This window comes from Meriones unguiculatus, chromosome 16 (genome assembly GCF_030254825.1).
Source record: "Meriones unguiculatus strain TT.TT164.6M chromosome 16, Bangor_MerUng_6.1, whole genome shotgun sequence".
Taxonomy (NCBI): Eukaryota; Metazoa; Chordata; class Mammalia; order Rodentia; family Muridae; genus Meriones; species Meriones unguiculatus.
Window position 1 is genome coordinate 27,601,061 of NC_083363.1, and position 72,089 is coordinate 27,673,149.

General features: G+C 39.4%; 1 protein-coding gene across 2 annotated transcripts; it reads right to left on the bottom strand.

Moving 5' to 3' along the window:
• Positions 1-5,775: 5,775 nt before the first annotated feature.
• P4ha1 (prolyl 4-hydroxylase subunit alpha 1) lies at positions 5,776-54,903 on the bottom strand. 2 transcript variants are annotated; one of them, XM_021664167.2, is made up of 15 exons: positions 54,755-54,903; positions 42,523-42,625; positions 39,873-39,969; positions 37,453-37,604; positions 35,177-35,314; positions 29,279-29,518; positions 26,901-27,097; positions 25,347-25,523; positions 22,235-22,305; positions 15,915-16,014; positions 12,597-12,650; positions 10,286-10,351; positions 8,927-8,995; positions 8,413-8,509; positions 5,776-6,953 (listed from the first exon to the last, which is right to left on the bottom strand). In XM_021664167.2, the coding sequence occupies exons 2-15, from the start codon at positions 42,596-42,598 to the stop codon at positions 6,883-6,885; spliced, it is 1,605 nt and encodes a 534-aa protein (XP_021519842.1). In that variant the 5' UTR covers positions 42,599-42,625; positions 54,755-54,903; the 3' UTR covers positions 5,776-6,882. The 2 variants fall into 2 exon arrangements, with proteins under 2 accessions (XP_021519842.1, XP_021519843.1); XM_021664168.2 differs by lacking the exon at positions 22,235-22,305 and adding an exon at positions 23,237-23,307.
• Positions 54,904-72,089: the final 17,186 nt, after the last annotated feature.

The window sequence follows — 72,089 nt, forward strand, 5'->3', positions numbered from 1 at the left end:
GAACTGTCCCGAGTGGGAGTGCTGACACCCAGTTCTGGTGTTAAGTAGAGTATTTAAAAATCAGCTTCATGGTCTAATGTGATACTTTCCAGGAACTTATGTCAGGCTCCACTCCTTTGATGGGGGGGAGGGGTGTCCCATTCCCACTGGGCAGTGGTACAGGACTGGAATGTCAGCACTTGGCAGATACAGACAGGCCCTCCTCCACTACAAAGCAAGTTCAAGGCCAGCCTCAGGCAATTTGAGATTCTAATTTGTAGGACTTTGTTTTATTTTCTTTGTCTGACACAAATGTCAGATACCACTCCTTAACAATAGCATCTGTTTAACAGGGATTTTATTAGCAAATGTTTAAAATATTTTAAATGTTTTAACCATCATTATAGGACAAACCATCATGGGACAAACAAGACTTGCTTCTGATATATATATTAAGACAAGGTCTCACTAGGTACTTCTGGCTGTCCTGGAACTCACTGTAGACTAGGCTGGCCTCAAACTCAAAGATCTGCCTGCCTCTACCTTGCATGTGCTGGGATTAAAGGCATGCCTGACTTTAATTTTTGAAATTAATTTATTTTGAATTGCCTAGCTGTTCTCTTTCCCTCTCCCTCTCTTTCACACACACATACACACAAACCCAACCTTACTGACAATTTACACAGAAAAGCACACATTCTGAATGTTTTTGACAGATGTAAATACCTCAAGGACACAGGGCATTTTCTTACCTCAAAATGGCCCTTTATCAATGCACACTTCTCTCACATTTTTCAGCAGTCATATAAAAGCATACAGCTTTCATTTATATTTGCAATTTTTAATTTACATTTGAGAGGCCATCATCGAGTTTAAAAATTCAGTTTGTCATCTATTTCTGTATGTGCATGTATTTCCGTATTTCTTGCCATGTGCTTGCTAAGCTCTGCCACGAGTTCTGAAGATCTCTCTGGGATGTTTTACAAACATGCCCATACCACCCACGAGGGATACTCCTTCCCTTCCGGTGTGCGCACCTCTCCTCTTCTGTGTTGACCTGATGTCAAGAACGAAGCTAAATACACATGAGGAAAGCTGTTGGGCACAAGCAGCGTCCAGTCTTTTACTGGTAAGTAAGGCAGAGCAAAATTTCTGAAAACCACTAATCAAGTTTTGGAAAATTCATGTTTTGTTTATTTGAGGCAGGGTCTGGCTCTCCTGAAACTTGCTCTGGGGCACAGGCTGGCCTTGAACTTGGAGCAAGCTTCCTATCTGAGCCAAGGGTCATAGACACTTGTTGGCACACTTGGCACACTTAAAAGAAAATCACTAGCAGTATTTGTCATCTGCATTCTCTGCAGCTACTGAAATGATTGTATCTTTCCCTCTGCTAAGTTGCTAAATATGGTAAATTACTTGGGTGGAATTTGAACATGACTTTGCAATTTTTTATTATATCTCTTTCTGTGTGCGAGAAGCCCACAGCTTGTGGATGAAGTCAGAGTACTGTTTGTAGGAGTCGGGTCTTTCCTACCCTGTGAACTCCTGGGACTGAACTTTGGTAGTTAGGCTTAGCCGCAAATGCCTTTACCCCAAGAGCTATCTCACTGGCCCCAACTTTAAAACAACTATTGAACTAGACTTGTTAGTGTATTGTTACGAATATTTGTTAAGCATCAATTTTCCACTTCCACATGGTTAGACTTAAAAGTATTTTGGGGGCTGGAGAGAAAGCTCAGCAGTTAAGAGCATTGTCTGCTCTACCAGAGGTCCTGAGTTCAAGTCTCAGTAACCACATGGTGGCTCACAACCATTTTTACTGGGATTGATGTCCTCTTCTGGCATGCAGGTGTACATGCAGATAGAGCAGTCATATTCATAAAATAAATCAAATCTTTTAAAAGTCTTTTGTACCTACGTTCATGAGAGATAATGGTTTCTTCCTTAGACTTCCTTAGTCTAGTTAGAGATCAGGGATAAAGTGAGCTGGAAATTATGCATCTTCTGTAGCCCTTTGATAGAGAGCTGGTGATAATCCTTATGTGCGGTAGAGTTTAATGAAGCCATCTAGAACTTTATATTCCTTCTTGGTAACATTTTTAAGTCTTCAATTTCTTTGCTCAATAATGGGGATATTCAGTATTTTTGAGATTTTAGTAATTTGCCTTTTAAGAAATTTATTAAATAATCTGCTCAATTTGTCATAAAGATGTTAATAATAGACCATTATCCTTTTAGGGTCTGTAGTATCTGTAGTTTTCTCTCACCCATGCGTGATTTGCTTAGCTACAGGGTTTATCATTTACAAAAATACAAGTTTTGGCTTCTTTAAATTTCTCCATAGTTGGACAAGTTTATGTTTCATTTATTTATGATATTTTTCTACCTTTTAAAAAACAGCTTTGAGATACATATTTCATACCATCCAACTCACTAACTTGAAGTGTGTATTTTGTAGTTGTTGCGTGTCTTAGTTTTAATTCAATGGCTTAGTCACAGGATTGTAGTCCTCACAACTGAAAACATTTTCACCAAACACTTACTGTTTTTGAAACAGGGTCTCTTGTGTTCTAGGCTAGCCTTGAACTCACTACATAGCAGAAAGACAACCTTGAATTTCTGATCCTCCCACTTCCACCTGCCAAGAGCTGGTATTACAGGTGTGTGCAAGCCACAGTTCATACAACTTAGAAATGTTTTCAGTACCAGCTGAAGAAAACTCAATCCCTTAGCTATTTGGGCCTCTAAACCTCCTCTCTCCCATTTTTTTTCTCTTTATAGATATGTTTGTTCTGGGCATTTTGAACATTTGGAATCATACACAGATTCTTGGTGACTCCAGCTTCTCTTTTTTACTTGTCTATATTGTAAAGTAAAATTCCACTGTATGTTCTTTCTTGTTTATAAGGTGGAAACAAATTGACTTCTTCTAACAACTTTCCCCTGAGGTATTCCTATTCTACTAACAGTGGGTGTCTTCTGCACTTTGACAGGCTGTAATGACACAAGAGTAAAGACAGATTTAAAATAATAAACACTAGCTGTGCATGATGATGCAGGCCTGCAAGCCCAGCCCCAGGGGCAAAGGGCTCATAAGTGTGAGGCTGGCCTGAATTGCATAATGAAAATCATTCTTTAAAAAAAAAAATCACAAAGCACTAATCCCTGTGAATATTGACATAACCCTCAGATCTGATAGCATATTCACTGTCTTTGGTACCTATTTTATAGCTTCGATTCTAGAAATTGTCTTCCAGGAGATTCCTAAAAAAAAAAAAAAAAAAAAAAAAGGATCTGACATGTCATGTTCTGATTTCCTTTATGTTGACAGATTTGTCTATGTGATGTGGACATAGATCCTCTTATTTGTACATGTATGCACACTTATGTGACAGTGCAGATGCCCAGGTCTGTGCATATGGAGGGCAGAAATTGGTATCTTCCCAGACTGCTTTGTATATTACAACAGGAACTTGGATTGTTCTAGGGATTCCATCTCCATTTAGAGGGCTGTCATGTTCTACTGGCAATCAATTATGTGGGTTCTGGGCCTCCATACTCTAACCCTAAGTACACTACCATTTTATGTGAGTATTGCTGCCAAAGCCTTATAATCTTTTTTTTCCCCCTAAGTTATGAAGTTTTCACAATTTTCATTCTCTTTAAGATCTGGTAAATTTACAAGCTGTACTCATGTTCGCCATTTCTGAACAGTGTAAAGTGTTAAATATATTCTTTAACATTGTCTTGAATATTTGAAGCAGTTTCACAGCAGCCCTGTCTGGCCTGGAACTATGTAGACTAGATTGGCTAAAAGTCTGTCTCTGCCATTTGAATGTTGGGATTAAAGGAGTGCTGCACCATGCCTGGCTTACCTTTGTATTTTTTAAAGCTGTTCTCATCCCTTAGTCTTGTTTTGGGATTCTGTTAATTTTCGATGTTGGTCAATTTTCTTGAGTTCTATGATTTCAGATTAATTTTTAAAATGTTCTCGGATTTTACCTTTGCTCGTCCATTCTTTTGCAGACATTCAAAGGGGTTGCTTTCACCTTTGGCCAACATGACTAATGCTGCTACAAATATGAACATGGATTTACAGATAGCCCTGCTTTCAATCTGGAGGGCTTATAAACATAATTGGAACGTAATTGTTTAAATTGTCAAACTTTTAGTACTTTGGACAGGACTGACGGTTGAACCTAGGACCTTGGACTTCTTGCAGCTTTCTTGTCCCATCTGACCCACCCACACACCCCTTTCCCACTCTTCCACAAGATTCCCTGAGCTCTATCTGATGCTTGGCTGTGAGTCTCAGCATCTGATCCAATCAGCTGCTGGGGACTGGGGGGCAGGAGGGAATGTGTTCTCAGAGAACAGTTACGTTAGGCTCCTGTCTGTAAACAGAGCAGTGTATGGTTAATGGTGTCAGGGGTTGGCTTTTTCCCATGGAGTGGCTGTCAAGTTGGGCCAGGCGTTGGTTGATCACTCTGTTATCGCTGAACATCTTGTGGGCAAGGTAAGTAAATTTTGGTTCAAAGGTTTTATAGATGGATTGGTGTTTCCCTCCCACCACTCTAGGTCCTGCTTGCTCAAAAGTGGCCTTAAGTCTTGTGTCCGTCCACTGCTAGGAGGCTCAAGTTTGGAGCACTTCCTATTCTGGCAGAGAACTAGAGTTCAAATTCCATCCCCTATGATGCTTAACAACCAGTCATAACTGGTTCCAGGGTATCCAATGGCCACTTCTGATCTGAGGGAACCAACCTCACATTCATACATACGAAATAAATCTAAAATCCAAGGAGTATATTTAGACCACTTTAAGTAGATTATGTTGTGGTGCAACACTAACCCCCCAAGTGTCTCTTCTCCACCCTAGGAAACCATCATTCTCGTCCTTTGCATTTGATTACTCTAGGAGTCTCATGTAAGTGGAATGACAAGAGTATCTTTGTGGCTTATTTCACTTGTTTCTTTCAGGTTCATCCATGTTGAGAGTGCATTGGACTTTCTTTTTGGCTAGAATATTTATGTAGTAACAGTTTCATACAGCCTAGCCAGCACACTTGATTACCTTGATAGGAACCCTGTGTTAACAATGCTGACCTTACTAGAGGTTGAATGTGTCTCTCACATGTTTATAGGCATTGATGGTTTCAACAACCTTCCCCCTTTCTCATTTATAATCTCATTTATAATCTATTTGCTAACATATTGTGACAAAACTATTTTCTAGCCTTGAAATCCCCATTTTACTTGCAATATATGTTTCTGCTAAGTTAAGAGCGTGAGGGTTTGGGAGTAGGAATGAAACCCAAGGGCTCACGCCTTTGCTCTATCTGAGCTACACTACCAGCCTAAAAGACCAGCAGCCTAAAAGAAGTTGTTCTCCCCAGTGCATCCTGCACTCCGCCTTCCTTCCCCCTGCCATCAGGGCAGCCACAGTCCACAAGAGCTGCTCCTGACAGACACAGAGGCGGCACTTAGGCCCTGTCCTCTGTTTGATCTATGAGACAGGACCCCTCTATGTAGTCCTGGTGGATCTAGAACAGTAAGTAATCTTTGCACTCAGAGATTCTTCTGTCTCTTAACTGCTGGGACCAAATATATGGGCCACTATGTCTAGGCTGGATTATTTTTGGCTGCAAAATCAGTTTAAAGTGCTGAATTTAATTTTTAATATTTTTTGCTAAAATCCCTGTGATGGACAGAGTTCGTTTTAATAGATACTTTCCCAGAGAATTATGAATGAAGAATTCTTTTATACACACCAAGTGCACAGCCTCAAGACAACTCTGCTTTTAAATAGGAGAAACTGTAAGTATCATTATTTTAATGACTCATAACCAAAGTATGACCATCTTTGAAGAAAAGTTCACTTTCTGTTAGTGTCTCAAGAGTTTGGAGCAGGCCAGGCAAGCTATACAAAGAAACATGTTTTGATTAACTAAATGTTTAACCACGAATATTAAATCTCAGCCCTGTAAAGGAGTAAATTAGTATTAACTGCAAGCAGCACTGTATTTTACATTTGGATTTAAACATGAGAAATACCACACAGAGACTTTTTTTAAAAAAAAAAAGATTTAAGATCATAAATAGGTCATTGTTATAACACATTTCAGAATGGAAAAAATCCAAACATTTTGGCTTTTTATAAAACATTTCTTTTTAAAAATCAACTCCGTCATTATAAGGACCTGTACATTTCCTAACTCCCAGTCTCCTAAGGCACAGTATTTCATCAGAATGCCAGCATCACGGCCTGCTGCAGCTGGAATACAAGGCAGGGCACTGTCACTTGGAACAGCAGTCTCTGGACACAACAGTCACTTGAGAAAATGTCTAAGTCTGAGCATTTTAGTTGTAAAGGCCATTTCTGCAGGACTTTTGAACAAAGTAATTTTTTCAAACCAAATACAGTTTCTTTAAATAATAATATGAATGTGGAATAACAGATGAAGGGGCAAAACCCAAGGACCCAGACTAAGGTCCTAGTTTCTTACTAGTACTCAGCAATCCAAAAAGTACAGCAAGGGAAGAACAGGTGTACAGGCATCTGCATGCCAGTACACAGCCTTGCCTGGCCCACCCTACTGAGATGTCATGTCTTCAACTGGATGCTCATTAAAAAAAAAATTAATAACCAAAAACAGATATAGGACTCCTCATTTTAAATGTCTGTATCCTGTGATAACAACTGAACTGTAAAGTTTTACATAATGTGATGACTGAGTGTTAATTAAAAAAAAAAAATCCATAAAGTGATTGTCCGCAGACAAAACATGGGATGAGGTTCATGACTGAGTTAATCGTGGAGTGTTAGTGACCTGTAAACTTCTCAAAGTTATGATCCACAATTGTGCCTGGCGCATTAGAGGACAACAGGAGCAGGGAGCCTGTCTGTCATTCCAGTTCTGACAGGGTGCATGGCCTTCGGAATTCTTGTCCACGTTCATGGAGCCATTTGTTGGATACTGTGAGAGGGAAAAAAAAAAAAAAAAAAAAAACAAATTTTCTTGTAATATAAAAGCTTGTTTATGACAATTTCAACACAGATTAAAAGCTTAAAACTAAAAACCAGATAAAGGTAGATGCTGCATAAACTTGACAATGTTGGAAACAACAGATTTCATGTACATACATCTAATGAGGTTTAAAATGAGCTATGAGTGGCACCAACATATAGCATGGACGGAGCAGATCACTTTCACCTGCTTCCAAATGCTACCTCCAAAACCCAAAGATGGGAAAGCAAACAAACACAACTCCTCTTGGGAAGAGGGTTCTCTGACCCTGTTGCTCACACATTCATAAGCTGGCTAAGTTCCAAAATGTTTTGTTTGTCAAGACAAGGTTTCTCTGTGTAGCCATGGCTGTCCTGGAATTCACTCTATAACCCGGGTTATCCTCCACCTCAGAGATCTGCCTGCCTCTGACTCCCAAGTGCTGGAATTAAAGTTATGTACCACTATGTCCTTTTAAAAAGGATCTCCTCCCCCAAATTAATTTTCTACACTATTTCTGGTATATAGAGTAAGTAAATGCCACTGACTTGTACAAAATATCTGAAATAGGGTCCTACACTCATTATCATCATCTCCCTGGTACCTAATCTTTATTAATCAATTGGCCAATTTTTCTTCTTTGAACCAAAACCTTTTGCTATTGCTGTTTAAAGCTAGACCTCTTGTCCACTCACGCAATGGAGAAGAGCCTTTAAAGCTGTTTTCTTCCTCACTGTGGTCCAATGTTTCATAAGCAACATAATCACAGAGGGTATTGTAAGACCTTCATGAACAGGCCTCCTTACATTGGTTATGTGAGAACACATATAGACTGTAATCATCTGAAATGTGGCCACTGACATGCTGAACTGCATATAGAGGGTTAATATATATTAAACTCGTTTCTTTCTCAACCAGTCCTATACCTGCATTGTCTGAGAGGAAGGCCTCTTAAATTCTGTACTAAAGCCAGGTTCCTTAGACCGAATTTATTCTGGCACTTAACATGCCTAAAAAAGTAACTTTTGTGTGCTGAGGAAACAAAAATTAAGCTAAGGCTTAATTTAGCTAAGGCTCCACCAACTTAGACAAAATCACCCTCTCCTCTTCCATCTTGGTCATTAGTCTGCATTAGTCTGACTTATCTGTTAGCACATGGTCTCACATTGTAACCTTTCAAAGGGAAACAGTAACTTTTCAATTAATGTTTCTTGAAAAAGGAGCACCTACCCTCAAAAACAAGCTCACCAAAATGCTAATCTATGGGACACAAATTTACATTTAGACTAGAGAAGGCTTGGCTGAATCCATTACAACGTGAATCCATATTGGCAGGTCCATGGGAAAAAAGCACTTTATTTTAAGGTGCAGGCTATAATAGTTTCAAAGTGAAATAAGTCGTTTTTCAGAGAATACAGGAACTATTTACCCCATTTGTTTCCAACTAGCACGGGACAGGCTGCATGCCGTGTACTGTAATCTCCTTCTCCACTGGCAAACAGATTATACCAGAAGACAGCAGTACCCTGTGGAGAACAATCCACGTTACCACCAAATAAAACGCCAGGTTTTTACTTTTCACAGTACTTACATTTTCCTGTTCCTTATACAGAGGCATATGTTGTTCTCTAATTCTGTGAGCCTATCGCTTTAAAATGTTTTTTTTTTTTATCATATGGAAGTTAATACCATAAAGATGAAACGGTATTTCAGAGAACAGTCTAGCAACATGAAGAAGGGAATCATACAAAAATAAAATCTTGGAAATTAGAACTCAGTATCACCCTTGTTCCTGACCCAACTTTTACTGAGAGGTGAATGTAGTTTGAAAATATAACTCATTGCTTGGGCCACAAACTATGGGTGCAGTTCTAGTTCAGGGAAAGAAAAAAAAAAAAAAAAAAGACCCAGCATACCCATGTCCCACAACAAACCATTCTTACTTTTTTGGGCCAAACACTGGCTCCTACTTCAGGGAAAACAGTGGCGCCTCCAGCAGACACATCACTCATCTACAAGAAAAAGAAGGGTAGAAAAAATTGAGACAGCATTGTGAGTAGTTGATGCTGAATGGACATTGAAGACATGCTTATGGCTGGACTTTATATCTGGTTTGTTTGTTTTTTAACATGCTATGTAGTTTAGATGCATGCACCCAAGTAGTAGTGCTAGAAGGGAGATAAACCTAGAACTGGACATTATAAAAGAAATGTCCTAAAATGTGTATACATAAGCATTTTCCTGTAGTTGAATATCCTCTCCAGAAGGCAGGAATTCTCATGTCTTACTTGCTGACAATATTCAGTGTATAAAATAACACCTTACTAGTTGGTACTCAGTAAATACTTGTTTACATAGTTTATTTCACTACTATTCAAAGCCATTCAGCATATGCATGAGACCTCAGATTTGACAAGCTGTTTCTCCCTCAACCCCTATGCCCCCCCCAAAAAAAAATCAGTCAAAAAAAAAAATCAGTTTTGTGGTGATTTGTCATGGAACAGAAAAGTGGAACAGATATTAATTTTGAAGTTGGGCACGTAGGCAAGAGTGTATGCTTAGCATATTTTAGGCCCTGAGTTTAATCCATCATACACAAAAATTATAACAAATGCATTTTTGCTGTTTAACCATGATAATAATTGCTACTGTTGTGTGATGTCTTGGTCTCAATGCTAATTATTGGATATGTTCAGTCTGTGAAAAAACTATAAAGCTACACGTTTATAATGTGTGCATATGTAACATGCAGATGTAAACAGTCCATATTCTAAAATATAATCTCTCCAAGTTCTGGGACTATCAACAATTTTTTTGTCTGTTTTTGTTTTTGAGAAAGGGTTTCTTTATGTACTTGAACTCAGAGATCCACCTGCCTCTGCTGGATTAAAGGTGTGTGCCACCACTGCCTGGCAATAATTTTTAAATGCGCCCCCCACACATTTGAGACATGGTCTCATATGTACTGTGCTACAGTTATACAATGCTGGCCTCAAACCCACTATATACCCAAGGCTGACCTTGATCCTTCTGCTGCCCAAGTACTAGGATGGCAAACACGAAACCCCATGCCTTCTGCATGGTAAATAAACCATGAAGTCCCAGCTATTTCTCTATTTTGAGACCCAGGCTGGCTTTGAACTCACTATGAAGCCTGATGATTGCAGACCCTGTCTCCCTTGCAGGAGCTTGTATAAGAAAAACTTTAGAATGTTAAATAGGAGTCCACTTAAACCAACTTCATAAAACATGCCCAAACAAGTGATTCATACAATCAAATTGCAAAGCAAACATTTACTTACATAAAACAGCCATGTAGCAATTCTATTTCCTGTCCCAAGCTCTCTAAAAGCATCCGGCTCATCTTTCTGTGGACAAAGCAGTGAATGTAATGGTATTAAACTCCGTACTGTGAATACTCCAGGGGCACAGTAGTAGTAAGTGAAGGAACACACCTCAAATGGCTGCTTGTGTCTGCCAGTGTGCAATGTTCACACCAGCCTCAAGTGCTTCAGTCAGCCCCCACACTGGATACTTTTGCCAAAAACAATTGGAGAAAACAAATTCTAGATCTGTTTTCTGAATGAATTAATAGTGTGTTCTTCTCCTGTGTATTGGTGTTAGCAGAAATTAAGGATAAGAGAAGGGTGTGTGTAGTAACGCAACAAGGGAGCTTTGTGACATAGTGATGTGCCTTGACTGCAACAGGATTTACATAAAGTCACAAGTACCAGAAGTGCAGAGCCATAAGAAGAAAAAAGCAGAAGGGCTGAAATAATGTGTTGTGAATGCAGCAATGGTGCACTCCTGATTTTGGTACTGTGCTACAGTTACAGAAGACATCAGCCCTGGGGGATGGGGCATGAGGGAGATACATGGAAGTGCCCCATATACCTATTTGCTGCTTCCATGGAATCAACGACTAACCTCCAAAGCTAAAATAATAAGTTTCAATTTTGTAATGGGGCTTTAACATGACATCAAAAACCCTGACACGTTTCAGTATCAGAAATTAAGAATAGAGACAAAAGTGTAGTTTTGCAGGGTTCCATAGAAAAAGAACATTGGGATCTGTGATTAAGCCAGTAAAGAGCTGTTCAAGGACAGACTGTTTCTCCCCTCAAGAGTGCTGAGAGGTTGAGTTTGTGGAGTCACACAAACTCAATATATATAAGAATATATATAAGTATAGTATAATATATATACGTATAGTTTAAGAAGCTTCAGTGATAATGGAGTTTTCTCATGTTCTCTCAGCTTCTTGTCTTTCATTTTCAAATGTGTTCTTGTAACTGTTTCATGTCTATTGTCCAATTCAGTTCTGTTGTCTCTCATCTTTAAAAAACAAAACCAAACCAAAACAAAAAAACCCCTATATCCTTTCCATTTTAAATGTTTACATTTCTTTCCTATTTAAAACTTCCTTTTGCTTATTTTTCAAATATGCCAACATCATCATTTTGTCACCCTTTATTTTTTAAGGACCACATATACAGTATACAAGCAATTCAGGATATGTGTCTGTCTGCTGGTTGCTGCAGTCTTTTCCGCTGTACTTTAGGCACTGATTATTTATTTTTTATTTTTTAAATCTGCAGGGAGAATAAAGTTTGCTTCTACCATACTTAGGAACATTACTAAACTGAGCAACTTTAATCTTTCTTATAATGCCAGGTCTATGTTTTAAAACTCCCAGAGCACAGCTGCCATCTCAAAGCAAGTGTTTTACACTACTGTCTTCGCTGACAGGCTGACAGTGGAATCTGGCTAGAGGTTTATGGCAGTCCTCTCTGAGTAGGTGACCCAGCGCTCTAGGTGCCAACAGTAGTGCTGTCTCATCCTTAACTGCCAACTGTTCAGGGTTCAGTGCGTCTGCGGGGAATAACATTTTCATTCTTCCAGGCTCATCAATGCACTCAACTAAAGGTCTTAATTAAATGTCTTTATTTTATTTTAGTTCTTTTTTGTTTGTTTGTTTGTTTGTTTTTCCAAGACAGGGTTTCTCTGTATAAACTTGGCTGTCCTGGATTCTCTTTCTAGAGAGGCTGGCCTTGAACTCAGAGATCCACCTGACTCTGCCTCCCTGTGTGCTGGGATTAAAGGAGTGAGTCACCACCCCTGGTTTTTTAAGAGGTTTTTGTTGCTGTTTTCTGCTGAGAAGGATTCTCAGGATCTCCTGTCAGTCAGGGAATAGGTTTTTATACTCAGATAGAATCAACAAAGACACTTTTCCTGACCAACCCCTCTCAAGTTCCTCTGAGCTCTCTCCTCTGCCAGCCCTGACTTGTGAGCTTTGCATGCTCATCTCTCCCCTCCATATCTGATCTCTCATTGGGCTGCTCATTTTTCAGCACCCCCTGGGTAGTGCACACTGCTCCTATCCCTGCTGCAGCCCATTACTGCTCAGTAATCTCTACACACTGCCCCATAACTTCCCATTGCTGCCTTCTGTACCTGAAGTTAAGCTTACTCTCACCAAAAAACCTCATTACAGTTACACCCTTCCCTCTCCCCCAAAAAAGCCTGCTTGTCTTAAACTAAGTGTCATGAACTTTTTTTTCTTTAAACAAGAAGTAATTAAACTTAAGTGGACTTAGTTACACTTTCACTTACCCTTGCAAAGTCAAAATGAGGTTCATATTGTCCTCCAACTCCATAATTTGCTACCTGAAGGAAAGAAAGAAAAAAAGGATAAATAAGAACTATTAATATTACTACTCAAGGGCTCAGAGTTTCCATAGCACGGTTGAGGACTTGATTTCAATCCCTAGTATCAAAAAGGAAAAACAAAACAAACAAAAACACAAGATTAGTACTTAAAAAATTCTTAAGAGCCCCCATTTTGACCTCTTATATAGTTAGGTAAACTTTTAAAAATATTTTATTTTCTATGTATGTGTGTGTGAGCCTTCATGATTTTACATGTATTACAGTACTGCAACCTGTGGAGGCAAGAAGGGCATTATCAGGGCCTCTGAAAATGGAATTACAGGGGTGTGGGTGCTGCAAACTGAGCCTGGATCCTCTGGAAGAAAAGACAGTGCAAGCTAGCCACTAGCCATCTTTTATTATGTAAGGTTAGAGGGAAAAATCCACACCAATGTAATCATTTCTGCTGTAGGTTAACTTTAGACGGTTACCAGGATGCCCCCAGCAAAGGGGCAGAAGAGGTAATGGAAGCATTTGATCTAAGTCCACATCACAGCTGTAACTTGCAACACAATATAAAAACGGTGTTTTCTTTCACCCCTATCCTCTATCACAGAATAAAATGCTTACAAAACAGACGACTATTAAGAGCACCACCATGGCAAAGTACAAGCCATCTGTAAATTATTATACTGTGTATTCTGTTATGTTATAGAAACAACTGGATCATCTATGAAAAAGAAATGAAACAATTCTGTACAAGGTTGTAAAAGGATAAACCAGATTAGGAAAGAAAAAGACAACAAAATGATTAAGACAGGTGGTGGTTGTGCATGCCTTTAGTCCCAGCACTCTTGGGAGGCAGAGGCAGGCGGATCTTTGTGAGTTGAGGATAGTCTGGTCTACAGATTGAGTCCAGGACAGCCAGAGCTCACAGAGAAACCTGTCTTGAAAAACCAACATAAAATAATCAGATAGATACCAAGGAAGCAGCTTACCACAGAATAAATGACAAGGCAAGCAACTCACACACAGGCCATCCTGCCAAGCAGGGTACACAAACCTCGGTGCCACGGTTAACTGTCAGCTCAGCTGCTGTGGTATATTACCTGCAACAGCATGAACACATAGTATGCTCCTAGGTGTTCATTCAACAACTTACTAGTAAAAGCCATCTCCATCAGGATCATACAGAAAGGCCTGTCCTTATCTCCAGTGATAGAGCTATGTGACAATCTATAGAGTTGACAGTACAGCGCAGACATGAGTGATGGAAATGAAACTCTAGTCTGTGAGCATGCAGGTATAGAAAAGCTAACACAGAGAATGTGTTTACTCTTAGAAAGTAAAAGACTCTAGGCAAGCAGTGTAGGGAACTTCATGATGACAGATTAACGAAAAGGAGAATGTCCTAGAGGGAAAAAAAAATCAAATTTTATAGTACTGAAAGCACAAAGAAGAAAATGCAAACCATAAGTACAAGTCATAAATAAAAAGCATGCCCACTCTAAAATTGTCACAAGGAAAAGTATCATTCAAACAATTTTTTTAAAACAAAAAGTACAACATTTAGTTCTCCATATTTCTAATGTCTTAAATTGTCACAACAATTCAATAAAATAAAAAAATAAAAGAGTCATTTCAACAAATGGTACTGGGACAACTGACATCCACTTGTAAATAATGAAATTGGATCCCACCTCACAATACCACATGTAAAGCTTCATCCAAAATGGATCTAAGACTTGAAAGTGATAATAGAATTTTTTGGGGCCACAAGTAGAATGTGCCATCACATGTTTGAAAGCTGAGGCTTAGTTCCTAGCACACTGGGAAAGAGAACAGAAGCTATTTCTACTAAAGAAAATCCAAGTGTTGACTGTGGAGTAGGTTACAGTTTCTTAACACACCTAAAGGCACAAGCAATAGAAAGTGACAAGCAACTTGCACCTTTAAGCAAAAAATTCTGGGGTTCAGAGCTGGTTCCATGTTTTCAGAAGTAGGGCACAGCTGTGCACACCTGTAATCTCAGCACTGGGGAGGGAGAAGGGGTTTGTAGCGAGGATAGGAGGATCACTGGGGCTCACTGAGACCCTGTCTCAAGGGAATAAGGCAGAGAGTGATAGAGCAGGATACACAACACCTTCTTCTGACTTCCTCGAGGTGTGCAAATACCTGAACCACACATATAAATAAAACTGTATTAATGGACACCACTGGTTTATCCAATAAGGGACTAGTATGTAGAATATATAAATCCCACAAATTAACAAGATGTCCAGATCATTGATCATCAGGAACATGCAATGAACCCATGAAACAGGAGTTCAAGCTCACCATGCATCTGCACTCATGCTGAGAAAGGAAAGTATAGTCAAGGAGGTGAAGAACTGGGAATTCCATGTGTTGCTGCTATCCCCACTTTGGAAAATAGCTTGAAAGCTCTTCAAATGCTAAGTGCAGGGCCACTGCATGAGTCCACTCTGATTTGTATACACACTCACAAAACACTCATGGAAATTTCTCATGTTTGGTGTTACAAAAAAAAAAAAAAACAAAAAAAACAAAAAAAAAAACAGAAGTAACCCAGATATCTACCAACTAAATGAGCACACAGATAAAAGGTGACTGCACAAAAGGGATTATTCCATTAAAAAAAAATGAAGTAGGGATACATTCCTCACTAAATAATCCTTGGCAACATAATGCTTAGTGAAAGAAATCCGACAAAAAAGCCACATATTAAATAACACACATACATACACATCATCCAGAATAAGTAAATACATTCACAGAAGCACAAAATAGCTAGTAGTTGTCAGAGGCCTGGGAAAGAGAATACTCAGGGTATGAATGGTTTCTTGTCAAGGTGATACTGAATCTAGAAATTAACGAGAAAAATTAGGGACTAGTGGGGCAGCTTGGTAGGTAAAGGCACATGCTTCCAAGCCTGATAACCTGAGTTCTTTATTGAGGATCCACAGCATATATATGCACATACTAAAATAAAGACATACATAATTTGAAATTTTAAAAGTTAAGAGTATATTTAATATTAACTTTAGTAATATGTATCTTTCATTTTTAATTTCTACAGCTGATTACACTCTTTGCATACTTTGGCTTACAGGGTCATCTACAGTCTTCAGGTTATTATACAGTATATTATATTATACTGTATAACAGTATATTGTATTTTATTATACTGTTTAGTACCAGGAAATCTAAAAGGAAGAGCCTTGTGGAGAAGCGAGAATAACTTAAGACACTGTGTTTGCTTACCTGTAATTCCTCTGCTGTTGAAACATCCAGTCCTGTGAGATCTTGTATTCTCATATTAATTCGAGACACCACAGGGTCTTCATAGCCAGACAGCCAAGCACTAGGACAAGAAAATATTAGTTTTATGGCTACTGCATCATTAGATAAAACCCAATACCCACCACTTTCAAAGTAACACAAAGTGTTATAGAGATCAAATCCATCCAGGACATTGTGCATGCTAAACAAGTCCTGTGTTAAGCTAGAGTTTCACTGTGTGGTTCAGGATGGCCTTTATCTCCAGCTTCCCTTGCTTCAATCTCCCAAGTGCCAAGACAACTAGTGTGTACTACCACACCCAGCCAGGGTAGCAAAAACTTTAGCCTGGTCTGTTTGTCCAATGAGACTTTTACTAACATAGTTTTTTAATGATGTCACATTCTGCAGTTAAGAGTAAAGAAACTGACATCTTATGTTTCTGTGAAATACTTCATTAAGACTGCTCATGCAAACTCATGTATTATTTTATAGACACATTGCTGGCAAATGGTGCAGCCATTGTAGAAAACTGTTTAGCACTTCCTCTAAATGTTAAACATGCTTACAATATCACCAGCAACTCCATTTCTATTTAGATACTCAAGAAAAATTGAATCACAAAATACAGAAGTATTCATAGCAATATTAATAGCCAAAAAGTAACAACCTTAATGCCTACCAATTTATAAACAGACTCATTAAAATGTGATATATCTATAACCATGGATATTGTGCCATAAAAGGAATAAAACACAGATACATGCTATAACATAGAATCTTGAGATTATGTTAAGTGGGCAGAAGACATGACTCAGAAGTTAAGGGCACTGGCTGCTCTTCCAAAGATCCTGAGTTCAAGTCCCAGCAACCACATGGTAGCTCACAACCATCTATAATGTGATCTGGTGTCCTGTTCTGATATGTAGGCATACATGCAGGCAGAACACTGTATGCTTAATAAATAAAAAAAAGAACATGTTAAGAGAAAGGGACTAGATAAAAAGGGCCTCATGATATGACTTCATTTATGTGAAATATGCAGAATAAGCAAATCAATATAGAAAGCAATTACTAGTTGCCAGGGGAGGATATAGTGTGTTGGGGGTAATAAGCAACTCCATTCATGAGATATATGAATGAGGTGTGTGTGGAAAGCGTTTTAGGAGTCTGGGGAAATGGTTCAATGGATGAAGAACTTCAAGAAACAGAAGTCCAGTCTTCAAAAAACAGAAACAGTATCATAGGATAAGATGGCTAGGTAGCCAAACTAGACTTCTAATTCAGCAAGAGATCTTCAGATTCAAAACAAAACAAAACAATACAACACAGAGAAAGAGAAAGACTCTCGACATCAATCTTTGGTCTCCACATGAATACATATGTGTGCCCACTACACATGAAAAATCATGTTTAGTAAATGTTACTATATAAAAATGTCTGGAACTAAATGATAATTGCACAACTACTGAAAGGACTTAAAGCAACTGATATGCACACTTCAGAAAAGTGAATTGGACAGCTGTGGCTAAAGTTGATGCTTTTGGTCCTAGGAAAGCCACCTGGAACTACAGAAGAAAACCCTGTCTGAAAAAAACAAAACTGGCAAAAATTAAAAATGTAAAAACAAGGCTGGATAGGGTAGATTGCTAGGAAGGAAGAAGGGGGTAGTGTGAAGTCATGAGGAGAGGTAAGAGGGAAGGGACTGGGAGGAGAGGAGAGAGGGGAAGCTGCAATTCAGTGTGAAGTAAATAAGTAACTTGATTTAAAAACAAACAAACAAACAAACAACAACAACAACAACAAAAAACAAGTTGGAGAGATGGTTTATCAGTTAAAAGCACCGACTGCTCCTTCAGAGGACCCAGATTTGGTTCCCACAACTGTCTGTAACTCCAGTTACAGGGTACCTGATGCCTTCTCCTGGCCTCTGCTAGCACCAGACATTTATGCACAGACATACATATAGGCAAAAATACCCACACATATAAAGATAAAATTTAAAAATGTTTTAAACATAAAAATAAAGGAGTTGATTTTATGACTTAGAAGCTGTACCTTCACGGTAAAAGGTTCCTCCAATGTAAGGCCTACGTTAAACCTCAGAACTTAACAAAATGGAACACCAAATTCAAATATATCCTTTGTTTTGCTTTTGTCCAATCCATCGACATTTTCTTCCCCCACTTCTCATTAAGCTTTGATTCTACAGTCCAGTGTTTTAACATTAATCTTGCTAAAAACCTAACTGTCCAGAAAAAAACATAATCCTACATCACTTTTCCTTTTTATTGTACTTCATTTTGCAGTGCTGAGGATGAAATGTAGGGCAAATATTTTAAGAGAGGGGAATATGCCTAACCCCTAGTTTTTTTTATTTATATTAGTCACAAAGTAAGGCAGATATGTTCTAATAAAATCCCATGACGTCAGCTTTGAATGGTGAGCCTGTGCTTACTCTAACATGAGATTACTCAAAGACATAAGCCAGCCTCTACTTTCACTTCTCCCACAGCCACAAACTTTAAAATGCCTGTTCATTTTTTGTTTTGAGACAGGATCTTATGTGGCCTAGGCTGGCCTTAAACTCACTATGAACTAAACTACCAATCCTTCTGCCTCCATCTATACACTCTAGTAATTCTATATGCACTGTATCTTCCATTTAAGGTATTTAAAGTACTTCCATGCCAAATATCTTCCTTTTGGATTCATGACAGGTTTTATACCTCAAACTAGTTTTTCTACTTTTTAAAGCAAGATTCCTCTATTTTAAATACTCTTGACTTTTCTTCAAACATATAATCTTAAAACACTATGGGGAAGTTGGTTGAGGAAGAAGCAATACCCTCTCAAGGACTGTAGAAGGAAAGTGGGCTAAGCTGGGGACATTTTGGAGACAGTTACAAACCTCCACAGGAAGATGTCAGTAAAACAATCTCAACTGTCACAACTCCTACCACGACAGATGTGAAAACTAACATGTCACAATTAGCTGATACAAAAACCAATATATTTTTCCTTTGTAAAGGCAAATGATAATGCTGGGCTTAAAGTTCTAGTTCCTAAGAGTAACATTTCCAATTTCTAATATTTCTCCTTTTAAGTGCTTGATGATTAGCAAAGACTAATTGGGTAGACTAAGAACTAGTCTTGTAAGGGTAATTAAGCAACAATATTATACAACTGTCTACTTTGAATCTTTGCCTTTGAAAACCACTGTTGAACCCATTAGAGGGCAGTGTTGTTATCTAGTAAAGTAGTTTTAAACAATTTTAAATCATTCAAAATTACGCCATTCTGGCCAGGGTGGTAATACACACCTTTAATCTCAGTGCTCAGGAGACAGAACCAAGTGGATCTCTGTGAGTTTGGAAGCTAGTCTGCTTTACACAGTGAGTTTCAGGACAGCCCGGACTACATAGAGAGACTACAGGTACCCACTACCACAGCAAGCCTAAACTTTTGTTTTAAACAGCAGCAAACTTCCATATATGCTTTACCCAAGAAAATTCCATTTGTTGGAATATTTTCTCCTTCTACAGAAAATGATATAATCACATAGAAATGTTTTAAAATACAGATTAAATTTCTTTTTGGAATGTTACAAAATCAGATGTTGCTAGAGCAAAAGGGATTATTACATTAACTGACATCAGAACATATACACATTTTTTTTCTATGAAACATTTTTCTTATAACGTATAAGAAAAAATGTTGGTTTATTTATTACTTCAAAACTTAATATGAAGTTCAAAATTCAGGTTTTCATAACTTTGTCCAATGGCTCAGGCCTGCACTAGGGCAGTCCCAAGTATTAGGGAGGCTGAGGCAGAAAATTTGAACAGAAAAAGTTCAAAGCAAACTGCATCAGTATCTTGGTAAGACCCTGTCTCTAAAGTAAAAGAGGTAGCCCAAAACACAGCACAGGGTAGGGCACTTGCCCAGCACACAAGGCCATCAGCTCAATAGCTGGCACCATAAAGAAAACTTACTACTAGTAATAATAAGCATTTGTATCTACCTATCTATCCATAGATGAAATTCTTCCTCTAATACTTTAGTTGTTAAAATACCCTCAATAGTTCCAGTGGGAAGCTTTTAATAGGTAAGGCCTGTCTCTCAAAGCATATTCTATTGTGATATAAGTTTCTTTAAAACTAAGTACTAAAGTCATTGAAATATAAAATTCATTTTTCATTAGTTTGTTTTAAAACACACCATTCTTTGCCAAGACTGGCCAAAATTATTCTCAGGCACTGAATGCTACTAGCTGCAAGCCTTCTGTTGCCACATAGGATGCATAACATCAAGTATGACTGTGTCTTTCTCAAGAACCCAATAAAGCTACTTTTCAGGGTTATAAAACTAGAATACTGAGATGTTTGAAAGTACTTAGCTTTAAGAAAACAAACATTTGTGGATCATTTTCAACAGAATTTTCCCAAAAGTGGTTCAATGATGTATTTAGCTGGGTATTCCTTCAGGTCTCTTTTATATAAGAACGCTTTCAAAAATGTAATGCAAAATTCTTCATTCATAAAAGTTAAATTTTTTTAACATTATAATAGAACTGCATCATTTCTCCCTCCCGTTTCTCCTTTGAAAAAGAATTTTAATGCTTCCTAGAAGTATACAGAACAGGATAACTTAAAATACTTATTAGCTTTATAACAATAACATGTCAAATCCATGCACATCTCTGAAATACGGAAATGGCTTTATGGGTGATGTTTTGTTTGAGATAGGGCTCCACTATGTACACCAGGCTGATTTCAAACTCAAACTGAGATTCCCTGATCTCAGCCTCCTCAGTGCTAGAGTTACAAGTGTGCATAGCCATACCTGGCAGAAGGTCATTTTTATAGATATGATTAAGATTCAGTAACAGAATGGAAAATCAGCTTAGGCTTAACCTGAAATTAAGATTAATTACAGTTTGCAGAAGCACTGTAATTCACTTTTAGAACATATTCACCCAAATTAGTTTCTTTAAATCATTGCTGTTAATGTTCCTTAAGGATAAGGGCTCCAATGATTAGCTCTATTAATCAGATCTTTAATTTACCCGCAGCTCTGATAAGGTTCAGGACTTCCACTCTCACCCAGTGTGAGACACAGAAATGCCAAGTGTCTGAAGAAGCAGGCCAGCTGACATCCCTCTAATAGTTTATGGCTGTTAGACCACATCACCATCTTCTCTATCAGAATACAGTTTTGTTTCTTTGGGTCTTTATTTCTGAAAACCTATATTAAATAAATTTGTGCACTTTTCTCTTGGTTATCTATCTTTTTAGAGAGGGTAGAGAGGCCTCAATCATGAGCATCCTAGAAAACAAACTAACAAACCACTCTTTTCTTCCCCTATACTTATTGGCACAAGAGCCAAAGAATGGTACAGGAGGCTCAATTACCTGGAAGCTCAGGGTCCAGCTAGTCCTGAGTAAAAGGCCTGACAGACATAACAAGAAAGACCATGGCACAACAAGGTAGATGGAGAGAACTGAATCATAAACACAGAGAGCCTCTGACTTCTGCATGCCCACTGTGGCATGTACATTGCCACAGTCAGGCACATACTAATCAAAAAGCTTTAGAACAATTTTTAAAAATAGTAACCTCAAACTGAGTTATGTCAACTGCTATTAGTATGCATTAATCTAAGCAATTGACTAAGCAATTACTATCAAGTGTATTTAAATGTTTTTAACAAGATGGGCAGAGTTTGTATTTAATTCTGTAACAGTTGCACACCTGTCAAACAACATTAATTAGTGTTAGAATAAAACAGAATTTGGTGCAATGACATTTGTTTTCATTTTTTGATCTGAGGAACCTGAATCACATAAGTGAGTCGACGGAGTCAATGTTGTGCTAACCTCACTTGGCCCTTAGCTCTGATTTACACAGCTAAGCTGCACCATGGGTACTTCTAGAGGTTGATAAAAGCAAGAATTTGAAACTGACTTGTAGAAGTTTCTTTGTCCTTTAAGGCATTTCTTTATCTAGACCAATTAGTGACCCACAGATGAAGGCCTGGGTTCATGACAGAGTTTGGCTTGGGCCTCACTGCACATTATCAGTTAGCACCGCCAGAGCCTCCACAGCACACTATGCTTATTTATCAATGACTGGAAATACCTGTCACTGCCTGTGTCTGACTCATGATCCATCATGAAAATCAAGCACAGACACCAAAACCTTCACCTGAGATCTGGGTCTTCAAAACTATACCATATATTTTGTTAAACTTCTCAAGAAACAAACTCCAAATAGGCCTCAAGTTCTGCCCATTGGTCCCTTACCTCTTAGATACTCTGTACTGTGCTGTGGTCAATTTCCCCGTCTCAGGGTCATGTACTGTAGCTCGGCTCAGCTACAAAAAGGAAAAAGAGAAAGGACAAGGGCTTACACTCCAGCAGGCCTTTGGGCTTTATTCACTTTGTTTTGCCAAGCCACAGGTGATTGGAAGGATTCAAATTGGTCTGCATGGTGGGTAATGGTTCGAATCAGAAAGGTGGCAAGAGTAGCCACTTCAGGAGAAAAAAACAGTTGACAGAATTTGATCGCAAATGCATTTATTGTCCTTTCACTTTTTTAAAACCAAAATTCTCTGAGGCTGTATGCCAACAATCTGCATCAGTGAGTTTCACAGGAGCTCTCCCAAGTCTAGAAGTTTAATGTTCTTCAAAGTTTTAAAAGTATTCCAAATTAGTACATCATTTTAAAACTTTCATCATGACGAATCTGTTTTTCAGTCTCTGTATCATCCAGGTCAACAAACATAAGTCATTTAGAAGGCTGAGCTCAGAAGCAAAACTGCTCTTTCCACAGCCAACTTTTGGGCCAGTGACTTTTTCTTTAAATGAAACTCCAGTAAAAAGAGCTTACTCCATAATGATGACAGATTAATGGTAAAAAAAAAAAAAAAACGAAAGTGAAAATCACCACAAAGGAGGGTGTGAGGCTCTGCAGCACTCCAGCCCATATTAACCCACTGTTTCTTTTTCTTTATTTCCCACTCTCACAATAGAGGGAAAAAGAAAAGGACCAGGCTGTTTAATACCTGATTTTAAAATACAAAGCACTTAATTCCTGAAACATGAGGCCAATCAGAGATTAAAAACACAACATCTAGTCAAAAGGAAAGCCTGTGAAACACAAAGCATGCATCGATGCCCTATTCTTAGTGTAAGGCGGCCACTGATCTGGAGCCTGGAAATGATCTGCTTCTGTAAATGCTAAGAATTCTTGTCAGATGTTTAAAACACTCATTAGGAGGAAAAATATGCAGCATCCAATCTTACCTTTTGCTAATTCTGTAATGTACCGTCTCCAAGGCTCCTGTTACTGGGTTTGAAATGGTGGCTCGCCTCAGCTGTGAAGCCAACCATCAAACATATGCATTACAAGACAAAAAATGAATTACGTTTACCTAACCAGCCAGAGCACTGGGTTTTTCTTTTCTTTCTTCTTTAAGCAAAAGAGGGTGAATAGAAAAAAACTCGATACCCTTCCAATCACCTTGTGCTGAGCCTTGAAAAGCCAGTTAGTTTTTTAGGTTTTTGTTTGTTTCTTCAAAATTATTTTACTTGCTTTTGTACTGCATGAATAGAGGCCACACAAACAGAAAAGGCTAGAAATTAAATTTTTTCAAAAGTTACAGAATGCTGATAACAAGAAAAATTTCTAAACTGCAAAGTGCAACTTAGTTACAAGAATGGCTATTTGTAATTAATCATCTACTCTAAAACTCAGATCCTAATTCCAGAGACAAACATGATTACAAAGTTCTAAAATTTAGTTTAAGGTCATTCTTTTCTCTTTTCAAGAGATAATATGCACTCAATAATATATGCAATGAAATAGCCTTTCTGCATCTAGGTAGGTAAAAGGACTATAGCTAGTATTAAGAAAAAGGTTGACAGCTAAGATAATCAGAATTTTTTTTTAAATGAGAGGTTGATTCTGAAAAACAAAAAATTAACTTGTTGCCACTAAATTTACTGATCAAAAATAATCTCAACTAAAAACTTTCCTTTGAAGTTACTCCTTTGAGTTCCTTCTATCTCAAAAGTGAATTCTTAACAAATATTCTCCTGAGAAGTACTGGTAAACTGGGTTTGACTACACATAAAGGACTTAATCAGGAATTCAAAAGAGAATGAGAAAATATGGAATAATCTTAAGAGGTGATCTGTTTGGCAGCAGGTCTGCAGGGATGTCGCTGGACAGCACCCACAGGAATCACATTAAATGTGATTTTAAAAAAGGTGTTAATTTGGAAAAATAATAAAACTTTAAAAATTTCAATACTTGCCCAGCAAACCTACCAGCCAAATAAGCTGCCACTGGCTTTTTGAAATAAAATCTTGCTTGTACTATACAACCTCATTTATTTACACGCTTCCTTTAGCTACTTTTACACCGATGGCAGAGTTGAGAGGCTGCGACAGAGACCAACCACAGCCAACAAGGCCCTCAAAAACATTCACTACCTAGACCTTTATAGAATTGTATCAAACCCTACATATTACAAGAGAAAAAAATAATCAGAATTTATTTAATAATCTCTATAAAAGTTCACATTTTATCATTAATAAGACACACTTTTAAAGAACAAGATGATAGAAAAAAACAGAGAGGCAGTCTTCACACTCTCACACAAAAGACAAGTTTCTATGCCAAACACTACAAGTGCAGAATTAGGTGTAATTCACATTCAAATATTTTTCTTATTAGTATAGATTAAGAGGGCTGGTGAAATGGCTTGGCAGTTCAGCGCACTGGCTCTTGCAGAGGACTGGGGTTAGATTCCCTGCACCCACACGGCAAACACAACAATCCGTAATTCCAGTTCTAAGGATCTGACCCCCTCTTGCCTCCATGGGCACTGCATGTACAGAGTACACAGACACATGGTCAAACAAAACACCCATATTCATAAAAGAAATTAAAAATAATAATTAGAAAAAATAAACTAAAATTAGGAAACTATAAACTAAAATTAGCAAGATATCTATACCTAATTAAATTTTTCTACTTCTAATGTGTCTAATGGGAAATTACAATACTTGGAGTAGTCATTCAGATAAAATAAAGTTGAGTTTTGAGTGGTACTAAGAGGTACAAAATATGTAGAAAGGTCTTCTAGTAAGACAGTAAACCACAAATTTCTTGTGTGTGAACACAAATCTACGGTTTTCATTACTCACTGTTTAAAGCCCAGCCACAGAATGTTACTTGTTTTGATAACAAACGGAGATAACTAGTGTAAACTCTAAGTTAACACCACTATGTTAAGGCAATAACACTTAAAACCATCTCAAGATATGGCCACCTTTGTTATCCTTCCTTTCACCTTGCAAAGAAAAGAGTATATTCACATTCAGTAAACTCAGAAGAAAAAAAATTTACCCTTGGCTTTGCTAAATCTTTGACAGTTTCAATTTCTGCATCGGAAATAATATCATGGAAACGAATAATACGAGGCTTGTCCCACTCATCCTCCTGTTTGGCTGGAGCCAGAATAAACTTAGGATTCCGGTTTCCATCATGGTAGCGGCAAAACAGCTTTTTTTGTCTCCGAGGAGTCTAAATATAAAGAAAACAATAGGTATATTAGAATAATACCTTAGTGTCTACTCCTATATGAGTTAGGAACAATAGTTATGTTTGCACATACAAACACAGATGACCTCTGGCACAGCACACAAAGCATTGATGTCCTGTAAATGCTCTCCATTAAACCAAGCATTTAGGATCTTCAAAATCCTATTAATGAATCTTAGGGTTTGGGGGTGAACTTGTTGGCACAGTGGTTACCTGCCATATAAAAGGCACTGGGTTCAATCTCCAGCACCAAAAAGAATAATTTCTGAGGACAAGGGATGCCTCAAATAAACAGAAGGACCAGAAGATCAAAATTTCATAATGAATACGATGAGTTTCAAGCCAATAATCTGTGATATAGGAGATCCTGTTTCCAAAACAGACAGATACAGTTCACCATTGGAAAGATGAAAACTAACTAGATATTTGAAATTATTATGTAGCTTCTATAAGTTTGTAAATATCATAATGTAAGTTTTTATCTTTAAAAAAAAAAAACACATGTTATTTGTTAAAGTTTGCATCTAGATTGCTCCTGAATTCTCAGCTTAGTCTCTAACCTGTGGCATCATTGGTATGTGGTACATCTTTTAGGAAATAGAGCTTAATGAAAAGTCACTGGGGTGAGCCTAGAAGGTTGCTGGGAGTCCCATTCCTATTGCTCTTTGCTTCTGAACTGCCATGGGCAAGTAGTTCTGCTCATCTCATACTATTTCCAAAATACTCTGGCCTTGCCACGGCCCAAAGTGAAGGGAATGGATTGTTGACCTGAAATCTGTGAGCCAAAATAAAGCTTTCCCCGCTTTAAAGCTATCTTGGGCATTTGCCTAACACACATAGTACAGTCTTTGAAATGACATGAATAAAAAACTTTAAGGAATCTAATACAGTCTTCTTATTCTTTCATTGCTTATTAGTGCCCAAAATGAAAGCAAACACTTGTTGCTTAGGAGTTCGTGAACCTGTCCACAATGATGCAATGAGCATATCTGCAGCTAGCGATAAGGCTGTCAATACTCTTCAATGCCAAAACAGAAAGAAAATTAAACATTTTTTTCAAGAGTTTACATTTAGAAATACTTACTCTAAAAACTCAATAACAAAGTATTTCTGCACCAAAGGAGTTTTAAAGAATGTTTCATAATCAGTTAGTTTGGGGAAATAATGTGTAACACATGCACAGTGATACATTTTCATCCATAGTTGGGCAATGCAGCATACTATTATTTTGTGTAGGGATTCTGATCTTATCACAGACTTCAATATAAAAAGGAAAACTCTGAATCTCTCAAGTACTATGTACAAACATACATTCACACACAAATACACACACATACAAATTGACTTTTTCCACTTTACCATTTTGATACCCTCCCCACGGCACAGCATTTCGTACTTCTGTCTCTCTGGCAGGTAATCCACAGCAATCCCTTTTTTCTTTGGTGTAGTTTTCTGATCAGATTGGTCACCTGAAGCAGACTTATTGTCATCTTTTTCTTTACTCATTATATACTCAAAATATATTAAGTTACCATTAGCTCTCTGATGTTCAGGATCTATTAGAGAGAAATAAAGTGTGTACACAGGTAAGTTTACAGTTATTCAATCATCAGAAAACAGTAATATAAACACAGTTTATATTAAGTTTATTGTCCTAATTAAGATGCTTTTGAGAAAGGAGGCACTAACAGAAATTATTAGAAACCGAACAAGATGTAAATAGTACTGTCCATTCAATCAGGACATGCAGTCACTTTGTATAGAAACAACTCTGGTCTGTATCTTTAGGCAGCAGTTACTATTTCTGCTTTGAGAACTTTACTAATCAACCCCAGAACAATGTTCAGTCTGATGTCAAATGACACAATAAATCTTACTCAGCTAGGTATGGGGGCACATGCCTTTAGTCCCAGCTCTGGGGAGGCAGAGGCAGGGAATTTCTGAGTTCAAAGGCCAGCCTGGTCTATAGAGCGAGTTCCAGGACAGCCAGGGCTACACAGGAAAACACTGTCTAGGAAGTCTTACTCATCAATGTGTTTTAAGTAGTGATGGGAAAGATACTTTTGTGGCTACAAAGCAATCACTATGGTAAAAACAAAACAGACCTACTGCATAACTAATATTTCCCACAGAAAAATGCAGACCAATTTATACCTGAGGGCTGAGTAGATTTCAGCTCTAAATTTGTAAGAAGAAAAAAAGTGATGGAGAGATGGCTCAGTGGTTAAGAGCACTGTCTACTCTTCTAGAGGTTCTGAGTTCAATTCCCAGAAAGCCACATGGGTGACTCACAACCATCTATCATGTGATCCGATGCCCTCTTCTGTTACGCAGACATGTGCTCATGTGTATAAATAAACAAATCTTAAAAAAAGGAAACTGAAGATACACTTTTCAAACATGTCAAACCACTAGCTGCCTCAGAAATTGCTACTGATAATTTTTAGCTACCTTTAGTACAGAAAAACCAATCCAAACAACTGCTCACCAACAGAAACCAAGAGAAGTTAAGAGGTATCACTTGTGGCATTAATCAGTTTATGAAGTATTTCAAATACTTCTGAAACTTCTCACAAAAGCCTAATTTTGTAAGAGAAAAAAGTAAATGTGTATCGACAAGGCGTATATACTACAACAAAACAAAAATAGTTGATTCCTATTTTTCTATATTAATAGATTTTCTACATTGAATACAAAGTCTAATTTTAAATCAAGAGAAAAACAAATGTTATTTGAACTAATATACTGATTCATTCATCTAAGAAATAAACCAATTATCATAAAGTTCATTTTCAGAGATAATCTTTTTGAGGAGTCTCATTTTTCTAACATCTATTATCTTAATCATAAAATAATTTATTAAATGTTCTTTCTTCATAATGTATCAAAGGCTGCCTGAGTTTATTATTTTATACATTCTGAGATATATATCCAAAGACCACAGCATAGTAGGTCTTAGGTAGAAATCAAAGAATTTAGTTAAAGAAATGGCTCAGTGGTTAAGAGCATTTGTTGCTCTTGAAAAGAGTCAGGGTTCAGTTCCCAACACCCACATGCTTTCAAGGGATGCTACACCCTTTTCTGACTGGCCTTGGTGATCAATCACTATACACACATGATACACCTACATATACACAGGTAAATACTCATACACTAATTTTTTTTAAATTTGCCTATCATTTTTCTAACATTTGAATATGAACTGCAACAAAACAACAGTGTTCTTCAAAGGAAAGTGGTTAGCCACAGTGTGGCCACATAGTAAGTCAATATTTTCAACTGAGGTTTTCATCTAGGTTGATCCCATTTCTTATTTATTCTTTTTTTTTTAATTTTTTGAGACAGGGTCTCACTGTGTAGTCCTGGGTGTCCTGGAACTCACAAGTAGACCAGGCAAGCCTTGAATGCTCACAGATCTACCTGCCTCTGCCTCCCAAATGCCAGAAATTTAAAGAGTGCATCACTGTCGCTTGGCAGTTTCAGTTATTTAATTCCTGGAGGGAAAAAAAAATGGAAGAGAATTCAGCAACTGCTGTAGTACTATTAGGTGACCAACCTGGTTGCTGTTTAGTTTACTTTGAGAATAAGTAGTGAGAAGACAAAGTATGTTTGGTAGAATGCTAGACTTCTGATTAGAAGCACATGGCTGACTGTGTGGTTGGACAGACAAGTAAAAAGATACGGAGATAAGGTAGAACCCCAAGTATAACTAATGAAAATTTGGCCAGATGACAAACCTAGTTCAAGAAGCTTCTTTGTAAGCAAGAGTGCCTTATCCAGGTCTCCCTGCTGGTATACTGCATAGCTCAAATAATCTAGAACAGAGACTTTGTCAATGGTAGAGACCTCTCCTTCCTCCAGCTGCATTAGTGCTTGTTCCATCCACAGTTCTGTGTGGTAATAATCTGCTTCTGTATATGCCACTTTGCCCAACTCAAAGCAGTCTTCAGCTGTTAGAAAAGACTTGTGCTTCACCCCTAAAAAAAAAAAAAATTACAGAGCATTGCCAATCTTCATATTATTAATTCATATAATATTTACTTAGGATTACATAACTTTCCAAGGGCTACTTCACTTTCATTTGAACTTTGTAGTAACACAGTGGTAAGAAAAGCAAAATCAGCTGGCTGGGTTAGCACATGCCTTTAATTCCGGCAATCAGGAAGTAAAGGCAGGCAGTGAATTCTCTGAATTCAAGACTAGCCTGTTCTATATAACAAGTTTCAAGAGTGTCAGAGCTACACCAACTGACCCTGTCTCAAATAAGTAAATAAATAAATGCTGAGCAAAAATTAGCTAATTTTATAAAAACACAAAATAATGAAACATAATAAAGATTACATACAAGGCACCAGGAATGTGCCTAAAGAGCCTAAGGCCAGTGTTGGGCTCAGCACTAGCCTCCAAGCCTGAGGATGCAAGTTCATTCCTAACAGTCACAGTGGAAGTAGAGAACAAACTCCACAAATTGTCCTCTGACTTCCACATGGATGCCATGGCCCCCATATGGCACACACATACATGAAATAAACAAATGTAAAAAAAAATTAACAAGAACCCAAGATTTAGATGAAATCATGTAGCATGTTATATTATTATCATTACATATTATTAATATCTGTGTAAAGTTACTGGATATGTGTTTTCATTTATCAAGTATATATGAAACAGATGAAGTTACCAAAATGAAAGATCAGTTAAATTAAAGTATACACAGCAGAAATCGTATCTTTTTTCGGTCTCAAAAACAACAAAAATGAAGTATCTATCTTATGCTTAAGGAACAATCGAGGCAAAAGATAAACAGAAAGATGAAGAGCAGAAAAAGCAAACCATTTAAAAGATTCTGTGTATGTCATCACCTCCTTTTATCTCTAATTTTAATAATTTGGATCTTCATTTTAATTTGGTTAAAGGTTTACCAGTCTTATTGATTTTCTCAAAGAACCAACTCTGTTTCATTGATTCTTTGTACTGCTTTGTTGTTGTTGTTGCTGTTGTTTCTACTTTATTTATTTATTTCAGCCCTGAGTTTGATTATTTCTTGCTGTCTAAGCCTTCTGGGTGTTATTTCCACTCCTGTGCATATACCTGAAGGACTCTACGTTCTACTACAGCGACACTTGCTCAACAATGCTCATTACTGCTCTATTCATAACATCCAAAAATTGAAAAACTATGTCCACCAACAGATGAATGGTAAAGAAAATGTAGTACACTACTCATCTGTTTAAAAAAAATTACAGGTAAATGGACGGAGCTAGAAAAAATAACAATTAAATAAACTTAAATAAAATTACCTGAGTGAGGGAATCCAGATCTAAAAAGACAAATCTGATACATATTTGATTATATATGGATATAAGCTATTTCAGTCAGTATTAACCAAAGAAGTGAGGCACAGAGTACAAGACCAGTAGGGAGGAAATGATCTTCTTAGGAAGGAGAAAAGGAACAGTCATAGATGACCAGGAGGTGTGCGAGGTGGGGGTGGGACAAAGGCAACTGGAATGGGAGACTCTTCTCATTATTGGAAGGAAAGGAGGTTAAAGGAAGAACTTCAGAGTTTTCTCCAGTGGACATACAACCAACTCATAACGGCAGACCCCAAATCCAGTAGGAGATGGCTAACACAAACAAACACAATGGTATTTTTGGAGGTTTGTTTGTTTGTTTTTTCTCTCATAATACTTTGTCAGCACTTGTTTTGTTGGTCTGAAAAAAAAAAGCCCTTATAGATCTTTTATTATGGTTTTCAATTGTTTTATGGGTTCTATATGTGTGTAAATGAGCCTGTGTTTCTTGTGCTTTTTTTTTTTTTTTGAGAGGGGGAGAGCTCTTCTCTCTCCATTTGCTTTATTTTTTGTTTGTTTTTATTTTATTTTATCTTTTTAGATGCCTGTTTATATTCTAATGGGCAAAAGAAAGGAAGTAGATTTGGATAGGTGGGGAAGTAAGGGAGGAGCTTGGGGAAGACAGTAATCAGAAAAATTACTTTCAATAAAAAAACATAAAATGACAAAAACCAAAACATTCTGATTATTCTTACACATTATCCTAGTGAGAAAATGGGCAGGTCTTCCTATTTCAATTTGTAAAAAAGACAATCCACCCCAGGCAAGCACAGAGACCCATCTACTCCCATGCAATCCTACTTTGGTCAAATTGAAAATTAATACTAACCAACAAACTAATAAAAAAAACCAATCTTAATATAAATAGCCGTATAGTCTGGAACTTGTTACGTATCAAGGCTGGTCTCAAACTCATGACAATGAAGTCTGAATAGCTGGAATTAGCAGGGGACATATTTAAACCATGACAGATATAAAATAGTAATAGCTTAATATTAATAGCAGATATCAATAGCTTAATGTGATATAATTCCAGAAACCAAAGAATCACGTTAAATTTTGATCGTCATGACTCTGCTGCCGGCACATGTCTAAAATTCTCTCACAGTGCAGAACTCTGGGTGTTTGGGGGCCATGCAAGGAAAAGAACGTATTAGTATATGCAGATAGCACAGTAACATTCTGCAAATGACCCAGCATTCTGGCAGTGTTGATGAATAAGCATGATGCTACATAAAGGGCAGAAAATCTTCGGCTATTCTGCTTTGGTAAAGTGATTCTGATTCTCCTACCTATTATCTAGTCAAAATTATTACAGAAGGCTGTCTGGGAATTAGTTTAAAAAACAAAAGTAAAAATATCAACACAGCATCTAAAAATGAGACTATTCCATAGCGTGCATGAAGGGAACAAGAGCAAATAAGCAAGAAAATGGGAGAAATAATACAACCCCCCCTTGAGATGGTGTTTGTCACCTCTCTAGCCTCATGTCTCACTACTGTCACAAACCAAATCCCATTCCTAACTCACGCATGTTCCGATGAAACTCTGTGTTAAGCCATACAAAGTACCTGTTATTTACCTGAATATGACAGGCTCACTCCCTTGAGTGTGCCTCCATCTAAAACACTTCTTCCTTGCCCACGCCTGTCTACCTCTTCCCCATTCTCTTGGCTAAAGCCTTCTTCATTAGGTCTCAATTATTTTAATAGGACTTCCAAAAAGTCTTCATTTTCACTTCTATAAAGCTCAGAAACAGGACTCCTTCTGTGTGCTATTATATCTTTTTTTCCATAATTTTATTTTTCTCATTAGTTACATTTTGTTAACTCTGTATCCCAGCTGTATCCCTCATTCCCTCCCCAATCCCACCCTCCCTCCCTCATCTCCTCCCTGCCCCTTTCCAAGTCCACTAATAGGGGAGGACCTCCTCCCCTTTCATGACTCGCTTTTGTCAAGTATTTTCCGGACTGGCTGCAAAGTCCTCCTCTGTGGCCTAACAGTACTGCTCCTCCCTTGGGAGGTGGGGAGGTCAAAGAACCAGTCATTGAGTTCATGTTAGAAATAGTCCTTGTTCCCCTTACTATGGGAAACCAATTGATTACTGAGCTATCACGGGTCACATCCAAGCAAAGGTTCTAGGTTTTATCCTCTCATGGACTTTGGTTGAGTGTCCATCTCAGAAAAGACCCTGTGCCCAGATACGTTTGGTCCTTGTGGAGCTCCTATCCTTTCCACTTCAAACTCCCCTTCTTTCATATGATTCCCTGCACTCTGCCGAAGGTTTGGTTGTGAGTCTTAGTATCTATTTTGGAGCACTGCTAGGTAGAGTCTTTCAGATGCTTTCTGCGGTAGACTGCTGTCATACATTCAATGCATATCCCATTTGTCTTTCTAAATGAGGATAGATCATTATACCCCGTGTCTGCTTTCTTGATTATCTTCTTTAGGTGTATAGATTTCATTTTGTTTATCCTATCTTTTAGGTCTATATAAGCGAGTATATTCCATGTTTGTCTTTCTCCTTCTGGGATACTTCACTCAGAATGATCTTTTCTAGATCCCACCATTTGCCTGCAAATTTCATGATTTCCTCCTTTTTGATTGCTGAGTAGTATTCCATTGTGTAGAAATACCACAATTTCTGTATCCATTCCTCCATTGATGGACATCTGGGTTGTTTCCAGGTTCTGGCTATTACAAATAAAGCTGCTACAAACATGGTTGAGGCTATTATATCTTAAAGTTCTCCCTTTTAGACATTCTTGTGCCATTATTTTGAGAACCTAAGTGCCTTATTTGACAAAGGTATTGTACTGATATAATAACTGCACATATAGCATAATTAATGTCTACTGGATGTAGGGTTGTAAATCAGAAACCACTTATTTTTGTTTTGTTTTGTTTGTTTTTTCAAGACAGGGCTTCCTTGTGTAGCACTGGCTGTCCTGACTTACTTTGTAGACCAGACTGACCTCAAACTTACAGAGATATGCCTGCCTCTGCCTCCCTGAGTGCTGGGATTATAGGTATGCACCACCATGCCCGGCCAGAAACCAATTTTTAAGTGTTATAATGTAGTGCTAATAGAAATATATAAATCTGAACACTTATTCCAGTTTATTAAAAAACCTTAACATAAGCCAGGCTTCATGGCGCACACCTGTGATGCCAGCACTCAGGGAAGCAGAGGCAGATGAATCTCTGTGAGTTTGAGGCCAGCTTGGTCTACAAAGTTAGTCCAGGACAGCTGTCTAGACAAAACAAACAAAACACCTTAACATATTAATTTTATCATCTCAGGACTTATCCCAAACGAAGGGAAATGCACAAGAAAGCATCTTAATCAATAACCATCTCTCTGTCTTATTTTGTTACTGAGATAACCAATTTCCATCTAACCAGAGGCAACACATTTTATTTTTCTATAATAAAATGTGATAGCGAAAGACAGTGAGCCATGAACTCACAGGGAAAGTGACAGAAGCAAATTATCATAAAATCAGATGTAACTTAAAATAGGTCATGTACTTGCTTCATACTACAGAACATTTTTAAAATTAAAAAAAAAAATTACATGTACGTGTATTCTGCCTGCAAGTATGTTTATGTACCACATATGTGCATAGTGGCCATGGAAGCCAGTAAAGAGTATCTGATCCTCTGAAACTGTAGTTACAAATGGCTATAAGCTGTCTTGTGTATGCTAGGAATTTAACCCAAATCCTGTGAAAGAGCAGTCAATACTCTTAACCATGGAAGTTTCTCTTCAGCCTAATATTACAGAACCTTTTAATATCTCTCTATATTCAGAACATCTTAGCTTTTAGTTAATCACCTTACAGTTTTATATACAAAGCATTTAAGAAATATCAGCTGCTGGAAAATAACTTTTTCTTATATACTAAAATTCTTTCTTAGGGTTGTTCTCGGGAGGCAGAGGCAGGCAGAGCTCTATGAATTCCAGGCCATCCAGGACTAAATAGAGAGACCCTGTCTCCATAAAACCAAAAATAAATAAGTAAAATTTGAAAAAAAAATTTAAAAGGATATAAAATAAACTACAGTTTAATCTTTAAGATCAAAACCAGGTATAGAATATATGCTTGTAATCCCAGCACTCAGGAGGATAAAACAGAAAGACTGGCGTGAACTATTGACAACAACCTGAATTGCAATGGACCCTGTCACACAGACATTAAGATGTAAAATTACATTTTTCTAGTAGGCTGAAGAGAGCAGCTGGGCAACAAAGATGGATGGATGGAACAGTCCTCTTACCTGGAAGATTGCCCTTTGAGATGGTATCTGTGTCCAGATTGTAGGTGTCTTGTAGACGAAAGAGAGCTTTAGCTGCCCCAACCTGATCTTCATCATTAGGGAAGTACTGCCTCTGAATGGTTAGGTTAGAGATGAAACCTTGAAATAGAAAAAAAATGGAGTATAAAAATACCTTATCATTTTTCTACCATGCCATGAAATTTCCACATTTACCAAGAAAAAAACAAATGGACTGAGATGGTATAGACAGACCATTAACTTCAATTCCCTAGTCCCATTAAAATGTAAGCCATCTGAGGTCACTGTAAAATTACATCCTAAAGATCAATTAATAGTAATTGTCTTTACATAAAATAATAAAGACAAAAAAATAACACAGGCATGCTGGTACATGCCCTTTTTCCCAGCATGTGGAGGCAGAGGCAGGTAGAATCTGAGGTCTACGTCGGCTAATCCTATACAGTGAGACCCTGTCTAAAAAAATACAGACACACAGAAACAGAAATACAAAGCTGATGATATAGATGAATGGTAGAGGGCTTGTCAATAAATTACTTGATAACTATATAGCTCCTAAGGAGAATAGATTATAAACATCCCTTAAAAAAAATCAAAATGTGATTTAAAGTTTTAATAACACAAATGTCACCACTGTAAATAATTTCCCTAACTTATTGTAAACTATATTATTTTGATCAGTAAGTATCAGGTATTTTTAAAATTAGTGAAAATGTACAAATGAACAGCTAGCTGGAAGAAGACTAGTGTTCCTATCAATATTTTCTATCTTAAGATTAAGTCTAACAATTTCCAAAAGAAATTTTACAAGCAAGTTTTATAGAAGACTATAGGTGTTTGTTTGTTTGTTTGTTTGAGGCAGGGTCTCACTAGACCAGGCTAGTGCCAACCTCACCGTGACCTGCCTGCCTCTGCCTCTTGAGAGCTGGGATTAAAGGCATACACCACTCCATCCGGTACTATAACGTTCTTATTCATCAAAACAAAACCAAATACATATGGGTTTGTACATTCATGCATGTGTAGGAGAGATAAAAGGTGTATTTCCTTATAAATGTTCTCAGGGTGTTAATGCGCAAACCTGCTCCTGGTAAGCTAGTGTCCACAAGCATCTGCCATTACTTGTCATGGTCCTTTGGTAGTAGTGTTCCTTCCTAACCCACAAGAGACACATGCAAAACCTCAGTAGTTGGAAACATGGATAGTACCAAAACTGCAGACTGTTTTTTCTTCTCCATACATACACATGCTCAGCATCTTTTCTAGGTAACAAAGGTAATCATCATGCAATGTGGGCACAACTGTCACCTGAGGTGACAACAGCAAAACCATAAAAAAATTTCTTTTTCCTTCACAATTTAATGAACATGAGTTATTCTTACCATGAATCTTAGAAATGAAGGAAAAAACATAGCTGTTGCTGAGTGAAGAACTTTCACTTACAGGCATACTCTAATGCTGCTCTGACATATCCAAATTGCAGGGATAATAAAGCTTGCACTTATGAACCATCTGTGCTCTGATAACATGGCCCTACAGACCCAAGGCAGGGCTATGCTGCAGAAAAGGGGCCTCACACCCAGAAGGGCAACAGAAGGGTTCCATCTCATTAGTCAGAAAGCCAGAAAACTTAACTTACTGTTCATTTGTGAAGTTTTCCACTTCACATTTTGGAGCTATGGCTAAGAGAAACTATAAGGTTACTTTACTGCTCACTAACTCTGGTGAGCATTCTACATAGTATTTTATCTACACAGTCAGTTCAGTTTGTGTTCCCTCCCCCTTTTTCTCTATCAGGCATATATTCAACAAATAGTTGAACTTCTACTTACTGTACACTACATAATTCCTTATATGTTCCAGGCTTGGTTTTCTGTGTTTTTTATGTAGAACAAACATCAACTATACTTTTATTATTTCATGTACAGACTTATAATCTAATCATTTCTGTAAATCAGAGTTCTAGGACAAACAGGGCTACAGAGAAACCCTGTCTCAAACCCCACCCCTCAAAAAAGATAAAATCACTCAAGTTATCACAAGCACTAGATGTTGCTAATTTTTTTCAGATCAAATGCTCCAGATTTCAACTATCTCTAATCAAAGCAAACACACTTGCAATAATTCAGCTAAGTCATAAACACTGGATGTTCTAGAACTGAAGCAGTTTTTAGTTCTGAGGTCTCTTTATACTTACCATCAGACCTGGATATTCTAGAGCTAAATAGTTTTTAGTTCTGAGGTCTCTTTGCACTTACCATCGGACATGTCCTTGAGAACTAGGTTCTCCAGCTCACTCCACTCAGTGTTCAGACGTTTCATCAACTTGAACGCATTTACAGGGTGCCCTACAAACCCTTCTGGATCTTTTGTTGCTGTATTGGTCAGCCGGTCTAACTTCTCTGCCCATCTACAGATATCAGACAGAAAAGCAGTATACTAAGCCACCCATGTTTGCACAAGCTTTTATTGTTTCTGAAAACAGATTTTTTTTTCAAACAATATATTATGATTATGGTTCCCCTCCCCCAATTCCTTCACACTTCCTCACCCACCCTAACCTGGTACATGATTTTTATCAGGGGGCAGAAGCAAGTAGAGCTCTGTGAATTCAAGGCTACCCTGGTCTACATAGCAAGTGTCTCTACACCCTCAAAAAGAGTGCATCAAGGAAAATCAGTCAAGTAAAATACTTCAGAAATAGAACTACTTACAAGCTTTTCACTTAAAACTATTGTCTACAATTTCTTTTTAAAGTAAAATTATAAAGACTCTCTAAAACACAAGATCTTACAGAATAAAACCTAACTTAATAGAATCAAAATACAACTTTTTTTGCTTTAAACTTTTCTCCCAAATGGAATCTCATCTTAGTCAAAACTAAAATTTATTCACTCAAAAATTTTCATTTCCCAAGTCCTAAAAGGCTAAAATCACTATTGTAATAAATAAAAATAAACTGTCCCCGCCTAAATTTGATTCGGTATGCATTTAAAACAACTTATACTCTAAAAACTTTCTGTATTGTTTATTTTTATGTTGTGTATGGGTGTTTTGCTTGCATCAGTGTATGTTTACCATATGCATGCTTGGTGCCCGAGGCCAGAAGAAGGTGTAAGAGTTACAGACAGTTGTAAGCTACCATGTGGGTGCTAGGAATTGAACGTGGATCCTCTGAAAGAGCAGCCAGTGCTCTTAATTACTGAGTCATCTTTCTAGCCCCTTATACATTTCTTTAAAAAAACAAAATGAAACAAACAAACAAACAAAAATCTGTTGGTACTCAGGCTACCCTTGAATTTCTGGGCTCAAGTAATCTCCCCGCTTCATCTCCTTGAGTAGCAAGGAGTACTGATGCATGCCATTGAGCCCAGCCTAAATCATACTATTTTTGTTGTTGTTGCTTTGAGACAAGGTCTTACTATATTATGCAGTCTAGATTGGCCTTTAGCTTGTGATCTTCCTGCCTCCATCTCTCAAGTGCTGGAATCACATGTGTGCAACCATATTTGGCTAATTTACAGCAAATCTTTACACTCTACGTAGAAAATGAATTTTAAGACAGAAACATCAGCCAGATAGGTTAGTACACACCTTTAAAGCCTAGCACACCAGAGGTAGAACAGTAAGTTTCATGCCAGCCAGATAAACAGTGAGACCGTATCAAAACACAAAACAAAACCCAAAGCATCAACACTAAGGCAACTCACTACACAAAGCACAAATTCTCAGGAAGGGATTAACTATAAACCTGAGTCAATAACACTAACACTCAAAAAAAACCACATGCTTTGTATATTAGGTATCACTAATCATACTTAATCACTGTAAGCTCTACAATGGAATCTCATGATTAGAACTGGAAAGCTGCTCCAGCAGGTGGCTATGGGAGATGATGGAAGACATTCGACTTGTACATCTTCATCCATCCACATTCTTCCACATGGTGGTGGTTAATCCTGACATCAATACATTAGATTAAGCACTACTTCTAAAAGGATAGCTTTGGATGTGCCTGTGACGTGTTTTCAGAGAAGACCTAGTCTGATTGTGGCAGCACCTACAGTCTAGGGAAGCAGGAAGCCTGCTATCTCCTCCACTCTCTCTGTCTGACCGCTAACTACCATTATCTGAGCTTTTAATGGAATGAAACTACAGCATATGAACTGTGAGACAAAGTAAATATTTTCTCCAAGAATTGTTCTGATAAGTTACCATGACACAGTAATAAAAAAGCTAACTGAGGACTGGGGCGATGGCTCAGGTAGCAAAGTGTTTACCACACAAGGACAGATACTTGAGTTCAGATCCAACACCCACATCAATAGCAGTGTTTGTCTGTAATTCTAGAGCTAGGAGGTAGAAACAAGATTTCCAAAACTTGCTGGCCAATTAGCCTTGCCTGGGTCAGTTAAGAAACCCTGTCTCAAAAATAATAGAGAAAGGCATCTGACAGCAATCTTTGCTCTCTATACACATGTGCACATGCATGGACAAACCTAAACATGTACACATACCTAATACACAAGCTGACACATATGAACCCTGACCCAGGATCAACCCTTGTTTTCCTGTGCTTAGTGCTTTAGACATTTTCCTGGCTTTCATTTCTACTCTATGCTTTGGTGCAAGAGAAAAACATCTAGATAGTCAGACCTATAGTACGGAAACCACTTACTGTTTTATTTGTTCTAACTTGTCCTCTTCTGCTTTAATATAATCTTTTAGTGACGTCACCAGGTCTTTCTCATTATGGATCAAATCAGTCATTTGACCTACAAGGGAAGAGGAAGGTTATGAAATAGTCATCAACATAAATCTTTTAGAACTCAGGAATGCTTTATCCTACAGGAGGGTTTAACTGGAATGGAACAGATATGTTGTAAAGATCATTTTCCCTCCAGATAAACCAAAATAAATCAGAGTAAAATTCTAATGAGTTCTAGTTCTAGTTTTTGTAACTAATAACATTTGCAAACTTGAACTACGTTGGGAATGTTTTCATTTGCAAACTTAAATTAACAAACAATAGTACTTTCCAAGAATGAATGTTTCTTTACCTCTCCTCTTTCACCTCATCTTTAGTTTCTAAGACTAGCTGGAATCAAATTTTTAATCAATTAAAAAAATACACTTGAAAAAGTTACAAAGAAGTTTTATGTTTTTATTTTAAAGAGTAAGAGGGCTTATGCGCCTTGCTTGGGCAAGGTGGCTAATACAGCTGGCCCTGCTGGCATGGGCAGACGTGAGCTGCCTGAGGGGAAGAGTGCAGGAGAGCTGGCTCTGTCCCTTGCCAGCTGTGGCACTGGGTAACCTAGCTGCATCAGTGCTGGCGAGCTCCTCCTGTGGGTCCGGGAGAGCTGGCCAGCTGATCAGCTCAGCTACCACCCAGGCCCAGATCCAGGGCTTTGAACTGACCCACCCCAAACATCTACCCCATTCATGAACTGCTAGAGCTCAGGAAGGGGCCAGTCCAACAGATCCAAAGCTGCAGGATATCTATGACACAGGGCAACAACAGGACATCTGGGAGTAAGTATTGATAAGGTAGCAGAGCTAGAGGCCTGGAAGTAGACCAATGACTCATTTAATCCAACAGTGTGAACAACAGGGATACTATAGGACACAGAGTGACGCGCTTCTGTTGTGGACATAAGCCTGTTTCTGTTTTGGTCCCAGGTGTGGAATGTGGGACTGATTCAGATAGTCCACAGCAACAATTTGTTTCATGCAGCTCTGAGAGGAGCTCTTTGCCAGCCGCACATAGTTTAAATCTGAGGACTCTGGATAAGGAATAAATGCCAGGGCCCAGAGAGAAAGGAGCTCCAAGAAAGAATAAAGCTGCTGCTGCTTCCCCACTTTGGCTCCTGTTGCTACTGTTGCAATGATAAAGAATTTGGAGATGTCCTGAAACAAGGATTGGAACCCAACAACCCTAACCAGTAGGAAGCAGCTAAGAGAACTGTGCTCCCTCTCCCACTAACACTTTCTCTCTCCTACCTGGTGTTGGGGTGTAAGAAGGGACTGGGGTGGAGTAGGGAGAAAAAGATAAATGTAAATAAAATTTTTTTTGTTTTTTTGTTTTTTTTTTTAAGTACACCTACACACTACAACTTCCACAACTAGATTTTTTTTTTTCTCTTGTTGAGGGAGGTTGCTAGAGCAGAGGGTGGGTACAAAGGAATGGGGAGATGTGTGATACTGGGGTGATGTGAAATTCACAATGAATCAATAAAAAGTTTAACAGGGCTTTTCATTTTATATACTGAAATCAAGTGTTAGAATATTTATGCTTCTGCTTTAGTTTTACAATTTTAAAAGGGTCAAAATGGCCAATAGAATGAAGGGAAAAATTTCATTTAACACTTTATAATATATACATATATGAAGTGTACAGAGAGGAAATTATACAATAACATAGCTCAAACTGCAAGGCCCATTCTGAGAACAAGGAAGCCAGGCAGGTCTCAGAGTCTCTGCACTTGCTCCACCCCACACACAAATCTGCTTTAACCGTTTACACTATTTTAGTTTTGTCTGTTTGAGACAGGATCTCTGTGCAGCCTTGGCTGTCCTGGAACTTACTGTGTAGACCAGACTGTCTTTGAACTCACAGAGATCTGCCTACCTTTGCCTCTTGAGTGCTAGGATTAAGAGACTGTCCAGCTTTAACACACTACTTTTAGAATGCTTTATCAAATTATGATATGAAAAGTTTGCACTGAAATAAAAGTTAGACAGTAATGTGCAAAATAAATATTTGTGCATTAAATAGTACTATATATATTATGTGCACAGATTAATCACGAACTTTCTTTTTTTGTTTTGTTGTTTTGAAACAGGGTCTCACTATACTATGTTGGTTGGCCTGGCTCTCAGTATGTAACCACGCTTGGCCTCAAACTCTAGAGATCGCCTGCCTCTGCCTCAGTCCTAAGATTAAAGTCATGTGCCACCAAACCAACTAACTCTTGGTTTGCTAACTCAATTACTAACTCCGTGGTTTGCTCTTCTAAATTTTCCTAAGTTTCTAAGCATAGTACATGCCATTTTTGTAATAAGGAAAAATCAATTTAAAGAAAACCAAGGCAGGCAGAACTACAGTTACTGCCCAGGCACTACCCTCTTACAGGCTACTCAATCTCTTTTTTAAAGAGGGAAGAAAAGCACACAGACATAAATTTTTTAACAGTGCTTTTAATGGGCAAGGGGCAAATCAAGGTTAGTCTTCAGGAATGAAGTGCATTTGTTTTTACCAATTTAAAAATACAAAAGCATGCAAATCTTAAAATGTAAAACCCAGTAAGTTACAAATGGCTGAGACTTACCAATTGAAGTGAAAAAGCCTGGATGGGCTGAAGAGTGAGGAAGTAGAATCCCCAGCACTAACACAACCCAGATCATCTTGGAGCACTTCGCAGGTTCACACACCTACAAGAAGAGCAGCAGTTACTCTCCAGGCTCCCTCTGATGTTAATTTTTATAGATCAATTTAATAACAGCTAACTTATGGTTTAATAAATTTAGATGTTCCATACTAGGGAAAAACTCCAACCCATTTGTTTCCCTGTAACTATTATGAGTAACTAAACAGTTGTGGCCTTTTAAAAAAGGTCTCTTTTTATTTTTCCTACTTGTGTTATGTGAGTGTGTGTGGGTGGATGGGTGTCCTCAGAGGCCGGAGGCATCAGATGCGCTACAGCTGGAGTTACAAGCAGTTGTGAGCCACTAGATAGGTGCTGAGAATAGAACTCAGGTCGCCTGGAAGAGCAGAAAATCTCTGCAGTCACAGCTGTGTCTTTTTATGTTGTATGAAACTGCTTGCCCTTTGATCTAGATCTAAAACATGAATTTCCAACAAAAATATACTTTAAACATCAACAATACTTAAAAATGTTAGAAATGGTTTAACAGAGTTCTCTAATTCTCCAAATTTCTAACTTAACCCACGTTTCCAAGTATGATTCTAAACTTCAAAATTCATGTGGATTTGGAGGTGATAAAAATGTTCTAAAACTGAGGTGACTGATTACTTATCTGCATGAAATCATGAATGATGAAAGCAATGGGAATTGTATGGTATATTAATTAAACATCAATGAAACTATGCTATTTTTTGTTTGTTTGTTTCATGAGACAAGTCTCATGTATCCAGGCTGACCTTGAACTTACTTTGTAGCCAGGGATAATCTTGAACTTATGATCCTGATAACTAGAAATACAGATATATACCACATGCCCTGTTTATGTGGTGCTGGAGATCGAACCTAGAGCAAGACATCAACTGAGCTACCCACACCCCCAATCACAATGCTCTACAATTTTAAGTTGTAGAGAATACCGAAAGAATTAACAGCCCTTTACATTCAAACTAGTAATTTCTCCTAAGAGGGTTTTGAAGGATAGCTTTGGAGGAGGGAGGTTTTGCTATTATTTTGTTTTTGTTGTTAGGAAGGGGTTGGGGAATACATTTTCTCTTACTACTGTGTGACCTTTTCCCCATGTTCAACCTGGTAGCAAAGCCCTTCTTTTTTTTTTTTTTCTTTTTCCATTCTTGTGTGTAATGCATATGTGTGTGCATGCATAAACTGAGGTTGATGTCTGGAATCTCCCTAATCAGGATTCTACATTATTCATTGATCCTCAGAGCCAGCTGCCAGGGATCAGGTTTTTGCCATCTAAGGCTGGAATTACAGGCAGACCGCCACGCCCACTTGGCACAACACCTACATTTTTATGGGGGTCTGAACTCTGGTCTTCACAGTCTGTTAAGCATGGAGGCTCCCAGCACCCCTGCCTTCTGTCTTTTTCCACTGTCCCTGGTACAGTCTTTTCCAGTGAGAACTATTCACAACTGCCCTTGCAGTCTTCTCCACTACAAAATCCAAGGGCATTCTCACTGCTCTACAGCACAGTATGTTGCTAGTACAGCATGGCTTGCCTCACAAGCAGGTTCCCATTTGTTAGGTTGACTTGCCACCTGTTCTTGTAGATACTCCTTTGATCTTTTGTATGTGAATTTGTCTAAACCAACAGGCCTCAACAGAGGCCAAACTGAAAGGCTCCTATTCCACAAAAGCTGAAAAGTGCCTTCACCTTCGACCTTAAGTTAAATCTTAGTGAATACATAACCACAATAAAATGGCATTCTGGAAGAACTCCTCTATCTTCCCTCTAGTTTGCTACAAATTTCCAGATTCTTCCAGAACCACAGAGTAGTGAAATACAGTTTTCTTGGCTGCCTTACAGAGATCTGGGGAAAGCTTCTAGAATGTAGCAGATGTAGGCACTTCCTCTCTTGGGCTCCTGCCAAAGCACAAAGCTTTTTCAAAACACCAGTCTGTCTGAAGAGTCTAGAATTCTCTCAGTGTTTAATCAGATTTCTGCCATAATTTTCTTAGTGAGTAAATGCTATTTCCAGAAAAAATTATAGTGCTTTCAATAGAAGGCTAATCAAAAGTATTGTATAAATTTTTAACCTTTATGAAAGTTTAGATCTGTCAGATAAGATCATTTTGTTACTAAAATATATTGTTATTAAAGATTCCTTGTTACTTGCCATTGTCTATAAACCTCACAATAAATGAAGAACCATTACCTTACAGAAATAACTAAAAGGCACAAACTTTATTTTTTTTTAAAAAAGGCAACTTTAAAGTGGTGTTTTTCTTCCACTAACTGTTTCTTTAAAACATTTCCCTTTTTGTTTTCCATTAATGTAAATATAAGGGTGTTTTGCCTGCATGTATATATGCGCACCACACGAACACCTGGTGCCCTCGGAGACCAGAAGAGGGGACTGGAGTCCTTTAAAATGGATTTACAGGTGGTTCTGAGCTACCATGTGGATGCTGGGAATCAAACTCAAGTCCCCTGCAAGAGCAATAAGAGTACTGAACTGCTAAACCATCTCTCCAGGCCCCCTAACCCTTATTTTTATTTTAGGTGTATGGGTTTTTTGCCTGTTTGCCTGTGTATCCCTGTGTGCAGTGACTGCAGAGGCCAGAAGAGGGCATCAGATCACCTGAAACCAGAATTTACAACTGGGACTCAAACCCCAATGACTCTGGAAGAATAGCCAGTGCTCTTAACTCCTGAGCCATCTCTCCAGCCCTGAAAGCTATACTTTAATAACTATAGAGTCTATATAACCTAAAACACGATTAGTATGAAGAATAGATGTCTGCTTCTTCAAAACAAATTTTACAAGGATCAAAGAGCTATAACCAAAACAGTATAACAAAACAAGTTATAAGATCTATGAAAGCTGGGAATTTATAAGCTTAAAAATAAAAAAGCAGGTGCATGAAACAGCTCAGCAGATAAAGGCACTTTTCAACAAACCTAATAAAAACCTAATAACCTAATCCTTAGATCCTACATCACTGAAAGAGATTCCACACACAAATCATGATCCATCCCACCCCACCCCCTGCATAGCAAATAAAAAAATAAATAAATAAAAAGAGCTAGGTGTCATGGTTCATACCTCTAAATCCCTGAACTCAGGAGACAGAGGCAGATAGAACCTTTTGAGTTCAAGGCCATCCTGGTTAATACAGTGAGATCCTGTCTCAAAAATAAGAAGGGGCTGAGAGATGGCTTAGAAGTTTGGAGTATGTACCCTGAATTTGGTTCCCAGCGCCCACCTGTAACTGCAGCTCCAGAGACTCTGACTCTTCCAGCCTCTGCAGGCACCTGTGTGCACACACACCACACATACACACACATGCCACACATACAATTTTTTTTTTTTTTTAAATATCAGAAAACAAGGCTGGGGCACAAAATGGCTTGCCTCACATGAGGACCTTAGTTTGTCCCTAGAACTGGTACCTATAATCCCAGTGTTCCTATGGTAAGGTAGGATACAAAGACAGTAGAATCCCAGGAAGCTTGTAGGTTAGCTAGCCTGTATACACAACTGCAAAACCAACCAACAAACAAAAAACAGGGCTGGTTACAAGCAAGGTAAAAGGTGAGAACTGAGACCTGGGGTTATGCTCTGACCTTCATACACTCTTGTCTGCACACACACAGAGGGGCTGGGTGGAGAACATAACCTATCAAAACCCAGCAGGTATTTAAATGAACACGTTTATATGGGGCCACTGAAATAGCTCAATAGGCAAAGGTGCCTGCCTCTGGAGTATAATGTAATCTCTTAAAAAGAAAAACAAGTCTCTGGATTCCTGAGTAGATTTGCAGAGAGAGGGAAGAGATAGGGAAGGAGGAGAAAACAGAAAGACCAAGGAGATTCACAGATGCCAAGATAAGCTTGGTGCTGTAGAACTATGAGTTTCTTGAAAATAATTTATGAGCCTGATGTGGCAGTTCACACCTGTAATCCCAGCACTTATGAGGCTAAAGCAGGAAAACTGTAAAGCTGAGACCAGCCTGGACTACCTAAATGAATTCCAGGCCAGCCTAAGCTACTTAGGAAAACTGTGCATCAAAAGGAAAAGGACTTGATTGTTAGAAAGTAGATTCATGAATTTTTTATTTAATCCTGTAACATACATGTGTATTATGTTTAATGTGAATGTTACATTTTTTAACTGTGGGAGAAAAGATAGAATAGAAGCAACCTAACTGAAAGAGACAAATTCTCAGGTAGGTCTGCATAAAAATACTATCCAACACAAAACTTTTCTGTCCTGCTTTTCCCAGGAAAGTCTAACCCCACATATTCAACAGAACAACCAAACATAGAGATTTTGAAATAGTTCTTCTACACCATAAACATTTACTGGGTTACAGCATTCACTGAATTTCAAGTACAAGTTATTTAATGGATTACTAGAACAGGGCATCTGGCAGATACTTTATTATCCTTTCAGCCTCACGTTTTTCTTTTAAAAAAGTTGCAACATTTTAAGAAAATTCCTCTTTCAAAAACACATCATCCCAATCTTAACAACAGAGATAAAAGAATGCTTGATATTCTAATCTAAACTTTGCCTGACATTAAGTTTTCCAAAAGGCTCCTTTTAAGTCTCTCCATGCCTCCCATATTTGCTTTAAATCTTTCGGAAAGCTCTAGCAGATCTCATACTAACTACTGGCTTATGTGTTCACCTTTAATCTTGTGATAGTTTTCACAATCAACACAAACTTTGTTCCTAATGAAGGCCACTATTGTGTGCTGTGTAACTGGACTTGGCATGCTTTTCAATCGAAATAGGACACTTCCCAAAACAACTAAGTGATCACTAAAAGACCTAATTAAATTTCTATTCTTCCCTATTGAGCTGTCATTTGTCTTAACTTTATTCCATAAATTTCCACAATCTACCCCATCAGATGAACTTCTAGAATGCATGAAGGAGCTGGGCCTACAGATCCAAAACTACTGGGTCTCCATGACACAGGGCAACAACAGGATGTCTAAGAGGAGTTCCAGTGAGAAGCCAGTATTGACAGTGCAACAGAAGCCAGTGGCCTTGAACTAGACCAATGATTCATTGCAACAAAGGTTTGGAAGCAAAGACGTGTGGACAAACTGTGACACACTACAGCTTCTACAACAAGAGGTTTTTCTTTTTCCTGTTGCAGGTAAGGTTGCAAGGGTGGAGGGCAGGTACGAGGGGAGGGGAATATGAGTGGGACTGAGGTGCATGATGTGAAATTCACAAAGAACCAATAAATAGTAAAAAATTAATAAATAAATAAAATAGAGATAAGCCAACAATGGGGTTGGGGGATATTTCCTTATCATTTATGATCTAGTTATCCTATTCCTAGACATTAACCCTGGGTAGGAAAGCCAGGACTTTTATACAAGAGCTCACACAACACAACCCAAAAAATGACCCAAACATCCATCAAAATACTTCTCATCAATAAAAACAGATGAACATATAGGGCCATGAATAAATGCCAAAACCATCAATATCAACTGTAAGAAGTCAGATTCACACATGCCCCCACAAAATTATTTTATATAATATCTTAAGAAACACAAATGAATCTTAACTCAAAGAGAGGAACGGTCTCTAAGAGCAGAAAAAGACTGAAAAGAGCCAACATTTTTTTAAGTGTCTTTGCCAAACTTACCAAATTACACACATGTGTACTCATTAAATGCCTATTATACCTCAGGAAAGTTATTTAAAATATGTCAATTTCTTCAGTTTATTAAAAATCCCCTTTCTCACATTCATCAACATCACTCCACATGGTAGCTGTACCAACTGTTCACTGTCTTCATATAAGTTCATTGAAATGTTAGTATTCTTATTATTCATGTGTAAGTGATTTCTTTTTAAAACATATCTGTGGTAAAAAGAGATGACGGCTATACGTTTGAAATCATGCAAACTTGACATCTTCACGCAGCCTCTGACTATAGGTAAGCTCTTTTTCTTATACTTATTTATTAAGCGGGGAGGGGGGGGAATGTGCCACAGCACATGTATAGAAGGTCAGAGGACAGCTTGGAATCAGTTTTTCTTCTACCATGTGATTAGGGGATCCAACTTGGTACAAATGCCTTATCCTGCTAGCCCTAATAAGAGTAAAATCTTGTGTAGGTTTAAAAAACATGAGTGGATGGGGCTGGAGAAGTATCTCAGTGGTTCAGGATACTAACTGCTCTCCCAGAAGACCCAGGTTCAAATCCCATGAACCCACATGGCAGCTCACAACTGTCTGTAACTCTAAGATCTGACACTCTCACATAAACATACATGCTGGCAAAACACCAATGCACATAAAATATGAAGGTAAAGAAGTTTTAAAAAATATTTATTTAAAAGCATGGGTGGAGATTCATGTCATAGATACTGAAGGAGAGTTAACAACCACTTTATTACTAAAACAGCATAATCTCCAACAACACATTTATCCTTATATCCACTCCTCCTCAAGTGTTTTCACCCCTCCTCAAGGAAACTTGTCTTTGCTATAGACAGAACCCAGTACAGAAAATCACAACCAATCAAAATGCAGAATTGTAGAGCTCAGTCCCAGTGGATACATCTACAAAACACCCCCATATCTAAGTCTCAGGGAACGTTGAGGAAGAGCGGGTGGAAAGATTGTAAGAGCCAGAGGATCAGGAAGTTTGCTGTGAGATTGTGTCTCCTAGTAATGTCAGAAGCTTGGCCCACAAAGTCTCATCAACATGGCTACCCAAACATGAGCTGAACAAGGACAACACCAACTAATGGACATGCCAAAATAGACTACAGGGGAGTGTGTATGGGGTTGGGGGGGGGGGGATACAAAGAGCTACACGCAACTAAAAAATGCTGCAAGCAGGAGAAATAGTCTTCCCCAAGGAAGAGCACATCAATTAGTTATCCAATACCAAATGATCAGCCCTGAAAACTTACATACAAGCAACTCACGTTGTAGACCAGGCTGGCCCCGAACTCACAGAGATCCATCTGCCTCTGCCTACCCCGAGTGCTAAGATTACAGGTGTGCACCACGGCGTTTAGCCAACATTTTTTAAAAGTTAAAAAATGTGTGAGGGGATTAATTTGAACAAACAAGCAAAACCAAAGGTCAACATGGCAAGTCATGTTTGGAACACTAAATTCAGCAAGTAAGGTTTACAAACATCATAGGGTTTTTGTTTTTAGAAAACTGGATATAAAAGTCCAATTAATATAAAATTAGAGTGAAAGAGGACTTCAGCCTTTTTAAAATGAGTTAATATTTATCAGATAGTTCTCAAATACACATATAAACATATGCAACTGTTTTCCATTCTATTTCAAACTAGAGATTATGATTCAGCACAGTGATCAATATATAACAGATTACATAACAATGATTACCTATCAAAATATAGAATCAAGAACATTTTCAAGACAGCGTCTCTAAAATCAAACACTAGTCTATCTTAGTATATGCATTTGTCTTAACTGAAATAATTATTTAAATATTTAGAGAAGAGGGCCTGGACAGATGGCTTTATGACTTAGAGCACAGTGAGATGCAGGTTCGGTTTCCAGCTTCCACATGGTGGTTCACATGGTGGTCTGTTACAGGGGATCTGATGCCTCCTGTGATCACTGTAGGAACACTGGTGCACACACAGACAAGCAGAGAAACACCAGTAATATAAAATAAAACTACAAAAAAAACCCAAATTTTTCAAAAGATTGAAAAAAATTCAGAGAACTGTGTGTGGTGTAACATGCTAGGGCATGAAGATCCTAAGTTTAAGGTCAGCCTAGACTACAGATCAAGAGACTGTCTCAAGCAAAGAAAAATTAAAGCAAAACAACAAAAAATAACAACAAACCCAACTCTATAGTTCTTTTCCACTACATTTCAATTCAAGTCTATAGTATGTGGGGCTGCATTCAAAGAGAGATGAATTCTCTTCATAAAATAGAATAATCTGATGATTAAAGTGAGATTAATGTAAAGCTCTGGGTAGCTTGTGTCACAATTACTATTATTACAGTATTTAGGGGCAACTTTGTTTTTTGAGGAGGTGCAAAATAAGTCAGCGAACAATTCATGATTAGAGAGTTGAGACAATTGAGAAACCATTCAGACAATAAAATCAGGTACTGAGGTGAAAAATCTTATAAAACTGTGTAACTAGAAAAACAAAAGGTAGATTAGAATCAATAAATTAGTGACTGAAACATTACAGGTTTCCAGAGACCTAAAATCACCTTTTTCCAACAAGTTGCTTATATTCCATTTTTGTAATTATGGTGTACATACATAAAAATTTCAATACTGCTGGGCGGAGGTGGCACACACCTTTAATTCCAATATTAGAGAGTCAAAGGCTTGAGTTCAAGGTCAGTCAGGGTTACACAGAGAAACACCCCCCCCCCAAAAAAAAATTTAGTATTCCCTCTTTGGGCTCACTTTCTATGTTTTCAGTTACATATGTTCCCGAGGTCAAAAAGATTACAATAGGGCTGAGAAGCCATCTCAGAAGGTAAAGGCAACTGCCATCAAGACCCCACATGGTGGAAGGAAAAAACCAACTCCCAAAAGTTCTCCTTTAGGGTCTTGGAAGATACTGGCAAATACACACACACTAGGAAGAGGTTAAGTCATTGGGGACACTGCTCTCAGAAGAAATAACCATACTTTCAGGGTGTATAGATTATCAAGAGTAGATTGTTAAGAAAGACTGAACCATATCCTAGATCTATCTGGCTTCCCTTCTTACACCATCATTACTTTCAAATACACCCCTACCACAGAGACCATCTGCTGTGAGGCCATCACTAGAGCTGACAAGAAGCCAGAGCCACACCACATCCATGAACTAATCAAAATTCTTTTCTGTACATACTATCCAGCCTTGAGTATTTGATTATAACAGGAGAAAAACAACTAACACAAGGCTGGGCATGGTTGGCATATATCTTTAATCCCAGCATTTGCAAGACTGAGACAGATCTTTCTCAGTTTGCGGGAAGTTCCAGGTCAAGCAGGGCTACGACAGGGCTGAACCTAAGCCCCTCACCCATTAATTAATTATAGATATGAAAAGAAAGCCAATTAAAGTTTACTGCATCCAAGTAAATGAAAGAAACAACCACTGAATTATAGTCTTCCCTTCATATTAATTATAATAAACAGCACAAATGTACAATAACAGAGGCATGATACTGAGTTAACATTACTGAAAAAACTGTAGACCACCAAAACATGGCCACATTTATAAAAACGGGAAGCAGAAGAAATCTAAGGCAGAATTCATTCGGTGATGATTGTTATGTAAGAAGCATGAATCTTTATACTGTATTTTTAGCCAACACCCAGGCAAATATACTGACAGTCATCCTGTTTCCAAAGGAAGACAGAAGAGGAATTTATTTTATCTGCTTCAAATTTTCTATAGTACCCTAAGTAAGAACCTTTTTTAATTTCCTAGGTTTTTATTCAAAGTATCTATTTTGAATAAAGTATCTATTTGGCTAAAGGAAAACTAATGATGGGATAGCTTACTAGAGCCATCTTCATACTTCCACAAAAATGGCATATGCTCATTCCAACTTTCTGAAATAGTCAAGAAGCCCAGATAGTCTTAAACTTTTTAGATTCTTACAATAGAGTTCACAGATGGGGGCATAAAATGGTATACAAAATTATATGGAAACACTTGTATTTGTATTTCCTGACTTAGGCCCCTACTTTTTGGGAGATATCATAGCTTCAAAATAGACTGAAAACGATTTTGGATCTCACAAAATAATCTAAAAAACTAATTACACCCCAGGTTATTAAAAACAAAGCATTCCTTCCACAGAAATTAAGGTTCACACACTTCAGGGCTGTCCCAATTCTTACTACATCTCTGGCATCAAAGCCAAAGTTTGAAATTAACTGCTCCATGAAAAACACTGCTTGTCAGTATATAACTCACTCTACAGTAAAAGAAAAATAGTATATCCCTACCAAAGCTAAGACTCACTTGCATCAATGGTAATACACAGGTGATCTAAAGCTTTTCTTTCTTCCTTTTTGTTTTGTTTGTTTTGAGACAAGGGTTTTTCTGTCTAGCCCTGGCTGTGTTAGAATTACTTTGTAGACCAGGCTGCCCTTGAACTCACAGAGACACGCTTGCCTCTGCCTCCCAGAGTATTGGGATTTCAGGCTTGCACCACTGTGCATCTTTTTTCCCCAATATTTTTTTTTACAATAATTACAAGTTGTTCCCGTTTTTCACCTATTTTACTAGCTGAGTTATCAAGTGACAAAATGCCCAATCTTTTATCAAGGTCCCACTTTTATTTCAAAATCATACTTATTTCAGTATAAAAATGGAAACAGCTTTACCCATCTAAAAGTAAAATAGTCCTTTTCCTAGTTTGTAAATCCAAAAGGCATCTGCCCTCAGAAAAACATTGGGCACAATATTCCAAAATCAAACTGTTATGACTTTTTAAAGTAAGTAACAAAAATCCATGCTTCCTACAAAAGAAAAGGCTAAAACTTTAAAATTCACATTTAAGGTTCTGAAATGACACTCAGGTTAAAGCTTAAAAAGTTAAAGAAAAATCAGTGTGGCTGAAGAGAAAAAAGAGAAATCATGGTTATTCATATTTCAAATCAAGACAAAAAATTAACTTGTTCACTTTCAGCTTCTTCACTACTTCCTGCTTAAAAATCTATTTTCTCTGTAGGAATGATTAAAATAATCCTTTTATGTTTTAAAATTTAATTTTCAATACTCCTGCAGGAGTAAATTTTTTGAGCGTGACTATTTTAGGGAAAGACTAGTTAAATTCATAAGCTACATCTAAACCTGAGAAGGGAACTACGTGTCCCCCCCAACCTTAAAAAAAAAAAAAAAGGCAAAAAGTTGATGAAAGAACACTGTTGCCACGTCTCCCCCCGCCCCCACTCACGTAGTAGCTATTTCATTCCTCCAGGGTGCATTCCAAGGAAAAGTCCAAGAGCCACAGCTCTCAGAGAAACAGTTAAGTTGAAACTGGCACGTTCCTTTTAATTTCTTTTTTTTTTTTCAAATCATTTCCCAAAAACTGATCCACAAGTTTCTCCATTCCTTTCTGTGAAGGCTCTTCCCTATAAACAACGGGGCGAAAATCCAGAGTCCTCATTCTGTGAGATCAGCTTAAGATGTTAGCGTCCAAAAACTGCATTTGTACCAAATTCCCACTTTTTTCAGGCAAACAATCTCGTAGTTAATCATACCATCCTTCCTCACGCTAAACACCCATCAGGGGCCAATTTAAATCACAAGTCAATTTAAAATTCTCGCACAGCCATAGAAGGAAGCTTTGACTGAAACGGACTGACTTTTCGACCCTACAAGAGGGGGATGGAGAGTGAGGGGACGAAAAAGGGATTGGGGGTGAGGGGAAGGAGAGGAGGTGGGGAAGAGAAGAAAAGCACCGAGGGAGGGATGCAGGCTCTTGTGTCCTTAAGTGATTGACAGGATGAAGGGAAGGAAGAAGCCAGCTTCCCCAACTGTGTGAAATGACAGCAACTTCTCAACTCCAGCAGCTACGGAACTCCGCGCCCCAGGCTACGTCTAACTGTTGAAGCAAGGCGGGGAAGCGCAACAGACAAGTTCAGCCCTAACTTCTGAGTAGGTCCCACCTGCCAGCTTCACTTCCCAAAACTGAAAAGAAAAAAAGGGAGAGAAAGAGAAAAACGCCTCAGCCCCGGCCGCGAGCGCCACAAGCCTTCTCCACTGCCACATGCTAACCATCTGCTGCCGGGGCGGCCCAGACCCCCGCCCGCCAGCCCTCGCCTTCCTCGGCTTTGTGGGGAGGACCAGGTACCGCCGCTCAAGCCAGCAGGGAGGCGGGCTGCCCGGGGTGGAACATTCAAGAAGGTCCTGGTTCTGGGGCGGGGCAGAAGCCGCGGCAGCCCGGGCCAGGGGCAGGAGGGGGCGGCGGCGGGGGACCCGGGCGCGCGGCGCGGCTCGGCGCGGCGGCCTGGCCTCGCGGGGGCGTGCGGGACCGGGTCCCCTCGGAGAGCGCCGGGGGCGGCTGCGGGAAGGGCCGAGACCCCGCCGCCCGCCACGCCGCCCTCCAGAGCGAGCGGACTCGGGTCGCCCGCGGGGCGCCGGCATCGGTCCCCAAGGTCGGAGGAGCGTCTCACCTGGACAGCGGGCCCCGAGGACGGCTCGGCTCGGCAGGACTCGGTGCTGTCGCCGGCGCCCGGGTGCAACCTCCACGCCGCCCTCAGCCTGCGGGCGCTGCGCTGGGCGGCAGAGGGAGCCCGTCGGCTCTTTTATAGCCCCGGCCCGCGCCGGCGCGCCGGGGAGAGGGCGGCCGCTGCCCTCGCTACGTGCGCTCAGTCACACCCGCGCCCGCGACACTGCGCAGGCGCGCGCCGACGGCCTCCCACCCACCCGGGAGTCGCCCGGGCCCGGGGAGTTCCAAGCCTAGCTGGGCCCACGCGGGGATGCAGTGCGCCTGCGCAGAGCTCCAGCCACGCCACCGTTACCGTGGTTACCACGGGGTTTCCCCAGTTCCTGTTCAATTTAGCGCCTTCGTTTCAGGGTCAGCGGGAGGTCTCTGAGCGTCGAAGCCGTCGAGAAGGAGAGTGCTGGAAAATTAGGAGAGGCTTGTAAGAGTATAGAAAATAAAGTGGGGTCGTGGGGTGGGGAATGAGAAGGTGCGTTCAGGGTGGCTGTCGGAGCTGTTTTGGCCCCTGTGGGTTTTTGCTTTGATAAGAGCCTTTTTACACCTTTAAACACGAGGATTTCACTCAGTCTCCCACCCATATACTTTATCGTTGAACAATAGACTGCATTTGAATGTCATCTGGGTTTAAATCCTGACCCAGTCTTGTATAAGGTTGGGTTTTAATTTGCCTGTATCTTGGGCTCTACATCTGCAAAGAAGGAATACGGAATTATCTGTTCCCTGGGATTGCCTAATTAAGTAAGATAATGAATGAGAAAGCACTTACCATGTGCCTAGGCTTCAAGGAGAACTTGGAAATTTGGGGGCGAGGCGGGGGTGTGCCAGCTGTGAGTTTTTGAGCATTTGCCTAGGCTGGAAAAAGGCCTTAGATTTTACTACCGAGACTCAAGCCAACACAAAACAAATAGGCATCAACAACAGTAAGTTCAGAGATATGGCACAACAGCTAAAACTCAGTTCCCTGTTCCCAATTCTCTGTTGGGTGGCTTACTAGGGCCAGTTACCCCAGCTCCAGGGGATCCAACAGCTATGGGACCCCAAGAGCATCTGCATTTACCCGTATAAGACACATACAGTTAAAATTAATAAAAGCACAAATGTCTTTGAGCTTAGTCATGGTTTTAAAGAAAACCTTACTAACTGGAAGTAAGGACAATGCGAGAGATAATTTACTCTTTGTCTGTGAAAGAGTAACTTCTCTAACATTTGTCATTCATTTAAGACGGTAAAGTTTTCTTTGTTTGCTAAAGTATGGAACTGATTGACACTTATCTGGGAGGTGGGGTTGATTATATAGACAAAGAGCTTCAGTCACCCGAGAATAATGATTCCTAAATGTGGTTCAGGGAGTCTAATCAGGGTCAGTAAAGCCAATTTGTTTTTGTAGGAAGATTTTGATTCTCTCAGTATAATGACCGCAGGGTTGAATTTTCCAGAGACTACAGCATATCCCAACCAGGCCAAAAGTAAGAGAATTTACAGAAATCTAAACAAACAAACAAACAAATACCACACACATCCCACTAATATTTTTAAATGCTTTTATTAAAAATGTTTTTGTTAACTTGTAATGTAATTGTTTTTGTTGTTGTTTGGTGTTTTTTGGTTTTTCGAGACATGATTTTTCTGTGTAGCTCTGACTGTCATGGTAGACCAGGCTGACCTTGAACTCACAGAGATCTGCCTGCCTCTGCCTCCTGAATGCCGGGACTAAAAGCAAGTGCCGCCACACTCAGCCTGTAATATAATTGTTTTTAAATGCACTAATAAAATTATTTTTAAATGCACTAATAAAACTATGTTTTTAAACTATGGATACAAAAAAATGCTGACAGATCCATATAAAAGCTCCTTTGATCCTAAATATGTTTATGAGTCAAGGACCACAGAATGTCTCCAGACCCTGAGGTCAATCAAGAAATCTTCCATTTCAGGAATTTGCATTGGCAGTGCCAGCTTCCAAGACCATTTGAGGGGTCTTAGCACTATGTTTACATGACAATATACTTCTATAAATGCTGTAAGATATTTTTACTATTCTTGTTCACCCTCAGGAACTCTTCCTCTTAACTAAAGGTGCTGTAGTAGCTGGCAGGCATTTAAAATCTTTTGCTAAAATTGAACTAGTGTTACATTTGGTTTGAATTTAGTAAGATTTATTTTTGTAGCCAAGAGTCTCTATGTGGTTAGGACATCGCCAGCTGTCCCAAGGTTCTAAGAATACTCTTCCCACCCATTGTGCTGGCCCAGGATTATGAAAGAAAGGTGCAGACCACTAACGTGAATGTATGCTTCATTGTAGAGTCAAAAAAAAAAAAAAAAGTGCGACTTGATGTGTAGCACAGTAGTAGACTATTTGCTAGCATGTGTGATACTATTGGTTCAGACCCTAGCACTGTAAAAATAAAAAATAAAAATGGGAAGATAGTGGAGTCAGGGAGCATGAGGCTAGCCTATAGTAGTTTCTCTTAATAATTTTGTGTGTGGTTTTATTTATTTACTTTGGTTTGAGTATTTTATTGATTTTTTGTTTGTTTGATTGTTTGTTTCTCTAGACAGGGTTTCTTCATGTCCTTGAAATCTGTCTGTAGACCAGGCTGTCCTCAAACTCACAGAGATCCACTTGCCTCTACTTTCTGTGCTAGGATTAAAGGCATGCATTACCATGGCTCAGCTGTGTGGTTTTTGTTTGTTTGTCTGTTTGTTTTGTTTTTTTTTCTTGAAGCAGCAATATAAGTTAGTATGTATGGTGGGAAGTTACTATGTAGCTGGCCTCAAAATTGTGGTAATCCTCCTGCCTCAGTCCTTAAATTGAATTGGCAAGTTCCTTTTGATTTTTTTCAGACCAATTCCTAAAAGGGGATCTAGAAGCTCCATTTCTTTCTTTTGAGACTCTGCCCTATAACCAATGGTGCAAAAATCCAAGAGTCCTCTTCTATGCAGTGTGCTTAAAATGTTAGAGCTGGGATTATAGGAATTGCCACCAATCCAGGCTTGATGTATAATATTTTAAATTAAAGATTTAATGTTTAGCAGTGCTTAGTTTAAAAGGAAGTTCTCTTCTGTTAGAATTTAAAGGACTCTCCAAAAAACTTGAGTGCCATCCATTTGAGGAAATCTGATATGCCCCCAAATTTTTGGCATTTACAAACTGTTAATGTAAACAAACTGTTGGAGATGTCTCCAGATTTAATGGCAATCCTAAAAATGTATATGGTATCATCAAGAAGTTATAAACAGGGCCTAGAGAGATGGCTCAGCAGTTAACAGCATTGGCTGCTCTTTCAAAGGACTCAGGTTTGGCTCCCATGTAGTGGCTCACAACAAAAGGATCCTACACCCTGTTTTGGCTTCCGGGGATACCAGGCAAGAACAGCATGCACTATACTATCTGTATAGAAACTTGTCAGCTTACTATCTTATTAAGAGACAGAGAAAACCAATGGTAAAATCTATAGAGAAAGAGAACCAATATAAATTTGTGCCAGGCAATTAATTTAAAAATCATATTTTGCCAGGTGTAGTAGCACTTTTCTGTAATCCTACCTTTCAAGAGGTTAAGGACAGAGGAATGAGAATTCAAGACCAGCCTAGGCTACATAATGGAGTATCTCAAAATTATTTTCTTTCTTTTTTTTTTTTTCAGTTTGATGATGATGGCGATGATGTTGATTGACTTAGTGTACTGATTGTTGCTGTAACAAAATATCTGAATCTGGGTAATTCATAAGTAAAGGAGGTTGATTTGGGCTCACAATTTTGAAATTGCTTAAGTTCAAGGTCAACTGACTACACCTGGCAAAGACCTCATGCTGTAGCATAACATGACAAATGGCATCACATGGTGGGATAAGGGGAGAGAGGCTGAGTAGGGAGGGAAGAGGGGGGAAGGAGAATGAAAGAGGAGAATTCTCTTACCACTGTTATATTGGGTTCTAAAACTCCAGAACATGACTTTGGCGGGACAAAAATATACCCGAAAGACAGCAATGGTGTTTGTCATTTTTAAAAAACATCTGTATTTTATATACCCTGAAAAGTACTTCCTATTAAGTCTATGGCTACTTGGCCTAATTATCCCTGCTCTGCAACAATGAAAATAAAAGTTTCAAGGATGGATAGTGAAATGACATGACTTGAATGCTCGGATAATATGCAATGCTAATCCAGCCTTGCTGTAAACCTGCAAGAACTTCATTCATCTTGCATTTAAAGAAGTTATCCAAAGAAGTTCATCAACCAACTATGGTTGCAATAAACAGAAGAGATTTTAAACTGAACAGACCAATAGCAACTCAAATTAATCAAGCCTTGGGGGAAAAATCCACCAGTGACAAGCTTCCTACTTTTTAAAGTCAGTCAAATAAAAAGTTTTACTCTCCCAGCCCACTGCCAGCCATCTCTCCATCCCAGGAATCATACCTCTAAGGCTACTACCCACTCCTACCTTTGAAAGTTGGTCAATTCCTGAACTCTATCTTCCTCAAAATACTATGAAAGAATGGTGAATACAGTGGCCCATGCCACCATTCCCAGTTACCTGTGGCATTGGGCAGGCATTTATTCCTTAAGTATTTGTCTTCTGATAGACTATGCTAAATGTCAGTCGTGTGATTCATCTGCTATAGATTTTGGACTCCTTTTTTTTAAATTTTTTATTAATTACACTTTATTCATTTTGTATCCCCCCATAGGCCCCTCCCTCCTCCCCTCCTGATCCCACCCTCCCTCCTCTTTCTGCATGCATGCCACTCCCCAAGTCCACTGATAGGGGAGGTTCTCCTCTCCTTTCTGATCTTAGTCCATCAGTTCACATCAAAAGTGGCTGCATTGTCCTCTACTGTGGCCTGGTAAGGCTGCTCCCCACCAGGGGGAGGTGATCAAAGAGCAGGCCAGTCAGATTATGTCAGAGGCAGTCCCTCTTCCCATTACTATGTAACCCACTTGGACACTGAACTGCCATGGGCTACATCTGTGCAGGGGTTCTGGGTTATCTCCATGAATACTCCTTGGTTGGAGTATGAGTCTCTGGGAAGTTCCCTGTGTTTAAATTTTCTTGTTCTGTTGCTCTCTTTGTGGAGACCCTGTCCTCTCCAGCTCTTATTATTTCCCACTTCTTACATAAAATTCCATTCACTCTGCCCAACAGTTGACCATCAGGCTCAGCATCTGCTTTGATAGTCTGTAGGGCAGAGGCTTTCAGAGGCCCTCTGTGGTAGGTTCCTAGTTTGTTTCCTGTTTTCTTCTTCTGGCTTTCAGAAGCCCTCTGTAGAAGGTTCCTAGGTTGTTTCCTGTTTTCTTCTTCTTCTGATGTCCATCCTCTTTGCCTTTCAGGATGGGGATTGACCATTTTAGTTAGGGTCCTCTCTCTTGCTTAGTTTCTTTAGATGCACAGATTTTAGTGGGTTTGTCCTATGTTGTATGTCTATATGAGTGAGTATATACCGTGTGTGTCTTTTTGCTTCTGGGACAACTCACTCAGGATGATCCTTTCCAGGTCCCACCATTTACCTGCAAATTTCATGATTTCCTTATTTTTCATTGCTGAGTAATACTCCATTGTATAGATGTACCACAATTTCTGCATCCATTCTTCAGCTGAGGGGCATCTGGGTTGTTTCCAGCTTCTGGCTATTACAAATAAAGCTGCTACAAACATGGTTGAGCAAATGTCCTTTTTGTGTACTTGAGCCTCTTGAATATATGCCTCTTTTGGATATATGCCCAGGAGTGGTATGGCTGGATCTTGGGGAAGTGCTATTCCTAGTTGTCTGAGAAAGTGCCAGATTGATTTCCAGAGTGGTTGTACAAGTTTACATTCCCACCAGCAGTGGAGAAGGGTTCCCCTTTCTCCACAACCTCTCCAGCATGTGTTGTCACTTGAGTTTTTGATCTTGGCCATTCTGATGGCTGTAAGGTGAAATCTCAGGGTTGTTTTGATTTGCATTTCCCTAATGGCTAATGAGGTTGAGCATTTCTTTAAGTGCTTCTCTGCCATTCGATATTCCTCTACAGAGAGTTCTCTGTTTAGCTCTGTTCCCCATTTTTTAAATTTTGGCCTCCTTTTAAGGAAACTGTAATGCCAGGATCACAGGACCCTCAGAGACCACCAGGAGACAACTTGATGCAGGAGCAAGAGAGCTTTATTATGAGAATGATCAAACTCGGGACCTAAGTCTCACTGACACAGCAGTAGAGAAGTGGGACCCCAAGCCCTGAGTGAGCAGGGTTTTTAAAGGGAAAAAACACAAGCAGGGGGTTTCCATGACAGCAAGCAGGGGGGTTCATCCCTTGATGTTACAGGATTGGATAAAAGCCATAGGGCAGAAGTGACCGTTTACATAATCACAATTGCCATTCTTCTAAACTACATCTGAAACGTTGGGGAGAATTTTCCCAACTGATTCTCATTAATTATTGTCAGGGAGATTGTCTCTATTTTTTACTAAACATTTATTCTGTAATATTTCTTGGAGGCTGTTGCTAGGAGAGTTAATTTTGTTTTCTGCCAGGTGTACATTCTGTGATATTTCCTGGTACCTGAGTTCAGCTCCTGGTCAAGATGGCTCCTCATTTTAAAATGGAGTCACCCAGTCTAACTTAAACTCTTCAAAACCAACAGCATACAAGATGAGGAAAAATACACACATTTTACAAAACATTTATTGTTATTTTGTATGGGTGTGTTAGTACACACCTCTAATCCCAGTGCTTGGGAGTAGAGGTGAGGGGGCTCTCATGTTTGAGGACAACTTGATGTATACACAGCAAGTTCCAGGCCAGTCAGGACTACATAGTGAGATCAGCTCAAAAAGAAACAAACAAACAGAAGAGTGATTTTTACTTTAAATTGTGTATGTATGTGTTTATGTGGGAGGTGGGGAGCACAGGTGCCAGAGAAGGCTGGAGGCATTGCATTTCCATGAAGCTGGAGGTACAAACAGTTGTGAGTTGCTGGATGTGGGCAGTGAGTCTTCAGCTAGAGTGAGTATGCTCATAAGCACTGAGCTGCCCTCCTCTCTCTCCAGGCCCCTCATGCATAGTCTGCTAAGTTAAAACATTAAGGAAATATCAGGGGCAATGAGAAAAGATAAGGGCCACAAGGAAACTGGTCCAAGAAGTGACTTTTAACTCAGGCCTGAGTATGTGAATAAGAACCATCTAAAAGGGGGAAATAGTGTATTTGAGGATCACATCACAAGAAAACTTTGGAACACTTGAGGAATCAAAAGAACTTCCGAATAGCTTTAGTATAGTAAAAAAGGAAGGAAGTCCTAGGAGAGATTGGAGAGGCATAACAGGCTTATAAACATTGCTCTTTGGTGCTGTAATAAGTATAATGAGAAGGCACTGGAGTATTTTAAGCAGCAAGTAGTATATTATTTACTTTTGACACAGGAAAATATAAGAGGATAGGCTTTCTCGAGATGACATGTCACTAAGCCCAAAGGGCTAGATCCTGGGAGCAGGAGTGATAGAGCCTTTCTCCCTTCTCATGAAGGTCAAGAGATGAGGGATGGTAGAGTTTAGCAGCTGCAAGGGATGAGGATGGCACCACCCTGGTCCTGATGCTGAGAAAAATGGCCCTGCTGGACTGGTGAGCTCCCCACGTCGATGATGTGGCCCCAGCAGGAGTGGATGCCACTCTGGTGGCAACGATGACTCTAAAAAGACAGTCACTTGCTAATTCCTGGAACCTGTGGGTGTGTCCATGTATGTGCAAAATAACTTGGCAGCTATGATTAAATTAAGGAGTTTTGAGCCGGGAATGTTAGCCTAGACTGCCCTGAGACGCTAATCTGAATAAAAGCCTTCTCAAAAATAGAAGCCCTTTCTAGCCACAGTCAGAGACAGCAGTGAGGAAGGAAGCAGGTTCAGATGGATATTCTTTTTCTGATTCTGGTTGGGGGTTTTGTTTGACTTTTGAGACAGGGTCTAAGTCTAGCCCATGCTGGCATTGGACTCATGACAGGCAGGCCTCCCACCTCAGCTGCCCAAGTGCTAGGACTAGACACAAGATCAATATACTTGACTTTGACTGTACTCCATAAGCTCAGGAACATGGTAGCTTCTAGAAGCTGTATTCGCCCCTAGTCTTGGTAACATTTAAAAATGTTTTATATGAGACTTGGGCTAGAGACCTGGCATGCAGAACTATAAAAGAGTGAGTATTAAGGCACCAAGTTTGTGGTAATCTGTCAGACCAATAAGAAGCTAACATTGTCACTTCTGTGACCATGACTAAAACAAGACCTGCAGATATTTCCCATTATTCTCTCCTGGATGTAAGTGTCATACCTAGGATTAAACTCATATGCTGGATAAGTGTGTGTGGGTTTGTGGGAATTGAGGAGGAAAAGGACCCATAGGGGGAAAAAAAACTTCAACAAGTGGGGCAGGAGGGTTAGTACTTTGATCTTAATGTTCAAATGCATATGTATCCACCAGGACATGTTAGTCATGAAAGAACTAGAAACTGGCAGAATAGTGGTATCAACAACCAACACAGGAAGTTAGCAAAGGGAGCCAGATTGTTGAGACACTGAAGAGCCCACTTGTAGTCAATCACATTCAGTTGGAAATGACAAGTTTTTCCAGGGATGAAACATACTCTGACAGTTTGTCAGTATGAAGCAGCTTTCCACTCCACAAAAAGAAACTGACCTAAATGCTAAAATTCTGGCTAATCTACTCACAGTCTTTCCTAAAATGAACCCAACTAGGCATGGCAGGCAGTACCTTCCTGTGATCTCAGCTACGTGGGAGCCATCAGAGGTAAGCCTCTAAAGGGGGCTGGAGTGCAGCTTAATAGCAAAGCTCTCGCCTAGCACACATGAGGCCCTGGCTCAGTACCTAGGGATGAAAAAAAATAATTGGTGGTTTGCTTTGTATGTGTCTTAATTAGTGGTCTATTGCTGTGAAGAGTTACTATGGCCACAGCAACTCTTATAAAAGAAAGCATTAATTGGGACTGTCTGACAGGTTAAGAGGTTTAGCCCGTTGTCATGGTGGGAAGCATGGCTGCATGCAAGCAGACAAGGTGCTGGAGAAGTAGAGGAGAGTTCTACATCTGGATCTGCAGCAGCAGGTTGGGCTTTTGAAAACCTCTAAGCCCACCCTCAGTAACACACTTTCTCAATAGGGCTACACCTACTCCAACAAGGACATGCCTTCTCCAATAAGACCATACCTCCTAATCCTTCCAAATAGTCCTCCCTAAGCAGATAAATACATGAGCCATGGTGGTTAGTCATTCTAACCACCACAGGATGGAACTGCACGATTTGAATTTACTTCATTTCTGCACATGGTTGTCATGTCAAGGCCACCTCACTAGGCAGCCATTAGTGTTATTCATCAAATGTGTCTAGGGGTTTTGCTTCCTAGACACATCTGCTCTTCTTTATCATCTTTGAAATTAACTGTGGCAAATTAATTTGCTTGTGCATGAGCTCAAAGTAACACATCACTGAAGAGTCTCACCCAAGTACGGATGACAACTTTCCCAAAGCTGTATAACCCTAGCATAGTGAGTCTCAATCATGACCCTTTCACAGGGGTTGTTTACGACCATCAGAAAACACGAGTATTTATATTATGATTCAAGACAGTAGCAAAGCTACAGTTATGGAACAGCGGCAGTGTGGTTGGAGGTCACTACAACATGAGGAATTGTACTAGAGGGTCCAAGTGTTTGAAACATTGAAAACCACTGGTCTAGCAAGCCTCACACACGTCCTAACAGACAGCTGGGAGGGAGGCTTGGGAAAGAGTCTCGGGTAAGGTTCCAGTGGCCTTCCCTACGCACTTTGGGGAACATCAGCATCATGTCTGAGGCCCTCCTAGAAGTATTGGCACCTGCTCTGAAGATGGCAATGACAGATGTTATGCTCAGAGAATAGTGTACAACAAATGCCCTGACTCAAACCAACAAAGCCAAGATGAAGCTAACCATCCTGCCACTGAGCAGTAAGCAAGTAAAAAATAAACAAAACCTGGAAGGTGACAGCACTACCTTGATGGTCTCTATTAGACATAGAGCATGAGTGAAAAATAAAATTACACTAAGGCACCAAAGTTTGGAGTTGTTTATAGCTGCAACAGCACCTTCTCTGTCTTTAAGGTATCTATTCTTTACTTTTATTTATATGAGTGTTTTGCCAGCTGCATATGTATATCACATTCCTGGTGCCCACGGAGACCATAAAGGGTATTGGAGCCCCAGGAACTGGAGTTATGCTTTAGTGACTGTATGTAGGTGCTGGAAACAGAACTCCAGTCCTCTGTAAGAGCAGCCAGTGGCCCTCACAGCTGAGCCATCTCTCCAGCCCAACCTTATCTTAGCCTATATACTGCACAAAGACAGATCACATTACTTTATAAAACCTATTTTATAGTTTTTTTATAGTTATTTATAGTTTTTATAGTTATTTTATAGTCTGCACAGGAGTCTTTCCTGAGACTGCTACTCCAGCCCAACCTTATCTTAACCTATATACTGCACAAAGACAGATCACATTACTTTATAAAACCTATTTTATAGTTTTTATAGTTATTTTATAGTCTGCACAGGGGTCTTTCCTGAGACTGCTACTCCAACCAAGGACCATGCATGGAGATAACCTAGGACCCCTGCACAGTTGTAGCCCATGGCAGTTCAGTATCTAAGTGGGTTCCATTGTAGTAGGAACAAGGACTGTCTCTGACATGAACTGATTGGCCTGTTCTTTAATTTCCTCCCCCTGAGGGAGAAGCAGCCTTACCAGGCCACAGAAGAAGACAATGCAGCCACTCCTGATGAGACCTAATTGACTAGGATCAGAAGGAAGGAAAAGAAGACCGCCCCTATCATCGGGCTTATGGAGGGGCATGCGTGTAGAGGGGGAAGGAAGGGAGGTATTGGGAGGGGAGGAGGGAACCACAGGGGGGATACAAAGTGAATAAAGTATAATTAATAAAGAATTCAAACAAACTTAAATGAAAAAAGATTACTCAGTCTTATTTTGCACCCAGAATATAGATACTATGAGTCGCCTTCCTAGTGTTTATTCCCCCTCCAACTATTAAGGCTTTCCAAACTGCCCAGTCTTTGAATTTAAGTGTTAATTACACCTCTGATTTAAAATGTCAAAGAATCAAATGCCTGTTATTCCAGCACTTGAGAAGTAGAGGCAAGGTGATTGCTATTATGTTTGATGACAGCTTGTATACACAGTGAGTTCTAGGTCAGGCAGGGCATCATAATGAAGCCCTGTTTCAGAAAATCAAATAAAGAAAGAAGGCTTATGGAGAAAGAGAATTGCTTCTATTCTTAAAATGGGGGCTGGGTGTAATAGTAAAATATTTTTGTTTGAGCATATAAGATAGCTGAGACCACAAGATACCCACATCCCCTGAGTTCTGAGGAAAATTGGAATACATGACTTAGACTTTAGGAAAGGAACCAGAAGTCAGTAGAAGGTTTACTGGACTGTTGACAGTCAAGTGAAGGCAAGCATGTCCATTTTTGAGCTTCCTGAATATCTGGTTCTATAGGACCACACCACCATACCCAGCTCCTAGGACTACAAAGAGCCATTAAATGGAGTCTTAGTCAGGGTTACTATTGCTGTGATGAAACACCATACCAAAAACAACTTGGTAAGGAAAGAGCTTATTCTGCCTATATGTCCACAGCATTGTTTATCATTACAGGAAATAAGGGCAGAAGCTCAAACAGCAAGAACCTGGAGTCAGGAGCTGATGCAGAGGTCATGAAGGGGTGCTGCTTGCTGGCTTGCTCATCATGGCTTGCTAACCCTGCTTTCTTATAGAACCCAGGACCAGCCTCAGGAGGGCTGGGCTCTCCCCCATCAATCCCTAATTTTAAAAATGCTATATAGCCAGATCTTATGGAGACATTTTCTCAATTGAGGGTCCTTTCTTTCAGATAACTCTAGCTTGTGTCAAATTGACATAAAACTAGACAGCACAGATGTTATTATATTGATTAATTAATTTTGGAGCTAGAGTTTTGCTGTATAGAATAGACTGGTCTTAAACTTTCAGCAATCCTGCTTCTGGCTCCAGTGTGCTAGGATACAGGTGTGTACCACGGTACCCAAATGCAAATGCAATGTACTCTGAAGGAAGGGGTATCTGTTTCCTAAAGGTAAAACAGGAGCATACTGCCTTCTACGAAACACTTGTTAATATGAGGAAATCTATTTGAATTATTCATTCATTCAACAAGTATTTGAGAACATACAATGTGCTAGGACTTGTAACAGTATTATAAACATATTGGTGGTTACAGGCATTCATGGAGTTTGGACTAGTGTGAAAGCCCTAGCGGACTCATGCTTCCTCTTCCATCAGGTTCTGTGGCAATATAGCACCCTTTGAATATAAGGAGTCATGGATATTAAATATCCAAGTTCTATAATTAGCAGAAGAATAGCTAACAGCTATTCTACACAGCATAGAAAATGCTTAACATTAAACATTTTGGTGAAAATGTTATATTTGAGAAGACTGATTCTGTTTAGAAACAGAATCTGACTCAGCTGTCTGAAAGATTTGTGGAGCTTGGCTGGTCCACGCATTCTTCCACCCAAATGAACTTATCAAAAGTTCAAACTCACTGGGCAAGAATGCCAGAAATCTCAGCATTTTATTCAGTGAAGTAAAACTCAGAGTGACTCTTAAGTCTGGAGGACTGAGAACCAGTGGGCTCAGTGCCTGGTCTGCCATTGAGCACATAGAGGAACACCCCTTCCTGAACCGCTCTCATTGATGCTGCAATTTCTTTTCTTTCCTCCAATGGCTGCAATAGTATGCATTGTGCTAAAAAAGATTGTACATTCACATTTTGACCTTGGAGTATGTTAATGGCTCTTTGTCATCCTGGCTTCCAGCCAAGTATCACTTTAATCTTGGTGTCTCTTAAGCATTTCTTCCTGTTTGGAGAGAGAATGCAGGGACAGTCACCTCTGCAGTCTGCCTTTCAGTGAGAGTATGGGCATGAGGTAGGAGGAACAAGGTCTTGATTCATAGCCCAGGCTGCCTTCAAGCTCTCCATCTCCTCTTTCTGCTGCATGAGAGGTAACATTACAGGTGTTTACCACCAAATTTGGTCCTGAGGTTTGCTTTTGAAGAAAAGCATAGAAGCCTCCTGGTGTTCACGCTGTCATTGGCCTTGCAAATGGACAGGGTTCTTTGCCAGTGGCCTATAGTTGCCTGGCTCTCAAGTAAACTATCTTCTACTCCTATTTTTTTAGGAGCTATTTCTTGTCCTACATAACATAAGACAATATACAGCAGTTGAAATACCAGGATCATGGGACCCTCAGAGACTGCCAGGAGGCAACTCGATGCAGGAGCAAGAGAGCTTTATTATGAGAGCGATCGAACTCGGGACCCAAGTCTCACTGACACAGCAGTAGAGAAGTGGGACCCCAAGCCCTGAGTGAGCAGGGTTTTTAAAGGGAAAAAACACAAGCAGGGGGTTTCCATGACAGCAAGCAGGGGGGTTCATCCCTTGATGTTACAGGATTGGATAAAAGCCATAGGGCAGAAGTGACCGTTTACATAATCACAATTGCCATTCTTCTAAACTACATCTGAAACGTTGGGGAGAATTTTCCTTCCCAACTGATTCTCATTAATTATTGTCAGGGAGATTGTCTCTATTTTTTACTAAACATTTATTCTGTAATATTTCTTGGAGGCTGTTGCTAGGAGAGTTAATTTTGTTTTCTGCCAGGTGTACATTCTGTGATATTTCCTGGTACCTGAGTTCAGCTCCTGGTCAAGATGGCTCCTCATTTTAAAATGGAGTCACCCAGGCTAACTTAAACTCTTCAAAACCAACAGCATACAAGATGAGGAGAAATACACACATTTTACAAAACATTTATTGTTATTTTGTATGGGTGTGTTGGCACACACCTCTAATCCCAGTGCTTGGGAGTAGAGGTGAGGGGGCTCTCATGTTTGAGGACAACCTGATGTACACATAGCAAGTTCCAGGCCAGTCAGGACTACATAGTGAGATCAGCTCAAAAAGAAACAAACAAACAGAAGAGTGATTTTTACTTTAAATTGTGTATGTATGTGTTTATGTGGGAGGTGGGGAGCACAGGTGCCAGAGAAGGCTGGAGGCATTGCATTTCCATGAAGCTGGAGGTACAAACAGTTGTGAGTTGCTGGATGTGGGCAGTGAGTCTTCAGCTAGAGCAAGTATGCTCATAAGCACTGAGCTGCCTCTCTCTCCAGGCCCCTCATGCATAGTCTGCTAAGTGAAAACATTAAGGAAATATCAGGGGCAATGAGAAAAGATAAGGGCCACAAGGAAACTGGCCCAAGAAGTGACTTTTAACTCAGGCCTGAGTATGTGAATAAGAACCGTCTAAAAGGGGGAAATAGTGTATTTGAGGATCACATCACAAGAAAACTTTATCTGTCTGTGCACACACCACACATATGCAAACGATGTAGCATTTTATGGCAGAGACAGTTATTCACCAGTGGATCTCCAGCTCTTGAATAACACTTGCCACATGATAGGCTTCAGTAAGTATTTGTCTGTTCGTTGGATGGATAAACACATCTTTAGATACATGGTTGTCTTCTTTAACTTCCAAGAGGCTAGGCTGGAGTTCAATGACTCGAGGCTCAGGTTATGCCTGTAGCAAGGTATGCAGGATTGGGGATGCTGCATAGCAGGGCATCTACTTAGCATGCCCAGTTAGATCTCCAGATTCACAAAAGGAAGTGTGTTCCGAGTTAGTTCTGTACACAGTTTAATCCTATGGCTTTGAATTTATGCATATCTAAGGAAATTTTAACCTAAAATTTGAGATATATAGTATAGTATAAGCTACCCATGGACTAGAGTTGTTTAATAAAATTAGCAATCTGTTGCACTTTTAAAGCTTTATTGAGGCATAATTAAAATAATATGTGATTTACCCATCTAAAGTGTGTGCATCAATTTTTGTTAGTAGAGGCCAATAATTGCACAATCACTATTACAATCAATGTTAGAACACATTCAACACACACACACACACACACACACACACACACACCCCTCATAAAATTAAAAACCTGTCCCCACATCATCTACTTACCCATTGATGGACATTCTGGGTTTTTACATTTCTGACTGTTAAGAAAATTCACATACAAGATTTTGTGTATGCATATCTTTCTGTTTATTTGTTTTGTAAAGGGTCTCAGGTACACAGGCTAGCCTCCAACTTGCAATGTAGCTCAGGCTGGCCCTAAACACTTGATCCTCTTGCCTCCATTTCCCAAATGCTGGGATTGCAGGTGTTCACTATCACGCAGATTTCTTTTTTTTTATTTTACGTGTATATGGGTGTTTTGCCTACATGTGTGTCTGTGCAACATGTGAATATGGTACCCATTGAGGCCTGAAGAGGGGGTCAGATCTTCTGGAACTGTAGGTATGCTTTTTCACACAAGACAGTCTAGAAATTTTGTAAGAGCAGTGCACACACACACACACACACACACACACACACACGTGTTTCCACCACTATGGCACAGAGCCATGGTATGCTTTGTGTGTGAACATGGCTGTCCAAGCATCAGTGGTAAGATGCCACAGAACAGCTTGGTTGTGGTCATGTGCCATGTTACTGTGGCATGGTGCCTCAGCAAACCAGAGCATTATGGCCATCTGTGAAAATATATGTGCATGCTGCAGCATAGTTCACACATGAATATGCTTGTCTCTGCTTCCACAGCTAGGTGACATGTAAACATGTATGCTCATACCACAACATGGTGCTGTGGCATGGCTCATAGGTCTTCTTATATGACATTATGGCATGGTGCCATATCATGGCTCACATAAGAACATCCATGCCACACTTCCATGGCCTCTTACCACGGCAAGGCTCATGTGTGAACATGCATCCCCTATGCCACCATGGCAGTCTGCTGGGTCACATACTGGGTCGTGCAAATCCCTGGCATGTTAGCAGGCTTGGCATGTAAACATGAATGGCAACACTGCTGTGGTGTAACATCGTGGCACAGTTCATGGTGCCCACACTGTTCCAGCACTGTGTCATGGTACAGCCCATGTATAAACATGTGGGCCTATTTTACTGTGGCATGGTGGCCTGGAATGTCCCATACGTGACCAGGCATGTTCATACCACCTCAGCCTGGTACCACTGTTGTTTTAAATTAAAAAAAAAAAACATAACAAAAACAAAAACCAAACCTCAATTGTTTGATTTTTACCAATAAAAACTCAGGAGTCAGATGCTGGGGCAAAAGCCTGCTGGCCCAGAGAGGCAGAGGAAGCACCCAGCTGACCTTCCTACTCAGCTCACGTCCCAGAAGGAAAAAGCCAAAAGTCTTTTCTCCTCCATGCTGTCTTAAATACCCTTCAACTCAGTGTCCCCCCTTTCTATTTCCTGTGTGTCTTTATCTGTCCTCCAGACTTCCTCTCACTCTATGTTTTTTTCCCATGTTAACTTCCTGTCAATCTGGTTTCTTGCTCTGCCACTTGACCTAGGGTTAAATTTACTTAATCGTGTTTACAAAAAGCTCTTGGATTTAAAGATGTGTGCTAAGGCTGAGGCACAGGTTTGTAAAGTTCATAATCTCAGGGCTCACAATGGGATCAATTATCCTGCCACACACCACAGCATGTAACATATGTGAGTACACACATCACCATGCCATGCTTCTGGGTGATTACACTTGTCCCCTGTCATCACAGCTAGTTGCCACAGCATGGCTTGTATGAGAACATGGCACGTGGTCATGGCATATCTCACATATGAATAAGTGTGTCCATGCCTTCAAAGCATAGAAGCCTGGAATTACAGTGTGGCATGGGTCAGTGCGTGAACATGCATGCCCACACCACCACAGCATGATGCCACGGCACTCTTCATGTTTAAGCAGGTTACTCCAGCTCCTGAGGCTTGGTGCCACAGAATGGCTCATGATGATTACACATGTCCACACTGCCACAGCATGGTGCCTCCTCACAGCTCATGTATGACCTTACATACTAATGACACTATGGCAGTGCAGTGACCCACACATGTGCTAACATGCATGATCACAGTGGTGCAGCACAGTACCTACAACAAAGCTCATGTGTTAACATGGATGCCCACAATATCATGGCATGACCCTGTAGCAGGACTAACATGTGAACACATCTGCCAATGTTGCCATGACATGGTGTCTCAGTATGAATCACATGTAAAAATTTATGCCCATGTCTCATGGTGCTTTGGCACAGCTAGTAT

Excerpts from the sequence above, each read along its gene's own strand:
- P4ha1 (XM_021664167.2), bottom strand. The coding sequence starts at position 42,598 with ATGATCTGGGTTGTGTTAGTGCTGGGGATTCTACTTCCTCACTCTTCA. Across the intron at positions 37,605-39,872 it reads AAGTTAGAACAAATAAAACA|ATGGGCAGAGAAGTTAGACC; the intron begins GTAAGTGGTTTC and ends TGATATCTGTAG. Across the intron at positions 25,524-26,900 it reads GTGGGGAGGGTATCAAAATG|ACTCCTCGGAGACAAAAAAA; the intron begins GTAAAGTGGAAA and ends CTTTATATTTAG.